At 37.5% G+C, this 72,089-nt stretch overlaps 4 protein-coding genes and 1 pseudogene across 9 annotated transcripts in view; 4 read left to right on the top strand and 1 right to left on the bottom strand.

Annotated features, from left to right (window-relative positions):
• Positions 1-4,341, top strand: part of LOC143609841 (uncharacterized protein At2g24330-like) — a 4,472-nt gene extending 131 nt beyond the window's left edge. The window contains exons 1-6 of the mRNA XM_077084479.1: positions 1-70; positions 160-439; positions 1,275-1,419; positions 1,528-1,637; positions 3,037-3,454; positions 3,977-4,341. The exon at positions 1-70 is cut by the window's left edge and continues 131 nt beyond it. Coding sequence (XP_076940594.1) covers positions 179-439; positions 1,275-1,419; positions 1,528-1,637; positions 3,037-3,454; positions 3,977-4,203 — 1,161 coding nt within the window. The 5' untranslated portion in view covers positions 1-70; positions 160-178 and the 3' untranslated portion in view covers positions 4,204-4,341. The remainder of the gene's footprint in view (positions 71-159; positions 440-1,274; positions 1,420-1,527; positions 1,638-3,036; positions 3,455-3,976) is intronic.
• Positions 4,342-6,456: 2,115 nt separating this feature from the next.
• LOC143609839 (cold-responsive protein kinase 1-like) lies at positions 6,457-8,472 on the top strand (annotated as a pseudogene). The gene is made up of 7 exons (XR_013149487.1): positions 6,457-6,741; positions 6,860-6,895; positions 6,991-7,106; positions 7,210-7,419; positions 7,531-7,768; positions 7,866-8,016; positions 8,086-8,472. The product of XR_013149487.1 is annotated as a cold-responsive protein kinase 1-like (transcript).
• A 24,217-nt stretch (positions 8,473-32,689) lies between these two features.
• On the top strand, positions 32,690-36,312 carry LOC143609837 (cold-responsive protein kinase 1-like). 3 transcript variants are annotated; one of them, XM_077084475.1, is made up of 8 exons: positions 32,690-32,830; positions 33,376-33,500; positions 33,617-33,652; positions 33,831-33,946; positions 34,052-34,262; positions 34,359-34,596; positions 34,684-34,834; positions 35,724-36,312. In XM_077084475.1, exons 2-8 carry the CDS (start codon positions 33,440-33,442, stop codon positions 36,084-36,086), a joined length of 1,176 nt encoding a protein of 391 aa, XP_076940590.1. In that variant the 5' UTR covers positions 32,690-32,830; positions 33,376-33,439; the 3' UTR covers positions 36,087-36,312. The 3 variants fall into 3 exon arrangements, with proteins under 3 accessions (XP_076940590.1, XP_076940591.1, XP_076940592.1); XM_077084476.1 differs by having other exon boundaries at positions 32,706-32,847; XM_077084477.1 differs by lacking the exon at positions 32,690-32,830 and having other exon boundaries at positions 33,293-33,500.
• A 2,289-nt stretch (positions 36,313-38,601) lies between these two features.
• On the top strand, positions 38,602-40,614 carry LOC143609849 (multiple organellar RNA editing factor 8, chloroplastic/mitochondrial-like). Of its 3 annotated transcripts, none has more exons than XM_077084488.1 (5): positions 38,602-39,041; positions 39,176-39,273; positions 39,355-39,420; positions 39,506-39,911; positions 40,056-40,614. In XM_077084488.1, exons 1-5 carry the CDS (start codon positions 38,689-38,691, stop codon positions 40,273-40,275), a joined length of 1,143 nt encoding a protein of 380 aa, XP_076940603.1. In that variant the 5' UTR covers positions 38,602-38,688; the 3' UTR covers positions 40,276-40,614. The 3 variants fall into 3 exon arrangements, with proteins under 3 accessions (XP_076940603.1, XP_076940605.1, XP_076940604.1); XM_077084490.1 differs by having other exon boundaries at positions 39,506-39,862; positions 39,941-40,188; XM_077084489.1 differs by having other exon boundaries at positions 39,506-39,898; positions 39,941-40,188.
• Positions 40,615-41,794: 1,180 nt separating this feature from the next.
• Positions 41,795-45,745, bottom strand: LOC143609852 (transcription factor GTE4-like). Its single transcript, XM_077084494.1, has 5 exons — positions 43,507-45,745; positions 43,367-43,412; positions 43,159-43,257; positions 42,996-43,072; positions 41,795-42,430 (listed from the first exon to the last, which is right to left on the bottom strand). Exons 1-4 carry the CDS (start codon positions 45,163-45,165, stop codon positions 43,011-43,013), a joined length of 1,866 nt encoding a protein of 621 aa, XP_076940609.1. The 5' UTR covers positions 45,166-45,745; the 3' UTR covers positions 41,795-42,430; positions 42,996-43,010.
• Positions 45,746-72,089: the final 26,344 nt, after the last annotated feature.

The following is a 72,089-nucleotide window of genomic DNA, read 5'->3' as shown; positions in this document are numbered from 1 at the left end:
CAATCATCTCATTCGATCCAACTAGAATTCATCAATTACTTCATTTCGAAGCAATCAAAATCCTACACAGGTACGCGATCCAACACGTTTAGCTTATTGATATCTGAGCTGCTGTTTAGTTATCTGATCTGGATCTGTGCTTCTGATTTGTATTATCAGTTGATAAACCCTAGCTCTAATGGCGGACAAGAAAGAGGTGAAGGAAGTGGTTGAAGAGAAGAAGAATGATAAGAATAATAATAATGATAAGAAGAAGAAGAAGAAAGGTGTTTTGTCTCGGATTTGGAATGCGGTGTTTGGATTACGTGGTGATGATTTTGAGAAGAGGCTGCAGTACATATCGAAAGAAGAAGCTACTCTTCATAACAGGATCAAAAGGCGATCTATGAGATGGAGAAGAACCGCCAGGAATCTGGTTATCTTTTCTGTTATTCTTGAGGTAGATTCTGTTAATAAGCTTTGTTACTAGCTTGTAATGTTGTTAGATGCCCTGCTAAATTTCCATGATCTATACACTGTAAGATGTCATTCGCATAGCTCAAAATCCTTTTGTGTTTGTTTGCTTAGTTGCGCGATGAATACAAAACCAATTTTTAAGTAAAGAACTGTGTTATTGAAAACATAGCGGGAGAGAAATGGATGTGGTTATGCGGTTACATAATTGCTTTATGTATTATAGTTTTTGTTTAAAAAGGCATGCTTGAGGAAAACACGGGCAAAAAGGCGCACCTCTTGTAATTTGTGGTCAAAATTAGGGCCGCGGTAGGTCTTAAGGGATGGAGAAATTATGAAAGGTTTACTTTTAGAGTGTAAAGATCAGATACGAATCGTTCTTATTGTGTTAAACGAAGGGAGGAAAAGACGCGGTAGCAAAATCGTAATTACTCTGAATAGAGTTTTTACGCTACAACACAAATACAACTAGCGTAATTTATTACGCTACAATTTTACAACTAGCAAAATGATCCCGACACTACTTTTTAAATAGGTTTATATGTAAAACAAATGAGAGGTATGCAGCTTCTAGTTGTATATAAAGCGTATTTAGCTGTACATGGACCCTTTTTAAACGAAGATTACAATTAATACAATAGGTACAAGTGTTTATGCGGTTATTGTAGTTCTCTATTGAAATGGTACTCAACATGTATATATGCAATATCATTTATTTGAATGATTGCCATAGTATTTAGAATTTACTCAAATTTTGTGAATTTATGCAAGAGAGTTATCAGTTATCGATTGGTCATTATCTTGATTTTGTTCTGGTACAGTTGGTTGCAATCGGTTATGCTATAATGACCACAAGAACAATACACATGGATTGGAGAATAAGATCATTGCACGTGCTACCTATGTTTTTTTTGCCTGCGTTATCGTTTTGTTTGCATTATGGACTTTCTAAATTCACTAAATATTGTAAGTCCACATATTTATAATCCTTCTTAACCACTTTTGAGGTTTGTTTAGTTTGATCACTCTTGCGTATGTTCATGTGATAATGACTTTTAATGTGATCTCATGTAGGTGATCGAAGGGATCACAAAGCATTAGAGAAGCTTCAAGAAGAAAGACAAGCAAAAATTGATGAACTTAAGGAGAGAAATAATTATTACATCACTCAGCAACTCATTCAGGTACAATTTGAAGAATAATTCTAATAAACTTACAATTAATCTAAAATAATAACCTTTTTGGCATGATCTGTTGTAGAAACGTTTGTGGAGGCACCTTTTATATCATCCCTTTTGCTAGGCTTGTAAAAGAACCGGACGAACATGAACAGGGCATGTTTGTGTTTGTTCGTATAACTTTAACTGAACAGAAGATCTCACACAAACAATTAAATGAATGGGGTATCATGGTCGTGTTTGTTAAGAAAATACGTGTGTTTGTGTTTGTTTATGTCTGTTTTCTAATAGTATAAACAGACAGTTTGCTAAACGAACCTTTCACGAACGTAAAGGAACATACTTACGCCTGCTTAAAAAAATAAATGTGAACATCAATGTACAGGCTTAAAAGTTTAACAAAACTAGACTGAATCATTGATATTTTAAAATTTTAATTTCATAGAACTAGACTAAATTGTTATGGGCCTAAAAAATATAAATGGATATGTAAATGAACACAAACGAACGAACTTTAAACAAATATAAATTTAAAAAAATGTAAAGTAACAAACATAAACAGAAGTAAACTAACAGACATAAATGAACATAAACGAATGAACATAAGTGAGCGTAAATGAACGAACGAACGACATAAATTTAAAAACTTAAAACAAACGAACTAACACACATAAATGAACATAAACGAATGAACATAAGTGAGCGTAAATGAACGACCGAACAACATAAATTTAAAAACTTAAAACAAACGAACTAACACACACAAATGAACATAAACGAATAAACATAAGCGAGTTTAAATGAATGAACGAACGAATGAGCTTTCTAACGAACGATTCGCAACGGTTCACTGAAAATTGAGTATTCGAGTTTTTAAAACCGTTAAGTTTCAGTTTCTTATTTGGGCTCGTTTCAGTTTTTTCGGTTTGACCATAGTAATTATGAAATTTTTGGGCCGACAATAAAATTAATTGTCCCAAAATAATAAATTTGGTCCTATAACCTTTTGTTAATGAATTATGAACTGATAACAATACATTTGGGATAAAATGTTTCTCATAAACTACTTAATACTCAACATAAAAAATAAAAACCTTGAATTCAGTTTGGTGTTTTGTTTTAATTGCATGCAAAACCGAACCGAAAATTCGATTTTTACAAAAATATAAATCCAAACCGTCGGGTTTTGTTTGGGTTCATTTATTTTTGTTTGGTTTCTTTGATTTAATGCCAATCCCTAGTTTATGTAGCATAATCCTAATATATTCAAAAGAATATTAAAAAGTAACCTTTTTGGCATGATCTGTTCTAGAAACAGCTGTGATAGCATTATTTTATTGTGTCGCGCCTTTTTTGTCCTTTTAAGTCCATTCGATAATATGTTTATTTCCATCCCGTATTGCAGAAATATGACCCGGATCCAGCAGCAAAAGCGGCTGCTGCATCGGTTCTTGCATCAAAACTTGGTGCAGATTCGGGCCTGAAAGTGTTTCTTGAACACGAATTACAACCGAACACATATGACACGGGAAAAAGCAGTGATTTTGAGCTTCAACAATCTACTGGTCTCAGAAAACGAAATCAATCAAACCCTAAATCTCCTGGAAGCAATTCTGGTCAACAATCTGATAAACAAACGTCTCAATTAGGAGAAAATGAGGTTGAGAGTTTAACATATGATAATCTTGTTGTTGAGCATCATGATCCTGCAGATGCAGGTTCTCAAGATGGCAGTTGGCTTGCTAAAATTGCTGCATTGCTTGTGGGAGAGGATTCTACTGAATCTTATGCACTTGTATGTGGAAATTGCCATATGCATAATGGTGAGTAGACTTTAATTATAAGGGTATTTAGGTCAATTTTACACCATTTAATCCATTAAATCTAGGGACCATTGGTGTTATGTGTGTTCATAACTTTGGGCCAATGGTGTACTTTCTCATACTTGGTGACCAGAATTTAATTTTAAAACACGACATGGACTTTAATTATAACGGTACTTTGGTCATTTTACACCATTTAGCAGAAAAAGTTAACTGTCCATTCACTCTCGGAATCAGTGGTGGTATTTTCTCATACTTGATGACCAAAAGTGAAATTTGAACATACCAATATACCATAACGACTTTAATTATAAGGGTACTTATGGTTATTCAATTTACACCATTTAGAAGAAAAGGTTTACTGTTCATTCACTATAGGGAGTTAGGGACTATTGGTGTTACTTCTGTTGATAACTTGCAACTAGTGGTGTACTTTTTCATACTTGAGTACCAAAAGTGAAATTTGAACATATTGCAGGAACCGTTTGTGTGTCTCTTAAACTTGTATATACTTTTGTTCAGGTCTAGCAAGAAAAGAGGATTTCCCGTTTATTACTTACTACTGTCCGCATTGTCGTGCGTTAAACAAACCAAAGAATTCGGTTTCTTCGGATACAATAGCAAGTGAGGACGTGAAGTTGACTGCAGATAGTAACGAGTCAACGGGTGAGAAAGTATCTGCTGTTAGCAGTGGCGTGGTAGCTACGGTGGAGGAGAAGGAAGCAATTGAGGAAACGGTTGTTGCATAGGTATGTGTTGATAAGTGTGGTTGTGATGGCTTTCGGTACTTTGGTTTGTTGTGTAACAAAAAGAATTTTGATGTTGTATCATTATAGTGGGACCCATTGTGTTAATACATATATAATTACTTGAAATCTGAATGAAGATTTTGTGATTTCAGTAGATCTTTAGAGCATTCTCATCCCATCCCCTATATTTATGTGTGGGATTTTCAAATTATAGGATGAGGTTGTGAGTGAATGTGAGTGTAAATTACAGGATGGAGATAGAAATGTAGTGATTTTTTGTAAATTTGAGAAAACATTGTTTGCCCTTATTTATTTTTTAATATTTGTTAGATTGGTTGTGAGTAGATGAGAGAGAAAACTGTAATGATAAAGGTATAAGAAAATCTTATTTAATTGAACAGGAGAGAGAATTGTAGTATTTTTTTAGTGTAATTATAGATATAGGGATAAAGAATTGGATGAGAATGCTTTAAATAGAAGCCAAGTGTTCAATATCTTTCACTAAAGTCGTCCACATAGTGAAACTGCTAGGTGTTAAACTCACAAGGCTGGAAATATTCATGATTTATGCCTTTATGGTACAAAAGATCGTTATGATAGATAATTTTATACTAAAAAAAGAAAAAAATGAGATTAACAAAAGTAAGCAGATCCAATCCATACACTTCCTCACAGCTGAATCAGATATTTTTTAGTGCTTGTGTCCGTAGAGGCCTTTGTTCCACGTGTACAAGAGAAACTAGAGGTAGTACGTGGAAAAAGATGGTGAGAAGATGTAGAGATGTTCAAAACGGTTTGGGACTAGGAACCGGAATCGGTTAGGAACCGGTTCCTATATTCAAAACCACCTTTTAAACCGGTTCCAGGCTCGAACTGGTTAGGGAACCGAACCGGTTCTCCCACCCTCGGACCCCTAACCTATCTAACCGGTTCCTAACCCGGTTCCTGTACCGTAACCGGTCAAAAAACGGCTATTTTTGACCCCAACGGTCAAAAAACGGCCAAAAAAAACGGTTAGGAACCGTCCGGTTCCTACCCGCCCCCACTCAGAAATACAAGAACCGGTCACGGATCATCGGGTTGAATCAGATAGGGTCCGGTTCCTACAAAAAACGGGTAGGAACCGGTTCAGGTCCGGTTCGAGTCCACCGGTTCGGTTCCAGGAACCGGTTTTGTTGATCATCTCTAAGAAGATGGTCTGAACCATCAGGTTTGGGCGGGTGCACGGGGGGGGGGGGACCACCCTCTGAATGAAGAGAGGACGGTCAAACATGTCCCATTTCCTTCTGTTGTGAATAAAAGGCTAAAAATTTTACAAAGTATGAGAGCTAATAATGGAGATTCAATCAAACCAAAACTAATATTCACGGTTGACGTACAATATAATAGCCAATAACATCAAAAGATATTATCTACTAACAGAAATGATTAATCAAGGAAGACTATGACAACACACGAGATATCAAAAGGCTTGAAGTGTAGCAATATCAAGATATGTAAATGATGGACAATAATACAAGTATGATTAGTTAGGTTTATGTTTACTGTTATATAAAATAATATAAAAACACACACGCGAGATGGTAGCCATGATGATGCACATCTTACCAACATTTTCTATAACAGTTAATGGTAGCTAAGAGTTTAATTTTTAAATAAATAATTAAAGTCAATTATGCTATTTTAAATATTTAATTATAGGAATTTTCTAATTTATATTTTTAGAAAGTTGTACAAATGGTTCCTATGGTCTAACCATATTGCAAGTTTGGTCCACAGATAGTAAAAAATTGCAAATTTAGTTCAAACGTTTACGAAATGGTTGCAGGTTTAGTCCACATCATTACCCCGGTTAGTTAATAAGGCTAAGTGAGTGTCATTTTATATTTATCTTTTATTTATTGTGGATAGCACTAAAAACTAATTGGGATTAATGACATGACTAAACGATAAAACCTGCAACTCTCACACAAATGTTTGGACTTAACATGCAATTTTCAAAATATGTGGACCAAACTTACAATATGCTCAAACCACATTAAGGACAATTTGTGCAATTTTCCTAAAATTATGATTTTTAAGTTTAGTTGCTATTATGGGCAGGCAGCTTCCTCTAGTTTATTGCCAATTATATATAGTTTAAATTGTCAGTTGGGTTTATTTTAATTATAAAAATTTTCTAATTTATTATTTTTTTTGTCTCAATTTAAAGTTGACTTATTGTTTCCTAGGTTTGTTCTACCAACGATCCTTTCCTGTTATTCTTTTTATTCATTTACACTTGTATCCGCACCCTGTTCCAAAATTACAATGGTGAGATATTTGGTTCTATGTGTTTTATTTTGATTCATAATCTCAAAATGTATGCATACAAGTATACAATATATTTAGTCTTCAATTCCTCACACTCATGTAGATATCATTGATTTTTTGTAGCTTGATGTAGTAGAATGATATAATCTACTAGTCAACATAGAGAAAGTCTTGTTATGAGTAAGTTCAGTTGCTGTTTTTGGAAGCTAGCTTCCCCAACTGAGGGTGTTAATAAAGGTACATGGTTAAATATTTAGCTTGATTTTTATAACTTATCATTTCTAATTAGCGTGACAAGAAAAGTTTCATGATGATTGATGACCGTTTTCTTGGAAAATTTCAGCAAACAATCGGGGAAACAACCTTGATGTTAGTATAGGTAAGACCAATGATCACCAGCTTTCTTTGTAACTGTATGCAATAATTTCATACTCTACGCATATGCACGTATTAATGAGATATTATTTATTTCAGAACTTTTGGATGTTGAGAATATGAGATTTTATACATACAAAGATTTGCAAGTTGCCACTGGAAATTTTAGACCAGAAAACAAGATAGGACAAGGAGGTTTTGGTTCTGTTTACAAGGTAACGTTTAAACATTTAAAACTATTTGTCTTCACAAGTGTGTTTAAATATTACCAAAATAGATATTGATATCTTAAACGAACACTTATTAATCTTTGTTTAGGGAATACTAAAAGATGGTTCGGTAGTTGCTATAAAGGTTCTCTCTGATGATTCAAGGCAAGGCTTGCGAGAATCTTGAACGAAATAACAGTTATTTCAAATATACAACATGAAAACCTAGTGAAGTTGCATGGTTTTTGCATTGAAGGAGATCATAGAATCTTGGTCTATGGTTACCTTAAAAATGGTAGTCTAGATCAAACCCTTCTTGGTAATTAGAACTTGCAAACTTATAGTCACACCGATCGATATCCTGCTAACCAATAGGACCATGTACTTAAAACATAAGTTATGAACTTTTTTTTGGTTTCATTATGTATAGGAAATGGTGGCTGTAGCATTAGGTTCACATGGGAAATTAGAAGGAAAATATGCATGGGTGTTGCAATGGGGCTTGCTTATCTTCATGAGGAAATGCAACCTCATATTATTCATAGGGATATCAAGGCAAGCAATATTTTGCTTGATGAGGATTTTACACCAAAAATTTCGGATTTTGGTCTTGCAAAGCTTTTCCCGGCTCATTTGACTCATGTTAGCACACGTATTGCAGGAACCCGGTAAGCTCGTCGCCTTTCATTATCATTTCTTAGTAGACATGATTCATGGTAATACGGTAGCTCTCATTATTTTAATTTTTGTAATGGCTTATTACAGAGGCTACTTGGCCCCAGAGTATGCAATATGAGGCCACTTGACTAGGAAAGCCGATATCTATAGTTTTGGTATTTTGCTTTTGGAGATCGTTTCTAGAAGGCCCAACCAAGACAGATGGTTACCCGATGAAGAACAATATCTTCTACAACAGGTATGCATTTCTTACATGCCATACAAATGTGGAAGACATGACATGACTAATATACTCGAACTATTTTAGGCACGCCAACTACATTGGGAAGGGGATCTAGAAAGGTTGGTCGATACGTCAGCGAAAGATGTTAATATCTATGAAGCTTGTCGATTCTTAAAAATCGGTCTTCTTTGCACCCAAAGTTTGCCCAAAAAACGACCGGTCATGTCAGATGTCCTAAAAATGTTAAATGATAACGTTGACGTAGAATTTGATGAAAATGATTCAGTTGATTCGGGATTATCATCTAGTGGTTCAAGAAAACAAGACGATTCTTCGAGTGGAAACACAACGTCGTGTGCCACTATGACATTCACAACAATCAGTCATCGATGATGATTCGGGAAATAGCTTGATCGACTCAAAAGTATCCCATTTTTTTGTAGATATTACATATATAATGAAAGGTAAGCATCATTGGTGGGTATGTATTGCTAAGAACTGACGAGACCAAGCACAAGTAATTACCACTAATGAAAGTTACTACTGATGATGAAGATCATTCTGATATGTTGTTACTGCTCACGATGATAGCGTGAAAGACGTTGTTAAAGAGTTGCGTACTAACAAGGCTTAATTATTACTAAGAAAATAAGTTGCTATTGATGGAGAGACTTGGTGCTCACAAGTGAAGATTAAAGTTAAGGACTTAAGGCTGACACGTACAAATTGCTACTAATGGCAACATAATTGTTGCTTACAATGTTCATCAAGAATTCTTTTTGTGAATCAGTGTATGCAACATGTGAGTAACGTGGGAGCAGATTCTTTACCATGTTCTTAGCTATTGTTTTATAGCTTTTATATTATAAAATTGATTGCTTCATTTTATTTGTAATCGGTAATTTATATTTCTAAGTATTGATTATTGAAAACCCTATTCTCACAGTTAATTATATTAATTGTTCTTTTGGTTCATGTGTGATCTTCAACGAAACGATAAACCGTAATCTGGTCATGAGCTATATCGTTGCTACTTGCTAAGTAACAATCAATTAGAGTAATTAGTGCACACGCATTTGAGTAAATTGATTGATAACAAATTAAGAACAAAATAATTGTAGCTATTGAGTCATTTCTTTTTAGTGTAAGTCCAAAGCAATTATGAATCAAGAATGTCTCTTGTCCACAACCGTGTTAGAATCACCCTCTATGGACTAACCGTCCCGTTCTCGACGAGTTTTTCCCAATCCTCGCATTCAGGATGTGGGATTTGCCTAATGTGTCCCTCTCAACATCCCCGGGACTTATAATCCGCAATGAAGTTTGCCCACCATCCCGCACGACACATAAAGTGTCTCTGATACCATTTGTAACGTCTAGCCCATCGTACCACCAATAAGTTTATGTTTGCCAACAAGGAGCTCATGAAATTGTTCTTAGTTTCCTAGATGAAGACTTTCCAGGAGGTCACTCATCCTAGTAATTTTCCCACCTGAATACGTTTAACCGTGGGGTTTTCCCAACACGCTTAACTATGGGGCTTGACATTCTTTATGATCCCAAAATTTCTCCTTTCCATGACCAATGTGGGAGCTGTCTTGAGTGTTACACAATGACAGTCCATGCATATAGTGGAGGCGGTTATGTTCTAAAAGTCTAATCAAAATTGACTGATGGCAATCATAAGAAGGAACATGGGAAGCCTATTGGCATGCTCACCATGGCCTACCAAATGAGATCTTAATTTCAAGGTTGATTTCACTGTGCCACTACCAAAGTGCTTTGGGATAACTTATGGGACCATTTAGAATGTGTTAGTGCATACATATCCCATTATAACATGTGTATTTTGAAAATGCCAAGTATTTAAACATATAGGTTAAATGCTATTCCAATATACTAATATGCTTATATAATGTAATTTCCGCGGATGAACTATACACATGATACCACAACTTAAAGATCAAAAGGCCAACAAGAGCTCCATAGTCCATTCTAGGGAGAAAGTATATATTTGTAAACTCTCAATGCAACAAGCAAAATGGCCAATAATGGCTGTATGGCCGGTCCATTGTTTCCACCATTCTAAAGAAAAAAAACATACAACATGCAAAAAGTTAAAGCTCTATAGCTGCTTATATAGTCATATTGTGGAATGACCAGATCTCCCCATGAGAAATATCAAAGTCTTGACAAAATGTTCAATAGTAGCAAATTAGCAACAATTATATATATGGAGCCAAAAGAAAATGACATTCTTTCATCAACACGAGCACACATAAAAAAAAAAGAAAAAAAAAAGATTTCCTTATTTGCTCAAAAAGTTATAAAACCAAAATAGGTTTTAAAAAAAGGGTGTTGCAGGAATGGACATATGATGAAGACAAAGGTTAACCATGTGTGTATGGGAAGGCACTTGCCATGCATTAGGGTGAGCTGAAAACCGGAAAAACCGAACTGAAACAAAATTAACCGAAAAACCAAACCTAAGCGTTAAGAAAAGTTAATTTTTTTGCTTTTTCAAACCGAATTTTTGGTTTCGGTTTGGTTTTCCAATCTTTTAACAATCGAAAAAACGAAACCGATTGATGGTAATGAAGATTATGAATATGGTGAAGACTGGGACTAAACTTTGAAAATGAGCAAAATGATGAATAAAGTTTGGGATTAAACTGTTAGTGTTTTTTGATTAAGAACGTTGTTAAATTTTAAACTCTAATACTCTATCAATTTTGTATTCGTATGGTTTTACGCAACACATGTATTTTTGTTTTTTAAATTCAATATATATATGGTACTCTAATACGCTATTACAAGCTTAAAATCATCATTTTCATTTTTAAAATTTAAAATTTTTTGCAATGTCAGCACATAATTGAAAAAAAAACTCGACTATAACCGAACCGAAACCGAAAATAACCGAACAACCGAAAAACAAAACTGGACGGTTTGTATATTCAAAAAACCAATGACTTTTTCGCCTAATAACCAAACTGAAACGTGCTCAGCCCTATTTGCCATATTTAGCATTGTTTACTCTCTTCTTTGACCAAGATTAAGACACGTCCAGTATTGATGAAATCTTGATGATCAATCTACAAACGTGTTACAAAATCAAACTCTTGTCACATTGCAACGCATTAATATTGTTGGATTAAAACTTAATGGTTGATGTTTCAGAATTACCTTGTTGAGAAGGAAAGATCTATATCAACTATGTAGATATTCGGTTGTTATCAATTAGGTTTGTACCGGTACGGACATTAAACGCAAAACATGAATTAATAAACACCCAAAATAATAGTGACTCTTATGGCATAAAAAACATATTTAAAAAACGTTTATTTTGTCAGTAAAACATGGTCGCTGCAGCGGCGAGTCGACACGAATTTCGTGAGTATCGGATATAGGGTACAAAACTAAACCCAAAAAATAGTTCCGTCAAGATAACATATTTAAATCAAAAACCCGGGCGTTACGGCAAAGAGTCGACGCAAATTTCATTGGTATCCATTAGGTTCATTACGAGTATGAGAACCAAACCTAAAATTTTTTTTGTCAGATTATCATATATATTTAAACCAAAAGAAATAAAATGCACATGAAGAAAAAACTAATAAAAAACCTACCATAACACACATTGAGAGATAACTAACAAAAAAAAAATCAAGTTGTTACTATTGAGACTTGAACTCGAACAAACATAATCAAGAGAGTTGAAAAAGTTAACCAAAGCCATCGGACAAAATAGGTAGATTGAGAAACGATTAAAAGTAATTATATAAAAGGCTAAATTATTTTCTTAAAAACCTTTTGTGATATCAAGCTTAGCTTTTTATCTATATATATAATTTTATGTTGATTATTTTATTGATTTAGCTATTGGTTAGTATGAAAGAATGGATGATTTTGAGAAAAAAAATTGATAAAATAGAAACATATGATTTGGCGGGCGCACTTAGCAAGTCGATCTTATTCTCAAACTGATCGACTTGTACCCATGTGCTTTTTCTGACGAGCTTTTTGCACCTTTTCGCCTGTTGACCGTGCATTTACTGTTCAAGAAAGTGTTGAAATGACGTAACTACCCCTCTCTTACCTTGTCTACAAAAAAAAGAGTGAGTTAAAACAGATTCAAACCCGAGTATGTGGGAGTCCCAATAACGACACGGTGTGCACCAACCAACTAGGCTGGTAACTTACATGTTAATATCTTGAAAACAAATTACCTTAGCATAATGAGCAGTTATTCCCAATTCATATAAACTCTAGATTCCTAGGATCTCTGAATTAAATGAAATTAAGCTTCTGTCAATGTTAATTGACAGAGGGCTTTCATCTTCGTCGTAATTAGAGAATTGATGTGTTTTGGATTCATATTAGGGGTATATTTTTGATGGATTTATGTCAGTTTATTTGTTTTGAGGAAAACGAACCATTGAGCACACGACTTATTATTATTATTACTATTATTAGAGAATTACCAAATTGCTCTTGTCGTCAAATGGTCAATACATGGTCAACAGACAGAACGGCGCAAAAAAGCCCGCCAAAAAAACACATGGTACAACTTGATCACTTTGAAAATTAAACCTGTAACTGCCCATAAAACACAAAAATGCAAATCATATTTTTCTCAATAATGAGTAAATGGGTTGTCAAAGGGAATTAAAATCAATGTTTTCAGACCCGGACCGGACATCGACCCGGACACCTTACTGGGTCACAGGTCGGACCGGTCTTTGACCCGGATGATGTCATAAATACTATAATTATATTTATATATAATTAAAATAATTTATATAAACATTTTAATAAATAAGGGTATTTTTGAGAGATAATATCTCCAAAAATAAAAAGTAAAAATATCTATTTCGTTCAAAAAGGAAAACAAAAAGTCCATTCCTATTTTATCTCCTTCTCTTATCTTCTCTCTCTCTCCCTCATTTTACAGTAAACTCCTAGATCTAACCCTAACTCAAACTTCAAATCTTCCCCCAATTCTTTCGATGAAGAACGCATCATCACCGGTGATTGATTCCTTCAATAATCGTTGATGGGTGAATGTATTCAATTATTCACGATGATGAACTGAAGGATGTAAGTATTAACAACCAAATAGGTAAAACGATTACTTAGCAATTAGTAATAATATCAATTTGGAACGCAGGTGGTGGGGCGGCGATGGTGAGGTCGCAGGTGGTGGGGCGCCCACGCATACCGGCCGGCCCAATAGAAAACAGGTCTTACACCCCGACCCGGACCGGTATTAAGGCCGGGTCCCGGTCGAACCGGTCCGACCGGCCAGGCCGGGTTTCAAAACATTGATTAAAATAGTCAACTTGAAGTAGTCAATGTGTGTACCATATTAACTTGAAATACACAACTTGAGTTATTTCTTTATGTTTAGAGAATGTTCTAATTTATTTTCAAAACTTGTTTTTATATAATTTACGTCACATATAAATAATAGATAACTGTGAAGAATCATTTTTTTAGACAATGTTATTTAAACATGTCAACTTAGAATCCGAATTTTTTAAAGCTTAAGCATGAATCATTTCAAGTTTTATATATAAAACTCAACCTCAACTCACTTTGAGTTTTTTTGGATATAACAAAACTTACAGAGAGAGATATTTTTCAAATTTCAAACTCAAACTCGTCATTTTATTATATATTAGTTTTAATTATTTTATTTATATACACCCATAATTATTTATAATATAATATTTTATAGAGTAAAGTGCCATTTTCGTCCTTATGGTTTGGCAAATAATGCGAATTTAGTACAAAAAGTTTATTTTTTTGCATGGACCCTCCACGTTTCTCAGTTCTTGCCAGTTACATCCAAATCACTAACTCCGTTAAATTTTATCGTTAAGTTAGGGGTAGACGTGTCTTTTCACTCTTTCTTTATTATAATACATATTTTAGTGAACTGCGGTTTTCGTCCATCTGGTTTGTCCAAATATGCAGTTTAGTCCAGTAGTTTCAAATTTGCAATTTTCTTCCCTATAGTTTTATTTTACTTGCAGTTAAACATGTATTCCCTAATTTCGTTAAGTCTGATCGTTAAACTCATCAGTGTGCTCATTACGTGAGGGGAAATTTTGTTCTTTTTTTTTTCTTTTTCCCCAAATACACCCCAGCCCCTCACGTGAGGGAAGTTGCGAATTAGGACTGGGTTTTATTTGGGTAGAAAAATGACAAAAATGATCGTCGCATGAGGGACACGCAAATGAGTTTAATGACCACACTTAACGAAATTAGAGAATTCGGGTTGAATTGCAAGTGAAATAAAACCATAGGAAAGAAAATTGCAAATTTACTGGACTAAAACCACATATTTAAACAAACCAGAGTTACGAAAACCGCAGTTCACTAAAATAAGTATTATAATAAAGAGTGAAAAGACATGTCTACCCTTGACTTAACGATAAAATTTAACGGGGTTAGTAATTTAGATGTAATTGGCAGGAATGAGAAACGTGTAGGGTCTATATGCAAAAAATAAATTTTTTTGACTAAATTCACATTATTTGCCAAATCACAAGGACGAAAATGACACTTTAATGTATCTTATATACGAGAAAAGATCAAATAAGAAGTTTGATTTTCCTAAGAAGGCTAGGAAGGAGGGTATTTTTGTCTAATCTATACACACTATTAAAGCAAGATGCAATTTCCACTTGTCACCATTCTAGGGCCTCCACATCATCGCCACCTCATTGCCATGTCACACATTACCTTTCTTAATCATGCCAACTCATCCACTAACATATACTTAAACCATAACATTTCTTAGTTTTTTACCCTAATCAACTTTTTCTCTCTTTCACCTATTAATATATTCCAGCGAATATCATTCAAGATTTGTATCAATTTTCCGGTAAGTTTGTATTTTATAATAAACTTCCGATTTATCTATTTATTTCCGACAACCTTATTATTTTTTCCGGTTATTGTTTCTTCAAATCTTTTTATGTTTATTCTCATTGTTAACTGATTTTATTAAAATCAGTTTAGGTTGTAAATCATAAATGGTCATGAAGGTGATATGTTGACGTTTTAAGTTTTTCCGGTAAGATTTTCTGTTAAGTTTTTTCCAGCTATGTTTTATACCTATAACAATGGTTGCTTTACATTATTTCAGGTTATTTACCCGATTAATTTGCTGAAAATTTCATTTTAGTTTGTTAATCAAAATCTTATATTCCATTGTTATGTTTTTTCGGTAAGTATTTCCGGTAAATTTTTTCAGTAACATTTTTAGTATATGTGATTTTCCTATAACAATTGTTGCATAATATCAACATTAATATTTTAGTTTATAATTTCAGGTGAGTGTCACGGCTTATGCAATCTTTTTTCCAGTAACATCTTTAAATTTCGTTTTTCCGTTAACACCTTTAACATTTTCCGGTTATTAGTTATAATTAAAATAATCCATAATATCAATATTAATATTCGTTTTTGTTATTTCAGGTAATTGCCGACTCATAATTTAATTTCACGGAATGATTATGAGTTTATAATATGTATTTGTTTTAATTTTAATGTTAATGTATATTTTATTTTGTTAATATTCATCTTCTTGTGTTTATAAAAAATAAAATATGATTGTATATCGGAGATCCAAGATAAGTTTAATCTGTATTTTTTTTTCTGGCGTGTTTTAATCTATTCGATATGAATTATCCCATTAATACTATTTATTTAGTTTGAATTTCCTTATTATTTTAAATAACTTAATTAAAATGAATAGTGTAATTTAATTATCCCATTAACACATTTTATATACTTTGATTTTTCTTAATTTATAAACAAACCGATTTTAAAGTTAATTTGAATTATATGACATTAATTACTTTATAGTCAACGTGAATATCTTAATTTGGTATTCGAAAATTTAAAATTAAACGACATTGAAGAGTGTTAATTTGGTAATTGAAAATTTTTCTATTTTCAAATTAAACTTAATTTGAATGTTTTTTGACCTCATCTAAATAAGTTAATTTTGTATATTTTTGATACAAGTTAATTTGAAAATAATTATCCATATTTTACATAATAGGAAACTATATTATTTGTATTTATATTACAATTTTACAATATATTATAAATTACGGATTTATTTATCATTTCTATTTATGTTATAGTTTACATAAATAAGTTATTAATTTATACTACATAAATTTGAATTATTTATACTACATAAATCCATAATATCAATGTTAATTTTCGATTTTATTATTTCAGGTTATTGTCCAACTTATATAATATAATTTCACGATTGAGCAAGACTATATAAGATGTATTTTTATTATATATACATGTATAGATTTACATTTTTGAATATTCACGTATTTCAATTTCATAAATTTTAGTTAAAGGTAAATATTAATGTATACCTAATTTGTATTCCATTAATAAATGACACAATTAAGTATTCCATTAATTCGAATTATTTAGTTTGACTTTTATAATTTGTTTAAATAACCGAATTCACATTTTATATACAATGACTTTCCTCAATTAAGTATTTCCTAACGTCATTTCTTTCCTCATTTACTATTTGACCATATCAATGGTAATTATAAAATAACATTTACATATATATAATACTTTGTTGATGAAAGTCTGTAATATAATTATTGTATTCCTTTTTATATAAAAATTTAAATCTTAACGAATTATAAATTAATTTAAAATCATTTCACCCAAGTCAAAGTTAATATCAGTTTATCATAATTGTATATAGTTTTTGTATATCATAAAAAATTAATTTGAAATTAATTATACATAATTTACATAATAATAAGTTCTCAAAAACTAATGGTCCATAATCTATACGTAATAATAAGTTTACTAATTTACATAAATAAGTAATTCAAGGTCTCGAATTCGTATATGGTATTTCTATACATTTTAGGTATATGATTTAAATTTGAATTTCTAATTAATTCTCATAATAATTGTTTGACTAACATTCACACAAAATATTAACAGGTTTCCTATTTAACATGTTTCCTTTTATATATAAACTCTATGTATCAATTGTTTTACACGGAAGCATTTACACGGAATATTAACATTTACACCGACATTTTAACATGTTTCCTATTTACACGAAAACATTTACACGGACTATTAACATTTAAACCGGCATTTTTGTATATCCAACTGTTTTTCCAATATTATATTTATTATAACCGTATCTTAATAATTACAAAAATTTATAATTCAGATTATGTTAAATTTAGACATTATTAAAATTATAATTTACAACTATATTATTATTTTTATTTTTGTTATAAAATACCAACTTACCATTCATAGTATTACAAACCGAATGAACAACATTTTTTTATGTTTTTTATTCTTTCTATTTTTATAAACTCATTCTTTAATATGGTTTGACCGAAATAATAACTTAATTAATTCATTGTTACAATTTATATGGTTTGACTTTCTTTATTTTAAAAAAAAATTGAATGAATAAGTTATAAATTAAATAAATTTCCGACCGATTTAAGTATTTGACCATTCACATTAAATCGTTTTTGACCATTCATATTTAATTGTTTTAAATTTTAAATAACATTTACATAGTCAATATAACTTTCTAGAAAAATATCAACATGATTTAAGTACTTTTAAATTTAAGATTTGCACCCGCAAATTATGTTCATATAAAAATTAACATACATTTATTTTGACTATTGTAACGTTTTTAATTAAATATTCTCTTACAATCCATTATTATGTTATTAAGAGTTACTAATAATGTTGAAAATAGTAACCGTAAATTTTTTAATGGTCTTTAAGTGAAGCATAATTTATGCATTTTTATACATATATTTGTGTATTTATCAATGATAATATATTGGAATTTAATTATATTTTGACCGAAATCAAATAATTAATTTGTATTAATTGTGTTAAGTTTGGTTCAAGCAAAAGAAAAAACAGTGAAGGCATTTTGGATTTTAAAAAATGCATATATATTATGTTGACATTTTGAAGTAAAAATATGACATTTTAAAATTAAAAGTTACACATTTTCATTCAAACATGGTTTGTTAATTTTTTTTCAAGATGGAATGTTACTAACTATAAATTTTTCAAGATGGTAATATTTAATTCAGACATGGTTTGTAATAAATGAATTAAATTGATGTGCAAATAAACACGGGTACTATCCTAGAGTAATAAATATTACAGTTATTGATGTGTAATAAATGTCTTAGATAAAATTCATCTTTTGAATCAATATTGAGATAAAAGTTTTATTGAATCGACATTGTAGAATTGTTTTATTGATTTGAAGACTAATTTCCTTTGTTTGCTTATTATTGTACTAATGATATAAGTTAAAAAATATTTTAACTTTTCAATTATCTTTGTTAGTCTTTGTATATTTTTATATTTGATTCAAATAAGTTATGATGTCTTATAATTCATGTAAAAATATCATTTATTTATAAGTAAAACATTTGCATTTCATTAAATTTATATGATGTTACATATATATTATGTTTTTAAATATGTTCCACCGTGTGTAACACGGGTACTATCCTAAATCTATATTGGAATCCAATGATCTGTTTCTTTTAAGAGATTTGGATTAGTTAAAAACTTGCTAAGGTTATAAAAGGAAGGGCACATTTAGAATTGGAAAATGAAGTTAGTGATAAATGTTTTTCAAGATGGTAATATTTAATTCAAACATGGTTTGTAATAAATGAATTAAATTGATGTGCAAATAAACACGGGTACTATCTTAGAGTAATAAATATTACAGTTATTGATGTGTAATAAATGTCTTAGATAGAGTTTATCTTTTGAATTAACATTGAGATTAAAGTTTTGTTGAATCGACATTGTAGAATTGTTTTATTGATTTTGAGACTAATTTCCTTTGTTTGCTTATTATTGTACTAATGATATAAGTTATAAAATATTTTAACTTTTCATTTATCTTTGTTAGTCTTTGTATGTTTTTGTATTTGATTCAAATAAGTTATGATGTATTACAATTTATGTAAAAATATCATTTATTTAGAAGTACAACATTAGCATTTCATTAAATTTATATGATGTTACATATATATTATGTTTTTAAATATGTTCCACCGTGTGTAACACGGGTACTATCCTAAATCAATATTGGAATCCAATGATCTTTTTCTTTCAAGAGATTTGGATCAGTTAAAGCTTGCTAGGGTTATAAAAGAAATTGCACATTTGGATTTGGAAAATTAAGTTAGTGATAAATGTTTTTCAAGATGTTAATATTTAATTCAAACATGGTTTGTAATAAATGATTTAAATTGACCAATAATAAACACGGGTACTATCTTAGAGTAATAAATATTACAGTTATTGATATGTAATAAATGTCTTAAATAGAGTTCATCTTTTGAATCAACATTGAGATAAAAGTTTTGCTGAATCGACATTGTTGAATTGTTTTATTGAGTTGGAGACTAATTTCTTTGTTTGCTTATTATTGTACAGATGATATAAGTTATAAAATATTTTAACTTTTCATTTATCTTTGTTAGTCTTTGTATGTTTTTGTATTTGATTTAAATAAATTATGATGTCTTATAATTCATGTAAAATTATCATTTATTTATAAGTTCAACATTTGCATTTCATTAAATTTATATGATGTTACATATATATTATGTTTTTAAATATGTTCCACCGTGTGTAACACGGGTACTATCCTAAATCAATATTGGAATCCAGTGATCTTTTTCTTTTAAGAGATTTGGATCAGTTAAAACTTGCTAGGGATATAAAAGAAATTGCACATTTGGATTTGGAAAATGAAGTTAGTGATAATGTAAAATGGTTGTTAGAATGTGAGAACTATGAGTCAAATTTTGATGATATTCCAAACTCTTTTGAATCTAAAGATAAAATTTAAGGTAACACCAATAACTTATTTATGTAGTTGATTACTCTAAATTTTTTGCTTTCATTGTTTACTTTGTGCTTTCTATTTAAGTTATTAGTTTAGTTCATAACTAGAAACTTCAAAAAACATACAATAAACTTCTATAATCGTTTATTTAGTTTTTTGTCTCTCCTTTTTATGTTTATATTTAGTTTGTTTTAGTTTAAGCTTGTATTAACAATATGAGTGATCAATAGTTTGGTTACTAAGTTATGTTTATTATGTGTGTTTGTTTAATATGACAGTTAAAAAAATATTATGATTTTGATGACCATTTTGTTGCATTTTTTTTAAAAGCACATGACTTTCAAAGATTATGGTTATAAAGTTATGTTAAAATATTAATATTTTACAAATGTTTTATTGTGAAATTTTATGACTGTCTACATTTATATGGAAATTATTACATTCACACATTTTGTTTTTAGTTTTACATAATCTTCTAGATATTAATGTTAACATAAACTCATTATGAAATACATTAACATTTTAGTTTAATACTTAATTAATTAGGTTGCATGGTTTATTTTGTTTTTCAGGTTATATAGCAAAATGCTTTTGTTTTTGGACGGAAATTTTTTAAGTTCATACTGAGATAATACGATTTAAATATTTTCATAACTTTGCTACTATAGACAAGTTTGTGTAACTATTAACATTTTATTTGACAATGTTACTCTATAATATTTTGTTTAGGCCATCCTAATGTTAATATATGGTTGTCTATTTATAAAATTTTATGGTTGTCTATATTGATTTTGTTATTTATCTATTTTCAACCCGTGTGTAACACGGGTACTATCATAGTAACTTAATATTGAAAACTCACTTAATTTAATTTCAAAAACTCACTTAATTAAAACCCACTTAAATTTTCACTTATCTCCTACAACCACCACCGCCCACCGCCACCACCTTGCCGGAAAATTCTTCTAAAATTTCACCGGAAAATAAAACACTATGAAAAACACAATGAAAAAGACACAATGTAAAAAACACAATGGAAAAAACACTATGAAAATAAAAACACAATGACAAAAACACAATGAAAACACAATTAAATAACACAATGCAAAAAACACTATGAAAAAATAAAACACAATTGTATAACACAATTTTGTAAAACACAAGTATGGTAAAACACAATTTGTAAAATCCACGAATTTTTATGGTGAAATTGTTTTGAAAAAAAAAATGTCGTGTAAAAAAGTTATGGGCGTTTTAATATGATAGGGGAATTTGACATGTGCCTTGCATGTGGAGAGAGAAAGTCAACAAATGCGTTATCCCTATTATGCCTTTACCTTTGTTTTGCACTTGATGATCTCTCTAATCTAATCTCAACCATTCAATTTTAAAATGAATGGACAAGATTATTTCCTATTCTTCCTAGAAAAACTAATCTTCTTATTATAACTCAACCCAATAATACATGTTTTTTCTTATCATTATATATATAATTGGAGAAAGAATCAAATACGAAGTTTGATTTTCCTAAGAAGGCTAGGAAGGAGGGTATTTTTGTCTAATACCTTAATATTGAAAACCTACTTAATTTATTTCAAAAACTCACTTAATTAAAACCCACTTAAATTTTCACTTATCTCCTACAACCACCACCGTCCACCGCCACCCACCGCCACCACATTGCTGGAAAAGTCTTCGGAAATTTCACCGGAAAATAAAACGTTATGAAAAACACAATGAAAAAGACACAATGTAAAAAACACAATGGAAAAAACATTATGAAAATAAAAACACAATGACAAAAACACAATGAAAACACAATTAAATAACACAATGTAAAAAACACAGTGCAAAAAAACACTATGAAAAAATAAAACACACTTGTATAACACAATTTTGTAAAACACAATTATGGTAAAACACACTTTGTAAAAACTCACAAATTTTTTTTTTATTTTTATAAAGCAATATGGTACTCATATAAAAGATAAAAAAACACTCATTTTTATGGTGAAATTGTTTTGAAAAAAAATGTCGTATAAAAAAGTTATGGACGTTTAAAATGATGGGGGAAATTGACATGTGCCTTGCATGTGGAGAGAGAAAGTCAACAAATGTGTTATTCCTCTTATGCTCTTACCCTTGTTTTACACTTGATGATCTTTCTAAACTAATCTCAACCATTCAATTTTAAAATAAATGGAAAAGATTATTTCCTATCCTTCCTAGGAAAACTAATCTTCTTATTATAACTCAACCCTATATAATTGTCTATTTATATATGCATTATTAAATAACAGTTATTATATTATATTATATTTATATAAATACAATGTCTATTTAGGCTGACGAGTCTAATCAAACGAATCTGAACTTGAACTCGCGTATTAAATGAGCTCTAATTTATGCTGAAACTCATGTAAACTCGGCTCGATTCGAGTTTTTAACAAACACATGTCAAATAATAAACTAGATAGGGCTGTGCAACGGTTTGGAACCATGAGAACCGGAACCGAACCGGAACCGAAAATGAGTGAAAAATAGAACCGGAACCGGAACCTATTATAGTAAACCGGTTCGGTTCCAGAACCGCTAAATCCGGTTCTCGCTAATCGGTTCTGGCTAGAACCGGTTCGATCATTTATTTATCAAATGAGTTATGCAAATTGCAAAACAAGTTTATACAATTGTATGTCTTCTTTCACGGTAAAATTAATTTAGATTACAACATGGACATCCGTTATATATTTTTATTAAAATCTAAGTGTTGAAGTTAAATAAATCATTAGCAACGATAGATTAATGGAAGATCATATCATTTTATATTAAATTACCTTGATAGCTTAAATAAAAAAAATGATTGAATGGATGCCGGTTAATTAGTTACTCTATAAAAAATGGGGATTGGTAAATTTATTTAAAACGCTTTGAATATTTCGGTTCTTCGGTTCCAAGTCTAGAACCGCCGGTTTTACCCGGAATCGAACCGGGAGCCGTTTAATGCAAATTATGAGAACCGAGAACCGAACCAATACACACATTAGCGGTTCTGAGGCACCGGTTCGATTCCGGTTTTGACGGTTCCGAACCGTTTTTTCTTCACTCCTAAAACTAGAAACACCTTACTTCACATTAGAGAGTACTACGATTCATTGTGTTGCTCCACTAGCCATAGACATATCACATACTTGATTGGCTACTAGTCTACCACGTTAGAAAGCATATGAACTTGACTTAAGTGAATGATTAGTCCCGGGACGGGGTAGAAGAATAAGCGATAAGATACCCATATGGACATATAGCATCTCAATTCTCAACACGATCTGTGGACGGATAGCATTGAAGGCCAACAAGCAGTAAAGAGAGCAGGAGATATGTCTGTCCACGGAAACAAACACTCACGAACGTTGATTGATGACGTCAACCTCTTCTCATCATTCTCTTCACATTATTGGAAATAAATAAAATAGTTATTATAATTTGTATTTATTGGTGTGTAAATATTTTGACTATTGACCAAATCAGAAAGGATGACCCACAGGGCCATGTGAATGCACGAGCTAGTCGTCTCTCTCTATGACTCTTATCTTACCAAAAGTCAATTGACTCTAAACTAGTTAAATAATATTAATTTCATCCAGGTACTGAAGAAACACTAACCGGACCCCGGACAGATTACTGCTAACCTGGGGGTTGGATAGCTGTTTCCCACGAGGGGTTAGACCCTTGGAAGATGGTTCTTCTGATAACCTGCAAAACAGACACCGTGAGCTCGTCACTGAGAAGGGGGGGGGGGGGGTTCCTCCTTGTGACCACCCTCCGGCGTGAGAATCAGACTAGATTGCTCTTTAAATATAAAAGTATATTAAGAGATTGCTAGAGCAGATATCAGGTATATTATGATGATAATATGATAAGATATGATAAGATGAGATGGTCATACCATTTGTGGTATTTATAGCCGAAGGTAGGTTTCCAAGGAGGTATGGCCGGCTGCAACAGTGTTCCTGTTCCACCAACAGTAGCCTACGCACGTGCCCTGCTGGTAGTTGGTGGGTAGGTAGCGGCTGATAGCGACCAGGCCTGCTGTATACTATTCCTTTTCCACCAACTGCCGGCTACGCACGTGGTATGACAGGAGTTGGTGAGTAGGCAGCGGCTAATAGTGACATACAGTACAAGAGCATGCTGCTCGCCATACTGTTGTCAATGAGCTGTCGTATCTTTGGTCAGATCTTTTGCCCATACCTCGTTAGGTACAGTACAGAAGATCTTCCCGTATCGTACGGACTGGCTTATTTGGGCGGGAGTATTCCCCCTCCCGCCTTTGTGCGGGATTGTTCCCGGCTTCGCTCATTCCTTCAGGTGACACTGAATGAGAGCTAAGTGCCTTGTGCGTGTAGCCTTGCTGCGCGGGTGGCCTTCCCTAATGGCTTGTATCCGAGGCTGCGGGGACAGGCGGAGTCCTTCACCATTGGGAGGCATTTCCTGCGGGACCAGCTTGCGTACTGCGCGTAAGGACGTCACGTCTCTGAGCATGGTTGGTCCTGCGGATCCAGTTGGATCCTGCGCAGACGTCCCTGTTTAAGGTGAGCCTTGCGGGTCCAACTGGGCTCTGCTGGGACCTACCTCTTCAAGTCCCCCCAGTCCAATGTTCTTCTCATGCGTGTTTAATAAAGTGAGGTGAACTTTTGGACTTAAGCAAAGGGTTTTGAAAAGGGGTTTTTTAAGGTTTTCCATGGGTATTCTTCCCGCGGAAGTCCTTGTCACTTGCAGAAATTCCCGAGTTTCCTGCTTGGTCTTTGGGTATGATGCGGGTAGGTCTGTAACCTCCTCGCAAGTCAGGAGCGTTGAGTCCCACTTGTGTGGACTCCATGAGGTTTTGGTAGTTTTGAACATAGTGATCAATTATGTTAAAACCACCAATTCCATCCTGGAGCTTCAAACAACGTAGTTCTCGACGTTCCCGCTATGCGGGGATGTTATTTCCGTTTCCGCAAGCATTGCCCAGAAGATCCTTCTTGGTTTCAATTCCCAGCGGAGCGCTAGGTATGTGAAGGGTTTTGCCTTAACACTGTACCAGCGCTCGTCTTACGGTTACTTTACTTCCAAGGTATTCCTGGCGTCAATTCCCTGCGGGTGCTAGGTATGTGAAGGGTTTTGCCTTTACACTGTACCCGCACCCGTCTTATAGTTACTTGGTTGCCGAGGAATATTTGGCTTCAATTCCCTGCGGGTGCTAGGTATGTGAAGGGTTTTGCCTTTACACTGTACCCGCATCCGTCTTACGGTTACTTGTTCGCCAAGGTTTAGTTGGCTTCAATTCCCTGCGGGTGCTAGGTATGTGAAGCGTTTTGCCTTTACACTGTACCCGCATCCGTCTTACGGTTACTTGTTCGCCAAGGTTTTACTTGGCTTCAATTCCCTGCGGGTGCTAGGTATGTGAAGGGTTTTGCCTTTACACTGTACCCGCATCCGTCTTACGGTTACTTGTTTGCCAAGGTAAGGGGTATTTTCCCGCTTACTTTTTAATATTTTTAAATTTTGAATTTTTGAAATTTGAAAGGTTGGTGGAAAGATAGGAACAGTCCAAACCTCTGAAATGTCGTGCGACGGTTTCTTCTGACTGTGTCAGGACGTGCAGGAAGTTATGGTGACGTGACATTATATGGTCATTCCAGACGCTTTTTCAGGCGCGTGGGCGCGATTTTTCGGGCGCGTGGCCGCGAAATTACTGGCACACGTCCTTTCAACAGCTGTTTCCAGCTTGCTTTTTGCCACGTGTCATAATTTCATTGCACCTTTGATTTCTCTCTCCTCCGCATTAAATTCACCGCATTAATTGCGATTACTATATAAAGGGGGAGAGGGTTCTTTGTAATCCACACTTTCACCCTTTTCTTCTTCGTCTTAGCGATTTCCGGCAAATACTCCCCTTTTCAGGCAAGCATTTTCCCGAAATCGTTTTCTTCTTCCTCTGCAATATGTCTTCCCATGATGCTGAAGCTGTAGCCGACGATAGGAGTACTGCTGGCGAGTGCCAGTGTGCTCTACCTGTCGATCAGTACCAGTATGTCGTCGGGAAATTCATGCTTGAGTCTCTTGAGCCTGAGTTTCCTGAACCCCACCAGACTGTGTACGATGCCCCCAGTGGCAAGATCGGGGTATATGCTGCATTCTTTGTTTATGGTAACCTTAGGTTCCCATTGACAAAGTTTATGTACCGTGTCTTGGAGAGGCACGGTGTGCACCTGACCGAGGTGCATCCGATGGCTATTGCCAAGATCCGGCACTTCGAGTGGGTGTGCCGGATTCTGGGTATTGAGCCCTATGTGGACCGCCTGATGACCTTTTATACTTGGAGGTGCATCCAGGGGTGGTACACCCTGACAACCCGTATTAAGGGTTTGAAGATCTGCGTGACCGAGCGCAGCCTCCGATCGTAGAAGCGGGAGTTCTTCTACATTTCTGCCCGCGCCATTCCCATTGCCATGAAGTTTAAGAAGGGACAAGCGCTTCCGAGCCTTCACGCTTCCAGCTACCAGGAGGCGGAATGGTTCGCGAAGATATCCCGGGTCCAATCTCCGGTTTACCGGTTTGCGGAGTCCGGGATGGTGATGCTGGGGATGAGCCGGGTATGGAAGGATGCGTCTCGGTTTCCCATCCTTCTCGAATACGGTTTGAACTCTATTCCTTATGGTATGTCTTGTCTTTCTTGCTAATTTGAATGTCTTCTAAGTGTTTCTTTTCTTTCAGAGGGGAACTATTTGGAGTCGCTCCTGTACCCGCGGGAAGCTGACGGTCCCGTGCGGGTGGGCACTCGTGCTCTAGACGAGAACGAGTTGCCCATCCTGGAGCAAACGGCGGATCGGTTTGTGGAGGTCTATCCGCTGGGCCACGAGATCCTGAGCCAACGGCGGCCAGGTAAGGCGATACTCTATCCTCAACCCCTCAATGCTGTACCTGCTGCCGGAATTCCTGACATCCTGTCTTCTTCTGAGGAATCCGCAGATGGTCCTCCGCTGGTGCGGAAGAGGAAGGCTGCCGGTGGGAAAGGGAAGGAGAAGGTGGCCTCCACAGCTGATCCGGTGCTCCTATCTGACACCGAGTCAGATAGTGAAGAGGTGGCGGGGAACCCCGGTGGTGAGAAGACCACCGTTCCGGAGGCTACAACTGTTACCTCCGGAGAACCATTGATGACAACGGTGACCGGCATCAAGAGACCGGCTCCATCGGGCTCATCCCCGCCCGTCCGTACGTTCAGGCTCAAGAAAACCCGTAAGTACAAACATTATTGTTTTTGTAGATTTATCATACTTCATAAATTTATTGTTAACACTTATCTTCTTGTGCAGGCGTGGATGTTGACGCATTCCAGGGTGGAGCGCAGAGGAGTACCTCTCCGCCGATGACGGTAGGCTCGGTCAGCCTACCTGAGGCGTCGACCCAGGCGCCTGCGCCTGCATCCGCTGGTCCAGTCGCTCACTCCTTTGAGCCGACTGTTCCAGCTGAGATGACGTCACCGCCGGCCGTGAGTGCGATTTTTACAGCATCCTTCACCGAGCCGGCGGTTACGATTGCTGCGGATTTTGCGGCAGCGACTGCGGCGGCTGCCACCATGCCCCCGCCACCGGCACCGACGGCCGGCCCATCAGGTACGCATGGGAGTACTCGCCAATCTTTGCCACCTTCCCATCTGCCTGACCTTTTGGATGGGTTTCCTTTGGGTTCAGGTGATGGGTTCGGCGGCTATCGGCCTGTTATAGACCCTACAGGTGCGTAGGGTTCCTTTGGCCCTTTTTCACTTATATTTTTTTATCTTTTTCCTAACTGCTTTTTTGTTTTTTTGCAGTGTCGGATTCCAATGAAGTGTATGTTCCGCGATGGAACATACGCCGAGGAACAACCCTTCGTACCCCTGTGGAGTGCGTGGAATGGGCTCGCCACGCTGCTCCCCATGGTGCGTTGGGGGAAGCCATGGCTAGCTACCAGGAGGGTAGGCTAACCAATGAGCTTCGGGTTCTCCAGGCCCGGATGCAGCCGCGCGTCGAGCTGCTTTGTCGTGAAAACGACAAGTTAAAAGCAGCTCGCGCCAAGGAAGTATCTCAAGCGCGGGCTCTTCGGGAGGAGAACCAAAAGTTGACCGCAGCTGCTGCGGAGAAGGATAAGGCCTTCAAGGCCCTCGAGGTTGAGGTTCAAGCGCGACTTGAGGCCCGCTCCAAGGCTGCCCAAGCTGTTAACGAACAGCTTCGGCTGGCTAAGGAGACTGCGAGGAACGCAACCGAGAGGGCCACCAAGGCTGAAGCCGTTGCTGAGCCTTTACGCGTGGAGAACGAGGAGCTCAAGGCCAAATTGGAGGCTCTCCAACGTGCTCATGATGCCTTGGCGATGGAAGATGCCAAGAAGCTCCAAGAGATCCTGGACCAGAGGGGCGTGCTTGATCACACCGAGCGGAAGCTTAAGGGCGTTGAAGAGGCTGCTGCAAAGGAAGTGCTACTTGCCAACCTCAACAAAAGCGAAGCTGAACGCGCCCGCACCCAAGCTCAATCCGCCCTCCAAGAAGCTCTGGTTGCCAAGGAATGGCTTCTTCGAGAAGCGTTGCCTCAGGTATGTTTAGCTTTACGTCTTCACGTTTTCCTTTGTACATAGAAAAGGTGTTTTGACACTTGTATATTTTCTTTTGTAGGTTGTGCATCGGGTCTTCTCAGAGACATCCTACGACGATGCTATGAGCGCAGCCCTCAACGCTTCTCACGAGGATGGGGAACGGGCCGGCTTCCTGCTTGGTCTAGGGTTCGTTGAGAAAGGCTTTCCGCCTTCCAACTTCTCTTTGTACAATGTTGATACTGAAGCCATATATGACCAAGCAGTAAATCAATACGCCGCCTTCCCGCATCCAGTGGTGGAGAAGGTGAACCAAGTAGCTGCTGCTGATGATGGGTTAGCTATCCTTAAAGCTTTCCTCGAACCGCCCCATTCTTCTGATGGAGCGGGTCCAAGTGGAAGTGGCCCTGAAGCTTGATCCTGAAGATCCCTTCCCATTGCTAGGATAGTCTTGTACAGATGTATTTATTTCCTTTTCGTAGGCGGGTAGTTACCCGGCCATTCTTGTAATAATTCGTTTGTGAAATATAAATCTTTTTGCGTATAAGATTGTTATTTCCTTCTTTGGGTTTCTTGCTTTATAAACTTATGACTTGCATACTTAGTTTAAATTAGCAATTTTCCAAGTGTAGAATAAGTTAACCTGTTGAACGTGGTTGATAATGGGTTAAAGTTTTGCTTCCTCTTTCGTGATTGTGCGGGTAGAACCGTCACTTGCACTTAGTAGGATGGCTAAACTTTAACCTTCATCTGACCTACGTGTAGGTTTTCCTCATCTTTTGAGGATAAGTTAACCTTTGAACGTGGTTGATAATAGGTGTGAAGTTTTGCTTCCTCTTTCGTGATTGTGCGGGTAGAACCGTCACTTGCACTTAGTAGGATGGCAAAACTTTACCCATATCTGACCTGCGTGTAGGTTTTCCTCATCCTTTGAGGATAAGTTAACCTTTGAACGTGGTTGATAATAGGTGTGAAGTTTCGCTTCCTCTTTCGTGATTGTGCGGGTAGAACCGTCACTTGCACTTAGTAGGATGGCAAAACTTTACCCTTATCTGACCTGCGTGTAGGTTTTCCTCATCCTTTTAAGAATTTTGTTTTGAACCGTTCGACGCGCGGTTGTCAATAGGTTAGTGTTCAGTTTCCTTTCATGATTCATGCGGATAGTCCGGCACTTTCATTTTTGGGTGCTGAACTTTTCCCCTTCAACTGACCTGCGTGAAGGTTTTTTCCTGTTATTGGGTTTGTGCGGGTAGGACCGCCTTCCCACGCAACGACTTCACGTAATGTGAATGCCGTCATATTAGTGTTCAGAAAAGTAAAATCATCAGCTTCGATGTTCTAAAGAGAATCATTTCCATTAGAAGTGGCTCTTGGCCTTTTCTTTACAAATTGGAATTGATTTACATGCAAACTGTGTAAATGAGCTCCCTTCCATGTTGTTGGGATGGGAGTGCCATCGAGCCGATACGCACCTGGTTCGGGATCTCGTTCTTTACGCAGCATGTAGTCTCGACATTAAAGCTGGAATTTTTATTCGTGTTTTCCCCAGCTGGGGTTCTACACGCACCCGCCTGCTCAGCCTTTATTGCGCCACGAGGTGCGCGAGCGTCCCATATCTGACAAATGCTTCGACCATGTCTTTTACGTCTATGCATTCTTCAGTGTTATGGCCTTTTGTCTGGTGAAAGTCACATTATTTGCTTCGATCAGCATCGTGACGATGTCGGATTATTGGAGGCTTTGGCCACGGGAGCTCTTCAGTGGCGAATATCTCAGTGACGCTTTTGGTGAGTGGCGTCCATCTGGAGTTCCGGTGCGGCTGTACATTATCCCTTCCGCCCAATCGATGTTGCAAGCCGGATGAGGTGTCAAAGTTTACCCTTGACTGCCAAATGCCTAGCTTCCGCTTTTTATTTAGTCGGGCGGTGAGGACATTGTCTTCTCTCGTCTTCTGAGTGTAGAGGTTTGTGCTCTGTGGGAGATCTCTACCCAGTTGCTTCTCTGTTTCCGCATAGCGCCTTGCTGCTGTCATGATGGCATCCCATGTGGATGGCATGCCATCTTTACCCGTTAGGGTGCGGATGAGCTCTGGGTCATGCGCGCCCTGGATGAAGGCAGCGCGAACAAGATCTTCGCTGATATTGCCCAAACTTAGCTTCTTTGAGTTGAAGCGAGTGATGAAGTTTGGCAGAGATTCATCTTCTTCTCGTATGCATTTGAGGATTGTCCATTGCTCCTCGGTATACTTCCGTTGCTGGCTGAAGTGTTGGCTAAACTTCTGCTGGAAGTCTGCCCAGTCGTAGATGTGGTTGACCGGAAGACGATCAAACCAGGCTCTAGCAGCCCCAACCAGCGTCATTTGGAACATGTAGCACCATGTGGGTTCCGTCCAATTGCTGACGGTTGCCCCCGCTATGAACCTGTTCAAATGATCGTCTGGATCAGATATACCGTCATATGTGCCTATGTTAGGCATTTGCTTGGCACTCTTTGGGGCAATTGCTTCCGCAATGTCCCTTGCAAACTTGGACGTTCCTGCATTTGCAACGTTTGGTCTGAACGTTTTGGAGAAGTCACGTGGACTTCCACCTGTGTTTTTTGGTTTGAAGGCTTGTCCAAAATGCCTTTTCGGTTGGGATTCCATTTCCTTACGCTTCCCTTTTGCCCTATGGCGAGGGTTCGCGTCGGAGTCGGATTCCTCCGAGTCATCCTCCCAGTATTCGAATTCGTCGGCCTGTTGTACGGAACGCAAGCGTTCGTTCAACTCAGCCTGGAATTCCTTTTGTCGTGCCTCCGCCCATGCCCTGACTCCATCGAGAGTTTGGTGGGGGAGTCTTCGTTTCTCAACCTGGGTATCAGTGGATCCCAGTAGACGATCATTTACTGCACTTGCCCCAGCTTGAGTAACTGGGGTAGTGTTCGTAAAATTTACTTCACTTGCCCCGGCTTGGGTAACCGGGGTAGTGTTTGTAAAAACTGTGTTACCGGTATTCCCCCCAGTAGCTGGGGTTGTGGTTACCGGAATTTCTCTAACCATCTTTGTAGAAGTTTGAAAAAACTGGAGAAAAATGTAGTTCTAGCTTTATGCACGGATGGCGCCAATGAAGAAACACTAACCGGGACCCCGGACAGATTACTGCTAACCTGGGGGTTGGATAGCTGTTTCCCACGAGGGGTTAGACCCTTGGAAGATGGTTCTTCTGATAACCTGCAAAACAGACACCGTGAGCTCGTCACTGAGAAGGGGGGGGGGGGGGTTCCTCCTTGTGACCACCCTCCGGCGTGAGAATCAGACTAGATTGCTCTTTAAATATAAAAGTATATTAAGAGATTGCTAGAGCAGATATCAGGTATATTATGATGATAATATGATAAGATATGATAAGATGAGATGGTCATACCATTTGTGGTATTTATAGCCGAAGGTAGGTTTGAGGTATGGCCGGCTGCAACAGTGTTCCTGTTCCACCAACAGTAGCCTACGCACGTGCCCTGCTGGTAGTTGGTGGGTAGGTAGCGGCTGATAGCGACCAGGCCTGCTGTATACTATTCCTTTTCCACCAACTGCCGGCTACGCACGTGGTATGACAGGAGTTGGTGAGTAGGCAGCGGCTAATAGTGACATACAGTACAAGAGCATGCTGCTCGCCATACTGTTGTCAATGAGCTGTCGTATCTTTGGTCAGATCTTTTGCCCATACCTCGTCAGGTACAGTACAGAAGATCTTCCCGTATCGTACGGACTGGCTTATTTGGGCTGGAGTATTCCCCCTCCCGCCTTTGTGCGGGATTGTTCCCGGCTTCGCTCATTCCTTCAGGTGACACTGAATGAGAGCTAAGTGCCTTGTGCGTGTAGCCTTGCTGCGCGGGTGGCCTTCCCTAATGGCTTGTATCCGAGGCTGCGGGGACAGGCGGAGTCCTTCACCATTGGGAGGCATTTCCTGCGGGACCAGCTTGCGTACTGCGTGTAAGGACGTCACGTCTCTGAGCATGGTTGGTCCTGCGGATCCAGTTGGTTTCTGCGCAGACGTCCCTGTTTAAGGTGAGCCTTGCGGGTCCAACTGGGCTCTGCTGGGACCTACCTCTTCATGCACTCATCCATTGATCTTCATGCACTCATCCATTGAATTCATTCAAGCTGTAAGTATTTTAATTGACTGATACTTCACGAAATACGTCTTTCTTTGATTCCGTATAATCTTCAATTGCGCAAATTTCATTTTCATTCATCCTGTTGCTTAATTGATTCCTTTACACGGCGTTTCGTGCTTGAATTGAAGACTTCGGGTAAGTCATTTCCACCTGTACGTATCTCTCCAAGTTTAATAATATATTCTCGTTTATTTTATTTTGTTTTAATCCAGGATCTTACAATTGATGTATATCGATTCATGTATATACTTACTTGATTTGATTTTATATTTATATTGAATTTTGTTAAATCTAACAAGCTCTTAGTTATAATAATTTGGGGAATTTTTGGACAGACTGAATGCTTAGTATAATGATCCTGTTTGAGGTGCTAATGCAATAAGGATTACTTTGCTTATGTGACTGTTAGAGGTGAATTGATAGTGATTATGTTGTTGTAGCCCTAATTTTGGAGTTTTGTAGCAAGATGTGGTTGAATGCTGTATAACTATAATTAATATATGTTCTATATCATTTCAAGGTTCATGATATCTTATAAATATCTTGCTTATGATTATTCTATTTATGCTGTTTTTGTCCTGATTTTTAGCATGATCTAATAGAATGATACTCTATAAATCTTTTGATCTTGATTTCTGTTTCCATCCTAAATGACTATTTACATCCTTTTGTGATTATAGACTCAATTTTGGCATCACTGGCATTTGACATAATCTACTGGTCTAGATAAGAGAATACCTTGGTATGAGTAAGTTCAGTTGCTGTTTTGGGAAGGCAGCTTCCCCAACTGTCGGTGTTAATAAAGGTACATGGTTGAATGTTAACTCGAATTTTTTAATTATAAGTTCTAATTTGTGTTTTTGATCAACTCTTTTTTACATACACGGGTTCAATGCTAACTGTTTTCTTGGAAAATCTCAGCAAACAATCGGGGAAGCGACGTTGATGTTAGTATCGGTAAGACCAATGATCGTCTACTAAATTTGTAACTGTATGCAATGATTTATGCTCTATGTCTCTATGCATGCGTGTGTATTAATAAACTTTCCATTCATGAGTGTACTAGATCTACATCTTTTTCCTTTGAGATATATCAACGTAGTGTTAGTTTTAATTAGATATTATTTTGTTGCAGAACTTTTGGATGTTGAGAATATGAGATTTTATTCATACAAAGATCTGCAAGTTGCCACTGGAAATTATAGACCAGAAAACAAGATAGGACAGGGAGGTTTTGGTTCTGTTTACAAGGTAACTTTAAAACATTTAAAACTATTTGTCTTCACATATATTTAGTTATTACCAAAAGTTTAAAATACATACTGATATCTCAAACAAACACTAACTAATCTTTAGGGTACACTAAAAGATGGCTTAGTAGTGGCTATAAAGGTTCTCTCTGCTGATTCAAGACAAGGCTTACGGGAATTCTTGAATGAAATAACCGTTATTTCAGATATACAACATGAAAACCTAGTAAAGTTGCATGGTTATTGTGTAGAAAGAGATCAAAGAATCTTGGTATATGGTTACCTTAAAAACGGTAGTCTCGATCAAACTCTATTTGGTAATTACATCTTGCAAAACCTTTTTTTTTATGTTTGTTATGAAGTTACCTAACATGCCCCACCAAAACATAACTTTTTAACCTTTTCATGTGTAGGAAGCGGTTATTGTAACATTAGGTTCACATGGGAAATAAGAAGGAAGATATGCATAGGTGTTGCAAAGGGGCTTGCTTATCTTCATGAGGAAATGCAGCCTCATATTATTCATAGGGATATTAAGGCAAGTAATATTTTGCTTGATGAAGATTGTACACCAAAAATTTCAGATTTTGGTCTTGCAAAGATTTTCCCGTCTCATTTGACTCATGTTAGCACACGAATTGCAGGAACTCAGTAAGCTCTTTTGACTCACGTTAGAAAACTATTGTCTACACTTTCTTACATTTATAAAGTTTTTGTTTTTATTTTGTCGTAATGCAGAGGATACTTGGCCCCTGAGTATGCAATAAGAGGCCAGTTGACAAGGAAAGCAGACATTTACAGTTTTGGTGTTTTGCTTTTGGAAATTGTTTCAGGAAGACCCAACCAAAACAGACGGTTACCTGTTGAAGAACAATATCTTCTTGAACGGGTATGCGTTTCTTAATTTTGAATTAGTTTAATTGCGTAAAGTATATTGCCATTGTTTTGTCCTGCGTGGTGTTTTTGGTAGAAATAGTTATTACTGATTCGGATTCACCAGATTTGCTATTTTGTGATTATGAAAGGGTAATTAAGACATTTAACTAATAAGTAAACTTTTTTCTTAAACTAGAAAAGATCGTTTTGAGACATGCTTAATACATAAATAAGAATAGATGAAAAATACTTGACATGGATCAATAAATGGTAACTTAGGGGTGTTAAACAGCTCGTTTCCGCGAGTTGGCGGGTTGAACCCAAAATCGTGTCATGCACATGAACCCATCCACGGCACAAGTTTTCACGGCTTGACACTATCAAACTAGGTATTATTATTATCTGTAATTAAAATGGACTTGGTGGTATTTATAGGTAATACGAAACTCTATTTATGGAGGCTTATGTAACCCTGTTATTCACACAATCAACATACAATACATTCTGTGGTTTTTCTAGAATGAAATTATCTTTATAATTATTATAATATTAATGCTATAAAATTAAAAATCTAAAATGAAAAATACAATTGCATATAAAATGATTACGTTTGAACTATAAAATTTGATGCCCATCTATCTTTTATTTTTTAAATTTAGGAGTGATATGCCCAAACAGTTTAAGTTATCACAGCACACATTTTTAAAGAAGTATAAATATAAACATGCCAACCCGTACACGACCAATTTGTCTAAACTTGCTTGCAGGTTCAACCGAAAACTGGCCCGAACCCGTTTAAACTAAACCAAAACATATAAAGTTCATGTCATGTAAAAAATTAACACCTACACACACATATAAAACATGAAATGGCTAATATACCTCCCCATCACTTTTTATAGGTATGGCAACTGTATCGGGAAGGTGAATTACAAAAGTTGGTTGAAACTTCAGTGCAAGAAGATGTTGATATCTTGGAAGCATGCCGGTACTTAAAAATCGGTCTTCTCTGCACCCAAAGTCTGCCCAAAAGCCGACCGTCCATGTCATCGGTCATAAAAATGTTAAATGATGACATGGAATTGAATGAAAAAGATTTAACTGATCCGGGATTATTATCTGAACTAATGAGTATTAAGACCAATAAAAATAATAACACATCGGGTACATCATCTAGTGGTTCAAGAAAACCTGAGGAGTCTCAGTCATATGGAAACACAACCACGTTTGCCAATATGACCTTTACAACGATCACCGAACGATGATGATTGTGAAAATAGTTTATTTGAAAGCAATGTAGACATCTCATTTTTTTGTAGATGGATGTATATATCTATATATTAAAAATGCAAACATCAATGTTGGCATGTTTTATTTTGCTTTGAAGAAAAATTATGGAATACATTTGTTGGGATGTTGTATATCAACATGTAGTAAGAGTTGTGAAATGATGTTTGTTTCTCCGGCAAGATTTGAAGATTGGTTATTATTTATTTTGGTGTTTTATGAACAGGGGTATCTTATAGTACATTTCTTGAGTAATTTATATTTGTTTGAATATGATAAGTGAAATTCATGTTATAATTTCAATCTCTTTCAATAAGCTACAAACTGACTGAAGATTTGACATGCTCTCAATCCACCAAAACAGCTGGGTTTTTATAGTCTCGACGCTTTCCAATTAGAGATTGAAGGGAATACCAAGGTTTGAGGCCAAGGGAATTATGTTTTGTAGAACTCTCTAAACAAAGCATTAACACTTTTGAGTACTAACTTAAAAGAAATGAACAAATAACTTACAAAATCAAGTATTCATTCTAATTGATAGAACCAAAAAAAGCATAGAGCGTAACTTAGAACTAAATTTTAAAAACTGGCTTAAAAAATCAAATAGGTAACTCTGCATATTTGTTTAGTTATTTAGGTTACTCAATCACGAAAAACATATGATTTGGTTATAACTAAAGAAAGGTGAAATAAAGCGAATGCTTTAAACCTCCACTTATCTCAGGGTTTCAAATACAACTACAAAATTATGTGTAGCTATTTGAACTTTGGAGTTGTTGATAGTGAAGTTCATTAACGCGTAGATGAATAGGAATCATAGGATTAAAAGAAATTTCATTTTACTTATTTTTTGTTGGTTAACAATAAGGTTAAATAACTTGAGACCACATATGCTAACTATAATAAGATCATGGGAGTTGCCATTCCCTTGTGGCACCTAACATCTAAACACAACTACACCTCTTTACCGATTTTGTCTTTTTCTTCTTAACCACACTTTTGCAAGTTGTGCATCAAACAATCACATCTTTATATTTTTTTAATTAAAATATTATTTAATCATTATAAAGAGCTCCATTAATAGACTCTGGTCTCCAAAAATTAATAACTTAAAATACACATGAAGCCATTGGTTTGCGATTAAAATTAAGTAACCAGTAAGAATAAATATAATTGTTTTGTTTTTCATTTTTTTTTATTTTTTATAAATTCAATATTTATTTTTTAAACGACAAATTTTATATAAAAACAAGCTAGCAGAGAAACTATCAAAATAACCCCAAGACAAAACCAACGAAACAAACACACACCAAAATAAACCCATAAGAAACTAAAAAAGGGAATACCCGAAACAGCCATCAAAGTAAAGTGACATTGTTAACCAAACCTCAACCTATGGATCTAAATCCTTCTCCTTTTATAACCTTACAAACAAGATCTTTCTTGCCCTCGAAATTCATCCCAAGTCACCAGCCAACTTAATCGTGGCCTCAACCTCCTTTGTGTTGTTACCTACCGTATGACAATCATTAACAACACACTGGAAATCATCAATCTCTTCCTCACTTAACACGTCATCCTAGATATGTTCTTTAACCATACGATTATCAATAATCTCCTCCGCTGACATATGATCCAGCTGATTAGTTTTGACTTTTTCAGCCACCGATTCATTATGTTTAACACTTAATTTGAAGTCCATTATTGAAAAAGACGGGTCCGGATCCTTAGTAGGTTGATTAACTGCACACACGGGATCGGAGAACACTTCAAATCTGTTTGTTTGGGCATTTGGCTCCCGAAATGCTTGAGTAAAGTTAAACCCCCTTACTATTATTAGCATCACTCGCGTTAGCACTTGTACCCGAAATGTTTTCCTTACTTGGAACTATAATTGATTTATCATTACCATTTTTTTCTCAACGATCTAATACTTATAAAATTACCACAAACCTCATAGAAACAACATTTATTAACACCGGGACATGCTTAGGAGGCTCGTTAGCGAAACTGAAATAGTAAACATCGTAAAGAAAAAGATTCCAGCGATCTTAATAAAGAGAAAATGCTCAAAATAGCTCATTTATAGAATGTGGTTCCAAGTTTGTCCCCCCTCCCCCCAAATTGAAGTTTCCAACTTTGTCCCTTTGGTATTCGTCGCTGGCGACATGTTAGCGAACACCGACGATGTGTTAACATAATATAGGGTTGACGATGCGTTATGTTGCTAACATAGGGTAGCAATGATGCGTTAATGTTTAAAGCAGGGGTTCCACGATGCGTTAGTTGATAACGCATCGCTGCTACCCTATGTTAGCAACATAAACACATCGTCAACCCAATGTTATGTTAACACATCGTCGGTGTTCGCTAACATGTCGCCGGAGACGAGATAACAAATGGACAAAGTTGAAAACTTCAATCTAGAAGAACAAATTTGAAACCACATTCTACAAAAGAGCTATTTTGAGAATTTTCCCGTTAATAAAACATTTTTATAAATATATGATCAACATCACATATTTTCCACGATAAAGAGAGAGCTTAAACCTTCACTAGGGTTTTAAACAAGCAACAAAAATGGCGACTCGCGTTCTCCTTCGCACTCTTAGCAATCAAACCCTAACCCCTCGTTCCTTCACAACCTCTTCTCATTTCCCACGATTCCGTCCTGTCGCCGCCATTGCCGCCGCTAATTTCCACCAGTCTTCCGTCGCAGCCGCCGATGTCCGTGCGTTCTCAACTCGTCCGACCACATCTTCTCTGAACGATTCGAACCCTAATTGGTCCAATCGTCCCCCAAAGGAGACCATTCTTCTCGACGGCTGTGATTTTGAGCACTGGCTTGTTGTTGTCGACAAACCTGAAGGCGAGCCTACAAGAGATGAGATTATTGATTCGTATATTAATACCCTTGCTAAGGTCGTTGGCAGGTGATCACTCACTCATACTCATTAATCGTTTAATCAAACCTTTTCTTTTGGTTATAAGCGTTAGCATATAAGTTGTTCGATAAAATGCCTGTTTAGATTGTGCTTATGTTATGTTTTTTTTTTATTATTATTAGCTATGATGAAGCAAGGATGAAAATCTACTCGGTTTCGACCAGATGCTATTTTGCATTTGGAGCTCTTGTGTCTGAAGAACTTTCTTACAAGCTCAAGGGTAACTTATTCTTACTCGTTATTCATTGTACACTGACGGATTAATAATAATAATTATTATATATCATGTTTTATGTATCAGAATTACCTGGAGTTCGTTGGGTGCTTCCTGATTCTTACTTGGATGTTAAGAACAAAGATTATGGAGGTATTATGAGTGATTTATGTTTTTTTGGTGTTTTGCTTAACTGTTATTATGTATGATTTATTATTGGTATTTGAATTTGAATCAGGTGAACCGTTTATTGATGGGAAGGCTGTTCCATATGATCCAAAGTACCATGAAGAATGGATCAGAAATAATGCTCGTGCTAACGAGAGAAACAGGAGGAATGATAGGCCTCGCAACGACAGATCTTGGAACTTTGAGCGAAGACAAGAGAACATGCAAAGCAACCGGGGTCCGCCCAATAACATGGACGGTCCACCTAATATGAGGCCACAAGGTCCGCCACAGCCATCTTTCAATGCTGGGCCGCAAGGGCCACCTCCACCACCCTATAACGGAGCTCCACAAGGTCCACCACCACCAACCTATAACGGGGCGCCACAAGGTCCACCACCACCAACCTATAACGGGGCGCCACAAGGTCCACCACCACCAACCTATAACGGAGCGCCACAAGGTCCACCACCACCACCACCAACCTATAACAGAGCGCCACAAGGTCCACCACCACCCTACAACGGAGCGCCACAAGGTCCACCACCATCCTACAACGGAGGTCCATGAGGTCCACCACCACCTTACAATGGAGGGCCACAAGGACCATCTCCACCACCCTACAATGGTGGGCCACCAAAAATGGGATATCAAAACAATGGATGGACGCCTAATAATGGTCCCAACTATCAGCAGCAGCAGCAGTATGAGCCCAACAGTGGAAGAATGGGCTACCAGCAATCTGGGCCTGTGCCCAACAATTATCCTCCGAATTCTAACCCTTACCAATCCCAGGATGTTCCTGGAAGAGACATGCCCTCTGCGGCCAACTACGAATGATTGATCATTTATGTCAAAAAGACCAGTTTCGTTTTTGTTCAGGAAAATGGTCATTTGGTTGCTGAGACAGTTTTGCTGACAGTTGTATTGTTGGTAAAGCTTTGAGTGATATTTGAGGTGTCTGAGAATCTAGTATCAAGGTTATGGCGAATAATTTTGTATAGCTTAGTTGCATTACAATGCTCGTTTCTGATGCGTTTAATATTCAATTGTGATTTTCTATGCTATTGTGTGTAAATTTATATATGTTAGGGCTCACCAGATGAGCCTGGCTGGTTTGGGTGATGGGTCAAAATATGTACGGTCATTATGGTTTTGAGCAAAATATTTTTTGAGTAAAAAAAGTTGTTTTTTTAGAAAAAAAGGTACTAGTTTGGGTTTGGGTAGTAAAGGATTTGATGAAAACGTACTCAAATTGAAATAAGTTGTTTTAGCACTCATACTTTTTATGGCGGCTGCTGCAACTGGTAGTGTTAAAGACGATGAGAGGCAGCAACGTTTGTCAATGGCTGTGGCGTTAGTGGTTGCGACAGTTGTGGCTGTGTTGACTACAATGGTGGTGCCAGGTATGACAGCGGACGTGGAGGTAACACGGCAGCAATAAACGGATGGTTAGCGATAATCAGCCGCGACCTATTATAACCCAAATGTATAATGTGTGATATGGTCTAAGGTTCACATAAAGAAGGATAACCGGTTCTGAGTTGGTTCAGGCCAAAACCTGAAGACACCTCAGGAAACCCGAGAAACTCGATTACAGTTTTGACACATATATGCACAGATGATTCATAGTTAACATAAATCTAAGAGAAACTTGATACACAAAAATTAGTGAAATCCTTCAGACGACTTCCAGCTTCATGCATATACATGATTGATCACATTGCAGTCGCAGAAGTGGTCTGATCCGAACCCATATGATAACACCCAAGACCAATCCACTCTCTCACGATCCTGAACTCGAGCTCCAGATTTGTTGTTAAAATGGTTTCAAGTCCCAGGTTGGTACGATCCAGTATTAACCTGATAATCAGCTCTAGCACCAGTGGAAGTGGAGGTGGTGGTGACGTCCATGTTGGTCTCAGCGGAAACGAGCTAGTGGTGAAAAGAAACAATTGCATGGATTATGCTAACCTATATGGTCTCACTTTTTAAGTTATTGAGCTGTATAATATGGCTTGTTTTAACCCTTTAGTCATTGAGTAAATCCAAATTGACTTATTTACATATATGAACCCCTATACAATCTTTTTCTGCTCAAATCAATCAAATGAGAACAATTCTAACAGACTGATCTCAATTCTCAAAGACTCACCAAATAGGATCTAATGAAAATTTAATTTTAACTTAAAACAAAACAAACGATTTAATTTGGGTATTTCACAAATCCTTTTATAGCTAAATGTTAAACATTTGGTTTAATTATAGGCATGCAATTATGCTAAACATTCAAAATTTAGTGATGCGATTTGAAATTTAACGATACGATTCTATGCTATTAAGAAAAACTACCCTAAAATCGCCAAACCACAATAAACCTAAACGTTTTGGCCAGTTTTTCCGTTTTGACCGATCAAGCCAACCTAACCAGTTCAGTTTAGTTTCTTTAAAATCCTGTATAGTTTTTTAGAAAAAACGGTCTAGTTTCCTAAAAAAAGCGTAGTTACCCTTCAACCTAGAAACGCCGTCAAAACCATCTGAAACGCACATATTACATCCCTATATATGTATACTAAAACAAAAGTACATCAAAATAACCAACTAGGAAGACATAAAGGGTCCGCTTTACAAAGCTAGTTTCAACCTAGGTTCAGTTAACTTAAGTTGTGGTTCCATATAACAGAACAACAAATGCATTATGTTGTAAGTTAACCTAAGTTACAACAAAACGCAGTTGTTCATTCAAAATCCATTCTAGATGATGCACATAAAGTTACACATTCCTGACTAAATCCACGACCAATCTCTATATAATAAACCCTACTCTGTTCCACAAAAAAGCCACAATCTATCTTAGTCACCGGCCCAAAATATGATTATCTAGGGCTTTATGTTTGTAACCAGCCGATCACACAATCCAACAATCTAAAAACATCATCATTTGCTAGCAGAATCATGCTTTGTTAGGTGAGCTTCTGTTATTAACATTCTGCAACTGAAAAAAAAAACCGCATCATTATTCACTTCTTAAGAGTTACAATAATTTATCAAGAACATTGAATTAATACATATAAGAGTAAATACAAAACGAACAAGTAAACTTTAAAAGGAAACAAGAGTTTTTAGAAAGCCATGCAATAGCCTCAATTGTTATTTATGTATTTCCCAAACCAGCAATCAGTTATGTCATGCTAAACTCGTAAACTCTCTAATGCTAAATATGCAATAACAAAAAAATATTACTATTCCTTGTATGGCAAAAGTATCACATATCACCAATTTTGCAAGTATGAACAAAGCTTCAATATTGAATGCACGTATTGATGTATATATATTTCAGTAACAGCAAAAAATCCATTAATAACCAAAGTCAATCATGTATATAACATATATAACTACATTACCAATTTCGCATATATGAACAAGGTTGCGATATACATTTGCATAAGCACATGTGTATTCGTATCTATGTGTTCATGTGTGTGTTACAGTAACAAAAAAATTCATCAAAGAACCAAAGTCATCATGTACAAAACAGTAAATGTAAACAGTTAGCTTACCTTAATCTGCACCGCTCAATTTCTAGGCAAGGGACCTGCGTCTGATCCATCTGAAGAAGAACTATCACTATCGGAATCTGTATAAATGGCATCAAAAGAATTAGATTTACAACACTTGTAAAAACCGACTCCAAAGTACAAAATAATCAATATAATTAATTACCACTTGAAGACGAATCACTGCTAGAGCTACTTGAACTACTATCATTACCTCCTCCCCTATCTCCTTGATTAACAGATTTACCAGCAATAGTCTTCTCATCTGATTAATAAACAAAAAACCAAAAATAAATTAAAAAAATAATTTTTAAATAATATGAAGCACAAAAAAAATTATAATCATCAAATCATGTGTTCTTGAAAAATCTTGCCTGTTTTATCTCCTTTTAGCGCGCCCGGAAACGATTGTGCTGGGTTCTGCATTAAAAACAAACTGTCAAAACAAGCGTCTTTATAAAAATGTAAACTTAAACGTATAAATCAGAATATAACATATTATCCATACAATTACCATAATCTGGTGCACATCGCCAGCTCGTTCCCTTGCTTGTTGAGCAAGTTCAGCTTTCCTTTTATGCTTGCTCAAATTTTTCTTATAATTGGTAACAAACCGATCAAGTTCCCAAAGAGTTTCAATATCAACACTGTCAATATCAACCTCAATCTCATCATCATGTTGTGAAACCGTTGCGTTCTTTTTAATAATCTGAACAATATTATCAAGCTTCTCAGATGGTAAACTCTGAAGATTTGTACTGAGTTTTTGCTTCTCTTCAAAAGTCATGTTCCTCTTATTCAGATCCCTAGCTTTCGGTTTCTTCAGTACAGGTGTCCTTGCTGGCGGGATTTGTCTAGTCACCACAGGCGGGCCCATCGATTCTGACCTGTACAGCATTCTTGAAGCATCATGCGCAAAATGAGGAAGCTTTCTTGAAGTTGGAGTTGGAGTGTTTGGATCATAAATCATCCCATAACTCAAATTTGGATTCGATTCGGTTTCATATTCAATCACAGCCCATTTTTCTTCAAAAATATTCGATAACTGTTCAGCCATAAAGTGCACATCTTGTCCTTTCGGATTATACAACATCGCGTTACGAAACGTGAGTCTAACATCCTCTGCAAACTCGCTTGGGGACTTGTAGAAATTCTGCGCGAGTCGGCTCTTAATTGTCCCCAAATCCATTGGGTGCTGGATGACGTCATGGTAATCATGAAGGCCTAACATCTTCGCGTTAACCGGTTCGTTAAACACCCACCCAAATTTGTGCTTCATTAACCTCTGCAACAAACTGTTACAGCTCCTGAACAATTTAACATGATCCGAGTCTTTATGTTTTCTTCCACTGTTGGATTTGTGTCTTTTGTTGCTTTCAGGTGGTAATCTGTCTTTTCCTAAAAGAAATTCTGAACTTTGATAATACGGGTTCGCTTTCGGCGTTCGTTTTTCCTTCTCCATAAACTCACCAACTCCATAATTAACAATATGACTATGATTATTAATATTATTATTATTATTATTCGCCACAGATACACTTAACTGATGGAAAGGTCTTATAACACCATTTGTAACCGAACCGACTTCTGAATTAACTCTAAACAAAGCTCTTCTATCAACTACGTCATTAACCTCGTTACCTGAATACTGCGAATGGGTATGATTGTAAATATTTGAAAAGACAGTTAACTCAGCTTCTTTATCTTCAAGCTTTCTCGTCATAAATCTGACTCGTTCAAGTTTAGCTTTCATCGTCTCCGCAAGCTCAGCAATTTCACTTTTAGACTTTGCAGCTTTTAAATTAATCTTGACCCATCCATCCACCACCACAACAACCGGTTTAACTACCCCGTTTTCGGGTGGGTCGATATTTTGAACCGACTGCTCATTAGACGCCTCTAGTACAGGGGACAGTTGTTGGCTTTCCGAATTTGTGTGATCAGTAGCTAGGGTCTGTAGGGTTTGATGGTTATTAGGGGTGGCAGGTGGCGAAGCGGGTTTGGTGGTAGGCGAAGTAGCAGCGACCGCACCGATGGCGATCGTGGAGCCGACGCGGGCAACGGCGGTAGCTTTGTCGGGTTTCTTCAACCTTCTTGTGTAAACTTTATTACCCTCTCCCCATTTACTCTTTGCTTTGTTTATTTTACCGGCGTCTAACAACCCAGAAGCCATTAAACTGAAACCCTAGAGTTCCTATAAACGGAACCCTAGCTTCAATTTTACAAAATTCACAACCTTTAACGGAGGAAAACAAAATTAAACACCAAAGGTAGCGTTTTTAACAAAGAAAAAGCAATATTACGATCGATTAACACCAGAACTCAAAAACCCTAAAATTTAAAACCCTAAAATTGGAGCCCTAGAAGTTGAACAACTGAAATTGAAGCTCAAAAGCTTCAAATAATCGAACCATGGCTTCAGATCTGAGTAAAAAGCCTTCGAATTTGAATAAAATGAGGGTTTTGAAAGGGTTTGATGATAAACCTAATCGGAACAATTAAAAATCAAAAAAATAATAATAAAAAGTGATAATTTTTTTGGGGGGAATTAGGGTTTGAAGAGCAGGTGGATTGAAACAAGAATTGAGATTTGAACAGAAAGAAAGTAAAGAAATGAATCCGTACGTACTGTGTGTGTGTGTGTGTGTGTGTGTGTCTGCTGCTGGTTCGTGCAGTGTTTGCTGGTGTTTGAAAGAGCACGCGCTTGACGAAAGGCGGTGAAGTGTGTTTCTGATGTTTGTAGGCCCTTGCTACCTTTTTATAATAATAATAATAATAATAATAATAATAATAATAATAATAAAATCTGATCATTCATACGTGCACAAGGTTTATTTATTTATCATACCCCTAAAGCTTAATTAGGAAGAAATGTTATTTTGCGTTCATTTACGTGACTAGGTGTGAATCGGAAACTTAAATGCGTGCTTTCGAGTTTATTAATCTTACTTCAAGATTAAGAATTGGATAAATAAGTGAAGAGGTAGGTCCCCGCAAAGCCCAGTTGAACCCGCAAGACACACCTTGAAGAGGTACGTCTGCGCAAGGACCAGCTGGTTCCGTAGGACCCACCATGCTCAGAGAGATGAAGACCTTACACGCAATAAGCCAGCTGTTCACGCAGGAAAGCCTCCCTTGGTACAGTACCCTACCTGTTCCCGCAGCTGTGGGTACAAGCCAAGAAGGAAGGCTACCCGCACTAACAGTAAGGCTACACGCATAAGGCACTAACTCATACTTCAGCAATGTCACCTGAGGAAGGAATGAGCAAGGCGAGAATATTCCCGCCCAAAAGAGCCAGTCCGTACGCTTCTGGAAGATCTTTTGTACTATACCTGCCAAGGTATGGACAAAATAGACAAGATCTGACCAAAGCAGCCCATGAACCAATCACAGGGTGACAGCTCACCGACAATAGTACGAGGAGCACGCTCCAGTACAAAATGTCACTATCAGCCGCTGCCTACCCACCAACTCCCATCGTGGCACGTACGTAGCCCGTAGTTGGTGGAAAAGGAATATTATACAGCTGGCCGTACCTGCTTGGAAACCTACCTTCGGCTATAAATACTCCAACACTTTGGAACGGTATCATCATCTTATCCTCTCTCTATCTATTTCTCTCAATATACACATATTCAGAGCAATCTAGTCTGATTCTCACGCCGGATGGTGGTCACAAGGAGGAACCCCTCATTCTCAGTGACGAGCTCACGGTGTCTGTTTTGCAGGTCAAGAAGAATAACCATCTTTGCCGGACCTAACCCTCGTGGGAAACATCTACTTAACCCTAAGATTATCCGTAATCTGCCAGGGTCATTTAGTGTTTCTTCATTGGCGCCATCCGTGCATAAAGCTAGAACTAATTCTTTTTCTCAGTTTTTTCAAAACCTCTGGAAAGATGGTTAAGGTTACTCCGATGCCAAGGCCAACGAGTGACCAAGAAACTCTGGTAACCACAACCCCAGCTACTGGGGGAGACACCGGCGAGTACATGATTTTTACGAACACTACCCCGGTTACTCAAGCCGGGGCAAGTGCAGTAAACAATCCTCCCCTGGGATTCATTGATACCCAGTTGGAGAAACAACAGACAAGGCTTCCCCGCCAAACACTAGATCAAGTTAAAGCGTGGACGGAAGCACGTCAGAAAGAATTCCAAGCTGAGTTGGACGAACGTTTACGTTCACTCCAACAGGCCAACGACGAATTCGGACGCACTCGACAACAACTCAACATGAGCAATGATTGCGAGTACTTGGACGATGATTGGGAAGAGTCTGACAGTGACGCAAACCCTCGTCATAGGGCGAAAGGGAAGCGTAAAGAAATAGACTCCCAGCCGAGAAGAAATTTTGGAGAAACCTTCAAACCAAGGAACGCGGGGGGAAACCCACGTGACTTCTCCAAAACTTTCAGACCAACTGTTGCAAATGCGGGAACGTCCAAGTTTGCAAGGGACATTGCGGAAGCAATTGCCCCGAATAGTGCCAAACAGATGTCCAACATCGGCACTTATGATGGCATATCTGACCCGGACGATCACTTGAACAGGTTCATAGCGGGGGCAACCATCAGCAACTGGACGGAACCCACGTGGTGTTACATGTTCCAGATGACGCTCGTCGGAGCGGCCAGAGCGTGGTTTGATCGTCTACCAGTCCACCACATCTATGATTGGGCAGACTTCCAGCACAAGTTCTGCCAGCACTTCAGTCAACAAAGAAAATATACTGAAGAGCAGTGGACGATCCTCAACTGCGTTAAATAGGAGGATGAATCTTTGCTAGACTTCATCACTCGCTTCAACTCAAAGAAGCTGAGTCTGGGCACCATAAGTGAAGATCTTGTTCGCGCCGCTTTCATCCAGGGCGCCGAGTACCCAGAGCTTATCCGCACGTTGACGGGTAAAGATGGCATGCCATCCACATGGGATGCCATCATGACGGCAGCTAAACGCTTTGCCGAGACGGAGAAGCAACAGGGTAGGAATCTTCCCCAGAGTACAAACCTCTACACGCAGAGGACCAGAGAAAATAACGTCCGCACCGCCCGACAAAACAAAACGAGGAAGCTTGGTATTTGGCAGTCAAGGGTAAACTTTGACACCTCATCCAGCTCTCGCCCTCTATTAGGCGGAAGGGATAACACGCACTCATCGAACCGGAATCCCAGATGGACGCCACTCACCAAAAGCGTCACGGAGATATTTGCCACCGAGAAACTCCAATGGCCAAAAGCTCCAATGATCCGACAGCACCATAACGCTGATCAGAGCAAATCTTGTGACTTCCACAGGACAAAGGGCCACACCACCGAGGACTGTACATCTTTGAAGGATATTGTCGAAACATTCGTCAAAGATGGAAAACTTACATACCTCGTGGCGTTAATCAAGAACGGAGGGAGGAATGACAATCGGTACAAGGGCAACGGACGAAAGCCCGTCGACATCAGCATCCACATGGTTCATGGCAACGTCAGAGGAAGAAAACGACGAACGACAGAACCATGTGCGTGGAAGTAAGCTGAAGTGCGCTTCCCGCGTGTGCCGGGAGGGCCCAACAAAGAAGGCCTTATAGTCATCAAAAGCCAGCTGGGGCACTACATCACTTCCCGCTCTTTTGCTGATAACGGCACTTCGTCAACGGTCATGTACAGGCAGTTCTTCGACAAGCTAGACGACGAAGACAAAGAACGCCTGGAAACGGTCTACGCCTCGATGGAAGGGTTCGATGGCAGCACAAACACCCCCTTGGGTATCTTATCTTTCCCCGTCACTCTCACGGACGGGAAATACTCCCGCACATAAGACGTGGACTTCGTCGTAATGAGGAAGTCACACCACACATGCGACATTCTCTTCGGGAGAGATGAAATGGCAAGATTCAATGCCGTGGTGTCTTCAGTCCACGGCATGATGGGGTGGCCAACAGCTGAGGGTGTCGCGATGATCACGGGTATTCCCCAGGTATGCATCGCATCTGTCTCATCTAAACCCAAACCAAAGATGGCTAAACCAACCATTACCGAGCCAGAAGAATGGGCCTTCAATGGCAAATACCCTGACCAGGCCGTTACCATTGGCCCAACAGTTACTGATCCCACACGCACCCTACTCAAACGCTTTTTGCAAAAAAAAACGCTGACATCTTCGCGTGGACACCAGCTGACATGACTGGTGTACCCCGAAGTAAGGCAGAGCATAAGCTCAAATGTGACCCGGCTTTTACGCCGGTCATACAAAAGCGTCGAGTAATGGGTGCGGAACAGGCTAACGCGTGTAGAACCCAAGTCAAGGAACTCCTTGACGCAGGCATCGTACGCGTTAGTAAATATCAAACATGGGTTGCAAATCCCGTCATGGTACAGAAATATAACAAACAATGGTGCATGTGCATAGATTTTAAAGACCTAAACAAAGCATGCCCCAAGGATTGTTACCCGTTACTCGAAATTGACCTTAAGGTAGATTCGTTAGCACTGTTTCGCCTTAAATGTTTCCTTGATGCGTATAAGGGATACCATCAAATCCACATGGCCGTTGACGATCAGGACAAAACCGCATTTCGGACGCCCGATGGCACATTTTGTTATCAAATGATGCCATTCGGACTTAAGAATGCATGGTCCACATACCAACGCCTGATGGACAAAGAGTTCCATACCCAAATCGGGAGGAACTTGGAAGTTTACATGGATGATTTGGTCATCAAAATCCTTGAGCCAGAAGCGATGTTGAAAGATATCGAAGAAACTTTCAACACGCTCAGACGGATAAACATGAAGCTCAACCCGAGCAAGTGTTCTTTTGGGATGGAAGAAGGGAAATTCTTAGGAGTCATCGTTACCAAAGATGGCTTCAGAGCGAACCCTGAAAAGGTCGAAGCCATTATCAAAATGGAATCACCTACTACCATCAAACAAGCTCAGACACTGAATGGACGACTAGTCGCACTTAACCGCTTTTTGGCGAACCATGAGGATAGGTCGTTCCCATTCATGTCAACATTGAGAAATTGTTTAAAGAAAACGCACTTCTGCTGGACACCAGAAGCGGAAGCAGCTTTTCAAGAGATTCGGTCACGCTTGATCGAACTCCCAACGCTCACAGCACCAGAAGCGGGGGAGGAATTAATCCTACACCTCTCCGCCACAGACAGAGCAACCGGGGCAGTCCTACTAGTAGAACGAAAAGGCACCCAGATGCCCATCTACTATGTTAGCCGCGTCTTAACAGACGTAGAAACCCGGTACTCTACCCTGGAAAAATTAGTCTTAGCGCTTGTACAGGCTTCACGCAGACTAAGACGATATTTCCAATGTCACCTAATCACCATTCTCACCAACTTCAAACTTGCAAACGTTCTAGGCAAACCCGAGTTGTCAGGACGCCTAGCCAAATCGGCAATAGAATTGGGAGAATACGCAATAAAGTACAAGCCAAGACCAGCAATAAAAGGCCAGGTCTTGGCCGACTTTATTGCAGAAGTCCCCGCTTCGCGGGAAAAAGAGTGCCAGGAAGAGGCTCAACCCTCTCCAGCACAGGACATTGATGATGTCTGGCGACTCTATACTGATGGAGCAGCCAACAACGAGGGTTCAGGCACAGGGTTGAAACTAACTAACCCAGCGGGCCAAGAGTACACCTACGCTATCCGACTGGATTTTCCAAGTACGAATAACGAAGCGGAGTACGAAGCATTCCTGGCCGGGTTGAGAATTGCGCGTAAGATGGGAGTGAAAAACTTGGAAGCCCACGTGGATTCCATGTTAGTAGCCAACCAAATAAACGGGACGTACACGGCTGTGAACGACACAATGGCCCTGTACCTCGCACAAGCAAAAACCCTTATGCGTGATTTCAACGATTGTAAAGTTATGCACATCAAGCGAAGCGAAAACAAATCTGCGGATGCGTTAAGCAAGCTTGCATCGTTAGCCTTCACCCACTTGGGAAAGGACATCCGCGTTGAACTCCTTGGGGCACCATCAGTCCCGCACAAGGAAATTTGTGTCATCCAAACCGGCACGGAAACATGGATGACACCAATCATAAATTACCTTGCGGCGGGTATACTACCAGAGTCAAAGGCACAGGCAAGAAAGATACGTTGTAAATCGATGAACTATCAACTTGTTGATGACATACTTTACAGGCGTAATTTTCTTGGCCCACTCCTCAGATACGTGGACGACCAAGATGCTGATTACCTCCTAAGGGAAGTACACGAAGGCATATGTGGAGTACACGCAGGTCCACGCGCAGTTGTAGCTAAGCTAAACAACGCGGGATACTTTTGGCCGGGGATGCATACGGATGCACTGGCCTACATCAGAAAATGAAGGTCCTGCCAGCTCTACGCACCCAACACGCATCGCCCAAAGAATGAACTTGTTTCAGTCACTTCTTCATGGCCATTTCAGAAGTGGGCCATCGATGTGACAGACCCATTTCCGACAGCAGCTGGGAACGTCCAGTTCCTAGTGGTAGCCATCGACTACTTCACCAAGTGGATAGAAGCAAAACCCTTAGCCCAAACAACCGCAAAACATATCAAAAAATTTATTTGGGAATTTATTATTTGTCGTTTTGGACTTCCACAGAATTTGATGAGCGATAACGACACCAACTTTGCTGACTAGAAGCTTCAAAAGTGGCTGAAAGAGCTTCAAATCACCCACACCTTTACCTCAGTGGCACACCCGCAGGGTAATGGCGAGGTGGAAAGAGCAAACAAGAGCATCGTCGACGGCATAAAGAAAAGACTCTTGGAGCATAGATCCGGCTGGGTGGACGAAGTTCCACATGTCATTTGGGCGAACAGAACGCTAAAAAAGGCAAGCACGGGCGAAACTCCGTTTAGCCTCACCTATGGCACTGAAGCCATGGTCCCGGTCGAAATTGGTCTACCCTCACCAAGAGTCATGACTCAACCAGAAGACAATGATGCGGAAAGACGGTTAGACCTCATGCTAACCGAAGAACGCAGAGACTTAGCCGCAGCGCGTGAAGAGAACTACAAGCGACAAATGCAAAAGTACTACAACACGCGGGTAAAACTCTGCAACTTCAATGTCGGAGACTACATACTGCGTAACAACGAGGCTTCGAACCAAGAGCGCCAAGGAAAGCTGGCCCCGGTCTGGGAAGGGCCATACATTATTAAAGAAGTTTTGGGAAAGGGCACATATCGGCTCGAAAGGCTAGATGGCACCCTCATCCCAAAAACATGGAATGGAGCTCAATTACGCAGATGTTACATGTAGATCAATTCCAAACTTGTAAAGAAAAGGCCTAGAGCCACTTCTAATGGAAATGATTCTCCTTATCACATTGTGTTGATAGCCTTACCTTTATACTTATGAACTGACCACACTGATATGCCGGTATTCACCGCATAAATAAGTGAGTGAGGAAGTAAGTTGTTGCGTGTGGAAAGCGGCAAAACCCGTATAAACACAAAAAACGGTAGAAAATTTCTAAGGAAAAGACGAGGAAAACCTTCACGCTGATCAGATATAGGTGAAGTTTGGTCATCCTACTAAGTGAAAGTGACGGTCCTACCCGCACAATCATGATAGCGGAAACTGAACATTAGCCTATTATCAATCACGCGTCAAAAGGTTAACTTATTCAAAACACTTAGAAAATTGCTAAGTTAAACTGAAATATGCATGAGCAAAACATATAATGTTTACAAGGCAAGGCGTTAACAAAATATTTATATTCACAATAAAAATTCAAACATTACAAGAATGGCTAGGTATCTACCCGCCTACAAAAATATAAATCTATCCTAACGGTTGGAAGGGATCTTAAGGTTCACGCTTTAGGACCACTCCCTCCAAACCCGCTTGAACCCGCACCATCAGTTGGCTGCGGTGGTTCAAGGAAAGCCTTGAGAACAGCTAGCCCGTCAGCAGCAGCAACAATCTCGTTCACCTTCTCCACCACCGGATGCGGGAAGGCAGCATACTGGTTCACTGCTTGGCCGTAGGCAGCTTCAGTGTCCACGTCGTGTAGAGGAAAGTTGGAAGGCGGGATGCCTTTCTCAACAAACCCCAGACCAAGCAGGAAACCAGCCTTTTCCCCATCCTCATGAGAAGCGTTGAGGGCTGCACTCATGGCATCGTCATAAGATGTGTTCGCAAAAATCCGATGCACAACCTACAAAAAATATATATATATATATCAAAATCTTTTCTAAATATAAAGAAAAGCGTAAAGAAATTATGAAGCTATGCGTAACTGAGGCAACGCTTCTCGCAGAAGCCACTCCTTATTTGTCAGAGCCTCCTGAAGGGTAGCTTGAGCTTGATCGCAGGCGCGTTCGGCTTCATTTTTGTTGAGGTTGGCAAGCAACACATCCTTAGCCGCAGCCTCTTCAACGCCCTTAAGCTTACGCTCAGTGCGATCAAGCATACCCTTCTGATCCAGGAGCTCTTGGAGCTTCTTGGCGTCTTCTAGGGCTAAAGCATCATGAGCCTGCTGAAGCTTCTCTAGTTTGGCTTTAAGCTCCTCATTCTCGGCGCGCAGAGGCTCAGCAATGGCTTCAGCTTTGGTGGCCCTCTCGGTCGCGTTACGCGCAGTCTCCTTGGCCAACCTAAGCTGCTCGTTGACAGCTTGGGTAGCCTTGGAGCGGGCCTCATGCCTGGCCTGGACCTCGACCTCAAGGTCCTTGAAGGTCTTCTCCTTCTCCGCTGCGGTGGCAGCGAGTCTCTTGTTCTCCTCCCGCAATGCTCGCGCCTGAGCCACTTCCAGGCTACGCGCCGTATTTAACTTGTCGTTTTCAAGACAGAGTAGCTCGACGCGCGGCTGCATCCGGGCAAGGAGGATCCGGAGCTCATTGGACAGCCTACCCTCCTGGTAGCTGGCCATTGCCTCCCCCAACGCACCGGTTGGGGCGGCATGACGCGCCCACTCGACGCAGTCCGCAGCCGTTCGGAGGGTCGTTCCCCGGCGGATATTCCACCGTGGAGCGTACACCTCATTGGAATCCGAAACTGCAAAAACAAAAAACATTTAGGAAAAAATGATAAAAGGGATAATAGGCCAAAATAACCCCACGCACCTGTATGGTCGATAACAGGCTGGTAGCCGCCAAACCCATCACCCGAACCTAAGGGATATCCATCCAAGAGGTCAAGATGGGAATGGGGCAAAGATTGGCTAGAAGCCCCAACCCTGAACATACCTGAAGAACCGGCCACGGACGAGGTAGTCGCTGGCGCCGGAGGGGGCATGGTAAAAGCCACCGTGGTAGAGACCATCAGAGGTGAACTCATTGGAGATGAACTCACAACCGTGGTCGCTGCTGCGGAGCTTGCAGAAAAAATCACCGCCGGCTCAGTGAAAGATGCGGTAAAGATGGCACTGACGGCCGGCGGAGATGACGTCATTACTGGAACAGTTGACTCAACGGTATGAGCAACCGAACCAGCACCGGAAACAGGCGCGGCCGCCTGGGTCATCGCCTCGGATAGGTTGACCAAACCTATCGTCGTGGGTCCAGAACTGTTTCCGCCCGCACCGCTCTGTAATGCGGATGCGTCCACTCCTGCATAAAGAACAAAACATTAAAAACAATGGTGAAAAGAAATGCGGGAAAGGTGAATAAAAATTATACTTACGGGTTTTCTTAATCTTGAAAGTTCTGACGGGCGGGGACGAACCCGATGGAACTGACCTCTTCACGCCAGTCACCGTCGTAACGCTTGGTTGCTCGGAGGTGACAGCTGTCCCAACCTCCGAGACAATGGTCTCACCACCACCAGGGTTCCCCGCTGCCTCCTCGCTTTCAGTCTCGGAATCAGACTGATTTCCCAGGTCGACGGCGGAGGTAACCTTCGCCTTGCCCTTCACGCAAGCAGCTTTCTTCTTCCTCACGAAGAAAGGCCCATCTGCGGATCCCTCATCAGAAGATGATAAAATTAGAGGAACTCCAGCAGAAGTTTGAGCATGAAGAGGGCGAGGATTAAAGAATCCCTTACCTGGCCGCGTGGCGCTCAAAATCTCGTGGCCCTGCGGGTAGACCTCCACAAATCTATCCGCCGTCTGCTCCAAGATGGGCAACTCGTTCTCGTCAAGATCGCGAGTACCCAGCCGGGCGGGACCACCAGTCTCCCGCGGATGCAGGAGCGATTGTAAGTCGTTCCCCTCTGAAATAAAAAGAAAAACAGTTAGAAGAAAAACCCTATATCAGCACATAAGACGGAGCATGCCGTAAGGAGTAAAGTTCAAACCGTATTCGAGGATGATGGGTACTTGCGGAGTCTTAGAACCGGCATCCTTCCATACCCGGCACATCCCAGGCATCACCATCCCAGACTCCGCAAAGCGGTAAACCGGAGTCTGGATCTGGGAGATCTTGGTAAACCATTCCGTCTCCTGGTAGTTGGAGGCGTGAAGGTTAGGGAGTGCCCTCCCATTCTTGAACGTCATCGCAATGGGGACGACGCGAGCAGAGATGTAGAAAAACTCCCGCTTCCAAGACCGAAGACTGCGCTCGGTAGCGCAGATCTTCAAACCATTGATCCGAGTGACCAAGGTATACCAGCCCTGGATGCACCTCTAGGAGTAGAAGGTCATCAAGCGGTCAACGCGGGGCTCGATGCCCAGAATATGGCACACCCATTCAAAATGGCGAACCTTAGCGATCGCCATCGGGTGCACCTCCGTCAAGTGTACACCGTGTTTCTCCAAAACAAGGTATACAAACTTCGTTAATGGGAATCTGAGATTCCCATATATGAAGAATGAGGCATAAACCCCTATCTTGCCCTTAGGGGCATCATACACCGTCTGGTGGGGCTCTGGAAACTCAGGCTCGTAAGGCTCGAGCATGAACTTCTTGACGATATAGTGATACAAATCGACAGAAAGAGTACACTGGCACTCGCCAGCAGTACTCTTATCGTCCTTATCAGACGTGGACGTCGGGTTCTCGAGGTATGCATCGGACTCCTCGACAGTAACCTCGAGATCATGAGTAGAAGACATCTTTTAGGTATGAAAGAGAACGATTTCAGGAGAATGCTCGACGGAAAAGTTAAGAGTATTCGCCGGAAATCGCTTAGAAGAAGAAGAGTGAAGTGAAGGTATGAATTGAGATGCACCCTCTCCCCCCTTTATATACTCATCGCAATGAATGCGATGAATTTAATGCGGAAGAGAGAGAAAGCGCAGGTGCAATGAAACGGCGACACCTGGAAGAAGCAAGCTGGCAACAGCTGTCAAAAGGACGCGTGCCGTAAAACTCGCGCCCACGCGCCTGAAAAAGCGTCTGGAATGACCATATACTGTCACGTCGTCATAACTTCCTGCACGTCCTGAAGCCGTCAGAAGAAACCGTCAGGAGACGCCAACGTCACTTCAACCTTTTGGGCTGTCCTTATCCTTTCACCAACTCTTCGAATTTCAAAAAGATTCAAAAATAAGAGGGAGTATACCCCCTTACCTTGGAAAGCAAGAAACCGTAAGACAAGTGCGGGTACAGTGTCAAGGCGAAACCCTTCACATACTTAGCACTTGCAGGGAATTGAAACCAAGAAGGATCTTATGGGCCATGCTTGCGGAAAGAGAAATAACACCTCCGCATGGCGGGAACGTTGAGAACTAGATTGTTTGAAGCTTCAAGGTGGAAGTGGTGGTTTAACATAACTGATCACTATGTCCAAAACTACCAAAACCTCGTGAAGAATCTATACAAGTGAAACTCAACGCTCCCGACTTGCGAAGAGATTAAACATCTACCCGCATCATGACCAAAGATCAGGCAGAAAAGTCGGGAATTTCTGCAAGTGACATTAGGAAAACTGCGGGAAGAATCCCCACGGAAAACCTTAAAAAACAAAAACCCCTCTTTAAAACCCCTTGCTTAAAGTCCAAAAGTTCACCTCATTAACAATTCATGAGAAGAACAATGGACTGGGGGGACTTGAAGAGGTAGGTCCCCGCAAAGCCCAGTTGGACCCGCAAGACACACCTTGAAGAGGTACGTCTGCGCAAGGACCAGCTGGTTCCGCATGACCCACCATGCTCAGAGAGATGAAGACCTTACACGCAGTAAGCCAGCTGTTCACGCAGGAAAGCCTCCCTTGGTACAGTACTCTACCTGTTCCCGCAGCTGTGGGTACAAGCCAAGAAGGAAGGCTACCCGCACTAACAGTAAGGCTACACACATAAGGCACTAACTCATACTTCAGCAATGTCACCTGAGGAAGGAATGAGCAAGGCGGGAATATTCCCGCCCAAAAGAGCCAGTCCGTACGCTTCTGGAAGATCTTTTGTACTATACCTGCCAAGGTATGGACAAAATAGACAAGATCTGACCAAAGCAGCCCATGAACCAATCACAGGGTGACAGCTCACCGACAATAGTACGAGGAGCACGCTCCAGTACAAAATGTCACTATCAGCCGCTGCCTACCCACCAACTCCCATCGTGGCACGTACGTAGCCCGTAGTTGGTGGAAAAGGAATATTATACAGCTGGCCGTACCTGCTTGGAAACCTACCTTCGGCTATAAATACTCCAACACCTTGGAACGGTATTATCATCTTATCCTCTCTCTAGCTATTTCTCTCAATATACACATATTCAGAGCAATCTAGTTTGATTCTCACGCCGGAGGGTGGTCACAAGGAGGAACCCCTCATTCTCAGTGACGAGCTCACGGTGTCTGTTTTGCAGGTCAAGAAGAATAACCATCTTTGCCGGACCTAACCCTCGTGGGAAACATCTACTTAACCCTAAGATTATCCGTAATCTGCCAGGGTCAATTAGTGTTTCTTCAATAAGGAAAGTAGACGTTGTTGTTTATACAAGGAGTAAAATCGGATACTCCGAATCATAATTTAACAAGTTATGTTTTGTTTAGGTTTTAGTTTTACTTTGTTTTAAAAGCGTAACATTAGTTTGTTTTTCTTATAAATTGGTTTCCATTATTTAAACTCTAAAATAACACGTTATCATATTTATCATATAAATTTAAGTAATGAAATGTGAGTTAATTTATAATGAAGAAGCAGTGATAACCAAGTTCGGATTGACGATTGTGTTAACTTGCGTAAAGAGGTATTCTCGCTTACTTCAATTTCCAATTGTGTGAATTGGAAGTTTGAATGCGTTTTTTTTGTTAGGTATTAATGAGGCTTCAAGAATAAGAATTAGGTTACTAATGAACGAGTTATTGAATCATAACTAAACAAGTTATCTTGATCCTATAGTTAAAGAAAGATAGTGAAAAGTTTTCTTATTTTGTGACTTAGAATAAATGGTTCTCTGTCATTTGCTTGTATTATGTGTTAAATAAGACCAAATAGACGAAATGACTAATTCCTACTATTTCAAATGTGTTATTGTACGGGATTATTTAGACTACAAAAGCAAACTAGATTATAGATATGTTTGATTTAGGCTGTAGTTTCACGTGTTTTAGAAACATGTGCTTATAGATTGGTGTTCTTTATCTAAAACACTAGATAAAACAATATGATATTAGGTTGGCATCTTCATGTTTATCATAATTATATCATGAAATGTGAGTTAATTATGAAAACGTAGGGCAAAGGCAAACTAGCTTTTGATTGACTTTTATGCTAACTTTCAGGTATTCTCAATCCACTCTAGTTTCAAACTAATGGAAACCTCTAGTTAGGTTTGTGTCTTTTTTTTAACACCGAATGTGTATAGTGGAAATTTGAATAAGTATTTTGAAAGTTATTATTGCTACTTCAAGAAAAAAATTTGATAACAAAATTAAGTAAATTAAGTAGACATTATTATTCAAAAAAATGCATTAACAGTATAAGTGAATCTTAAATGTCTAACTTAACAAATAACTAAACTAGTTATGTTTGATTTAGGTTTTAGCTATACTTTACTTGTTTTAAAAACACGTTAGTTCACTTTCTTATAACCCGGTTTTCATTATTCAAACTCTAAAACAACATTATATTAAAAAACTGCATTTTCATATTTATCATGACCCTTCTCTTTTATCAATTAAAATTAGACCTTTAAACGAATCAAATGTTTGGTAAGGTGTTCGTAACTAGTTCGGCGGGAAGTATGTTTATACTCGTTTATTTAATAAACGAACGAACACGAACAAAATTTTGTGTTCATTTAATTAAACGAACGAATATGGGCACATGTTTCGTTCGGTCATATATGTTCGTGAATGTTCGTAATGTTCATTTATGTTTGTTCATTTATGTTCGTTTATGTTTCTTTGTGTTCATTCATGATTGTTTGTGTTCATTGAAGTAGGTTCATATATGTTCAAATATGTTTGTTTATCTTTGTTCAATTATATTCATTTTCGTTTTTGTTAATGAATTGTTCGTTTATATTTTAAATAAACGAACTAAAATGAGCACCAACATGTTCATTTTTTAAACAAACAAACATGAACACCATATATTTGTTCGATTAAGTGTTCGTGTTTGTTTAAAGTTAAATGAATAAACACAAACATACCTTTATTCGTGTTCGTTCGGTTCGTTTACAGACCTATTTAAAAACCTAGCACATGAGTTTCTCTATTATGAAGAAGCAAGGCTAACCAAGTCCGATTAATTTTCGTGTTCGATTGCATAACAATTTTTTCTTGTCGATTCTAGTTTCAAAATGGATGCATCGGTGTCTTTTTTTTAAATTGTGTGAATTATGAATTAGAATATGTATTTGCGAAGTTATTAGTAATACAAGATGAAGAGTAAAATTATTAGTGAACCGGAATTTTATCGAACATGATTTTTAGGATCCGATATGAATCCTTTTATATTATGACTACATAACTTTAAGCATATGTGAGTTAATGTTCATTACTTTAACATTCAGGAATTTCAACACTGTATTTAATCAACACGGCAAGGTCTGACATCTATTAATGCGTATATGCATTAGCCTAGACTAATGTGGCCATTTCTTGCTGATGACAACTCACACCGTCATTTTACCTTATATACGAGTACGGGTCTGTGTTTATTATATATTCAGTTTTAAGTAAAGACGCATGAGAACTGAATATACAATTGTACATAATGTTATGTATATATAATTGGTGTGAGAAAGAAAATGGGTTATCATGCTACATGACAGACTTGATTAATTAACACAATCAATTTAAGTTTTTCACATTTCTTAAAACAGATTCCATATTAAACCGCCCATTAAATAAATATAACTTAAGTGTGTCATGCATCAGAATTATGAAGAAAAAATTGTGGACTAACAGTAAAATTATGAATCTTTTCTTTAGTACAAGGGAGATACTATAAAGATTACCAAGATGCTAAACAAGAGTTACAAGCACAAACAGATTTTTGGAGAGCCAACAAGTTAAAAAAATTCGATCTAATTTTCAAAGTTCATTATTTGTCTATTTCACAAAATTCCATCACAACATACGCCTAATCTAATACTTTTCATTAATAACTTGACCAATAAGCCAATATCCTACTACAATAAACAACTAACTTGGTGTCATATGTAGGATTTTTCGACTTTTCACCGTCATATTCATTTTCAAAAAATATTTTTAATTTTAATGTTTTTAATGGTGAATTTAGTTCAATCATGCCAAACATTTCATTCTTAAAAATTTCGAATCTCATAATCAAGCGTGCATTCAATTTTACTTAATGAATAATAATAATTCAATTATGGAGTAGACAACCATATAATCGATAATATTTTTCATTTTTTAATAGGAATTTCTAAAAAAACTGATTTTTTTAATTTAAAATTTTAAGACATAAATATCATATATGCCTTATTCATTAACAATTTAATAAATGATCATTTACGATCTTAAAATTCTAACTTTCATATATGCTCATTTTTAACGAATAAGCCATTATACGATTTTCTATTACATAATGTGTTTATACTATATATTATTATTTCAAGTTTGATCGACGTTTTAGTCATTTGTGACAACAAAATCATCACTCATCAATTCTTGAAAGTTGCAAATCATTCGAAGGTTTATCGCATCTTATGGTCTACATTGTAAACCATTTATCACATCTAATCGAACCAGGGCCGACTCCAAAATGATGAAAAAAATTTTGGGCCAAAAGCGAAAAATTTTTTTGGCTTTAAACAAAAGGAACATTTTGTTGGGTTTATACAATTTATTTTTAAATTTGCTTACTTGATTATAATTTGAGTTGTGTAAAAAATTTTTGTATAAAAATAACTTAAAAAATGTTTCAAATAAGACTAAAACCTACAACCTTATGGTTATATGTTATACCCCTTTACCACTAGACCAAGCTAGTGGTTATGTAATTATGTTGAAACATTGATTATACATATTTTTTTTCATAAAAAAAAATAAAAAAAAAATCGAGCCTAACGAGGTGTCGGGCCTATGGCCGTCAACTACCCTGCCATACCATTAGGCCGGCCCTGAATCGAACCATGGTAATATTGTCATTTATTAAATATATTTCGACAAATTAAGTATATATGATATATTAACAACTTTGTAAAAGCATATATGATAGTTTTAGTTTTGCGTCAGTATATATGACATTTTTAATATTTGTAAGAGTATATATGAAATTTCCCCATAAAATTTTATTCAAGTTTTCAAATATCATCAAATTCAAAATTATGTTTGTTAAGATATTAAAAAGGAAAAGGCAATGCTAATAATTATTTGTTATGAATGATTAAAAAAATGTTTTTAAAATTAACTTTGCAAAATCATAAACTGTTATGTCAAAGTTTATTTATTTAAATATATGTTTTGACAACTGTATGCATTTATAAATTTCGTTTATTTTATTTAATCAGGTGTAAAATACAAGCTTATTCAACTCGTGTAATAAATGGGATAGTGACCGTGTCTCAAATAGACATAAAGTTTGGGTTTACAACTGAGAGATCTATTCAGTGCTTTTGTTGAGTTATCCAAATCCATTATGCATGTTAGAACAATGGTTTTTCTCGTATCCTTATTTCGACAATTTACACTAAAAAAATAACTATTTTTTCTATATCTTTTTCAATTAAATAATTGTTTTTTATATCTTTATCATTGTATTTTTCTCTATTCAAATTTCATCTACAAATAATATTAAAAAATTAATATGATGGCACATTGTTTTTCCAAATATACAGATGACATTTTCTTTTTATCCACTATTAACCACATCCTAAATTATGAAATCACATTCACAATATAGAGGCAAATGGATATGAATGCTCGCATATACTTTTTTGTATATTGTGTCGGTTAAAGTACTCTAGGCAAACTTGCTTTATTGATACATGAATCTAACAAATATCTTGTGGATACGGAAGTTTCAAAATTAATATTAATCAAGCTTCGGTTTAGCTTGTGTATGGCCTTAAAACTATTTTTATGAAGCCTCTTTATATTAACATAAGCCTTAAAATCTTGCACTAAGAAAAATGGGGTTTGACCTTATAATCTAAATATATCAAGGACCGCGGTCAGGAGTTAGGTTTTGGCCACCTAGATAATTGTTTATAAAGCGTTCTGCGTTTGCATGTGTCGAATGCAAGTAATTTAAACAGCTGTTATACATACGTTGCATGAGTACGAAGCGTGCAACAATGAAACAATAATGAAAAGAACACGATAATAGTTGGATAGAAGTTACAAGCAAAACGCAAAATGTAACTTACATTATGAAAAGAAAAAAAAAGGTCCGTACGCAGCATTACAAAAAACAAACTTCAGAAATGATGATGAGGATCGGGACCTCCAGGGGCAACTCTTGCTGGAATATTTTCGAACATTGCCCTCCTCAAATAATACTGTAATGCCCGCTCATCAAACCCGTGTTTGTGTAACATGTTACGTAAATCTGTTGGGATTTTTGTTTCAACAGAAAGCTTGTCTAGTGAACTTATGCCTTGCGAATCGGATACGCATAGTGACAAGACTAGTATCATGCAAAGGGTGAATTTGGAAGGACTAGCCATAGGGTCGAAATGGGATGGTTGGACAAACAAAACGAGTCGTTTATATAGAGGATTATGATAGATACGACAAAGTTGATTAGTGGGACTAAAGTCTAAAATGCCAACTTAATTTTAATGTTAAATGATGAAAAAAAAAACCTTGATGCACTAAATACGGAAATGGAACAAAAAGATAACATGACAATGATCACCGAAAAACTTTAAATGTGAATGAGAGTTGTAAAAGTGTAAAACATATGTGGCATAGGATATATATGGGCCATATGGCGAGCCGTATATATACATATCATTTTATAGTAACATATATTTAATTACTAATTATATGACGTTTATTTTCTATTTGTTTAAGGGCGTATGACTTATATTTAACTTGTCTATTATAACAAAGACGTACTAACAGTTTATTTAACAACAAAAGTTCTTGACTTTTGTAGTATTTGGCACAAAATGATGTTTTCTAAAAGGTAGTATATTATATACTGAAGTTTTATTTGGCTGATCTAAAGGGCTCGAGGACTCCGATGAACTTTCCATATGGGCAACGTGACAAACATATATATGATCTGCATACTATGTTTGTACGTTGACCAACTACGATATCTCATATAGTAGAACAATTCTTTTATGATCAAATCTATAGAATTTTCGTCTACATATCCGTACAAGGGTTAGACTATATATATATATATATATATACGTAGGATCACCCTGATAAACGGATCATCACCTCGTTCGAAAAACATAACGTAATGATTGGTCCCAGAAGGAAATGTATGAACTATTAGATGTGTAGTAGGGGTTGAAACACTGCATATGACCTTTTTTTTATGGAAGTTGTGACACTAAATGGTGTGGAGGTGGATCGATGTCTTTCCATACTATATCTTATTCATAATTAATATTTCAATTAAAAATAATGGAACATAAAGCAAGTAATTTACCTCTTTAATCAGAAGCACACGTGGATACACTTTTTTTTGACGTCTTGCAAATTAGTAAAGTGTGATCAATTCATACGTGAATTAATCTAAGTTTTTTATTCACATGTGATTATAAGTGGGTGTTTAGTCAGAGTTGGTTATCATTGAGTTTGGGTATTTGACTATATGGAATTAGTGGATTATGTATTCACATGATCCATGGAATTAATTCATTAACCATCAATAAGACCATACATGTATATTCACATATAGACGATCATGAATCCACATATAAACTAGTATTAGTTCACACATGAACTACCATCTTGTTAATATACATGTGAAGAATATTTACATATGATTACAACCCTTGAATCCTAAACTAAGTATATTTAATGATGAAATACAAAACAAAGTTTATATTAGCATTTTTATAAATTGTCAGGTAAAACCTACAACTATAGCCAATTGAAAAGAATTTAACTTAAATCCACGGCCGCCAACCCCACCCAAGTTACAAAACACAATTAATGGAAGGAGTGAACATTCTACAATTTGTGTTCACATGTAAACTACCATTTGATCATGTGTGAAGCATATATACACATGTTTTATAAGGCAATAGTCATTGCTATAATAATTTGTATTATTATTATTATTACAATTGTAACGTCACGTCTCCACGACCATTCAATCACCTCTTGCACCTTGAACCACCTCAGATCCAAAAAAAAGTAATTTTCGAATCATAAGGTCACACCTCCACGACCGTCGATGATCACATGTGAACCATTCCAACTATTTCCCTGCTCCGATAACATGTATTTCTCTTTAAGGTTACTATCAAAAAGGTGTCCCCAAAATCGTATGGGTACGTATATGATCCTATCCTTGATTCCTTCTGAACGTCTTGCTTTCTATGGGGTTAGAGCTCATTAACTGTTCATTTATCATCAAATATGGCTTTGAAAGGGGCGTGGAGATGAGGAAAGTGACATGATTAAGAAAGTAGCAAAATAGAGGGTTACATGGGTTTGGAAACAATGAGGCAAGCTAGCTAGAACTTAGATTTGGAGAATGGCAATGGCATTGCCTCCATATGATCATTCACTTACTCGTGTTAGGGTTTCATCTTTGTTCTTGGTTATGTTCCTTCATTTCCAATGCCATCGGGTCTAAAAGTAGGTTTCATATAGCGATTGAGGTATTGGTTAGGTGTCACAAAAGAGTGAAACACACATATACAACTTGTATAAACATACATGGATATACCTATAATACAAACATAATCTGTGTGATTTTAGGACTTGACCAGATTAATTTGTAAGAAACACAAATAATTTATTTCAAACACTTGATTTTAAGAGGCCATGTGCCAACCTTGTGTTGAACCATTAGGAAATTTGACCGATAAAGAAGTTGTCTCTGAATCATTCAACATATTTTCAAATTTACCAATTAATAGGCTTCATGAATCATTACGAGATGTCTTTAAGTAAACCAAACACACTTCTCTCCATTTGATTCAAATTTAATATCTTAATATAATGATTAATAGGCTACCAAACAACTCATAAAAACAATGTTAAAAAATTATTTTTTGTCATGTTATAAATATTAATGCATATAATATTTGTAATAAACAATATATAAAGAACATCTTACATTGAGCTATATAAAGTCATGCAACTTTTAGTCAATAATCTAGTCACCCTTGTTTGCTTTCTTTGTTTTTTAGCAATAGTGTCAACACACAAGACATAATACCCTTTATACTATGTCGTTTTTATGATTTTATTGTCATTTTCAACTAAGTAGTATTGTCGTTTTGGTTGATGCCAACATTTGTTTTACAGGTTTAACTTTAAAAAAAATGAAGTTCTTTTTCATTTTTAAACAGTTTACTATATATTTGTTGTAGGTAATTAAAACCTAAAGGTCATATAAAAATCCAAACACTTAACGAAATAATACATCTGCTCTAGCGAAGGTCTAGGCAATTAGAATAAATTACACCAAAGGTCCATGTGATGCATGAATCATGAATTAGGTTTCTAGGATATAGTATATTGTTGATTAGGCCCTATATGCTATAAGTTTCCTATAGGGTATCGTAAATGGTCCCCAAGGTGAATGGGGTTAACTATTTCGTTAAGTATGAGAGCAAATTGATAAATTCCAATTGTATTATTTCAAACTTAATATTACTACTCAATTTTTGAGAATTTTTTGTTTGATTAGGTGGTTTAAAGAAAAAAAAATTTAGATGGTTAACTAGAATTTAAGTGGTTTAGGTAGTTTGCTATATGAGATGAAGGACTACTAGCACAAGTAGACTTACTATCCACGTGGGAGAGACACGTCATCTAGTTGAACACAAGTGTGTCCAAATCAACAGGGTGTGAGATGTGGAATCCGCTATTTGAGATAGCGAATTACACAGACTCCACTTTTTTACCACTCGGACACGTGTCACAAAAGGTTTGTATTTCATCATCGATACCCGGCATACTCCTAAATCCTAATTGATATGTATTTCACCACTTGGGTTCTTATAACCTGCTACGATTTATTCCATAGCTAGCCTGCAAAGTTAATATAGTTGGCTGCTAATGAATAAATAGTTTCTATGTTGTAAACGCCCACAAACTTGCATGTTTTAATTTCATATTTTCAAACACTGAATTGACATAACTCTAATACATAGCTATTAACAAGTAGCCAACTGTTTGATTGCCCATTGTTTGGTTATAAGAAATGCAACTAAATGATGCCACCTATTTAACTTTGTTTTGCTAAACATAATCATATCAGCTACACCAAACAGGATAAGATAAAACTTCACGTGTTGTCAATATGTCTTCGTAATTAGTATAATAAAAGCAAGAATTGACTTCCTAAGTTCAAGGGGATGATTGACTTCCTAACTTCAAGATAATGATAAGATGTCAATATGTATTAGGTAGTTGGCTTTTACACAAGTACGTGGTGCACCCTCATGCTGTGTAGGAAAAGGCCCCAGTTTCAGGAAGAACCTAAAATATCAATAAAAATCATAAACGATCGATTTACTTAAAAGAAAATTGAATTTTTAATAATTAACTATTAGATGAAACCCTATGCGTTGCAGTGGGACGCATCATAAATTCGGTCTGTATCAATTCGGTTCGTTACAATACTAGCACTCGCTAATAGCCAGTGGCGAAGCTTTGACTTAGTCACGGGATGACCGATGTCACGACTCAAAAATTTTCGGGTCGACGATTCAGTTCGGGTCAGGTCGGATCAAACAATATGACATCTATATATCTAATTTTTCTTCATTTATTCAAGCGATTGTTCTTACAATAAAAAAAACAAAATAATCTTTTAACCAATAAAGACCTAAAATATTTATGATAATGCGAGATGAATGATGAGTAGGGATAAGCAAATTTGGTACCGTCGGGTACCGAATAGGTACCAAAGTTTTGAGTTTCGGGTACCGGTATTTCCCAAATGTCACCTTCAATACCAGTACTGAATCGAATATTTTGGTATCGGTACCGATACAAAAAAATGTGTGATTTTTGTGATCAGGATTTCGGTACCAGTACGGTATCGATCTCATCCCTAAGGGTGAATGCTAGACGAAGAATTGCAAAGACCTAAAATATTTACAAAAACAAATAATTTTACTATTTGACTAATATTTTGTAACTTTTGTTTATAATATATTGTGAGATTTTATAAAAAAATAAACGATGGGGGTATTATATTTAAAAAAATCAGTGATGACCGGTATCATTTTGGAAAAATACATCAAGGGTGACCACGATTAATACCTATAAAAGTTTTCAGAAAAAATCTCAAAATTTTTTCTACTAACGAAGAAAAAACGGCAGTGACCAGTGACCGGGGCCACCCTAGGGTCCCCAAAAGCTGCGCCCTGCTAATAGCTATAACAAAATGAAAGAGAAAACCAAGAAGACTCTCCTTTTTGGAATGAAGAGAAGCAATGAAGAATGAGGTTGATCGCGATCAAGAAGAACGATAAAAAACAAGTTAGGCATTGCATTCGAGATGGTTTGGTGAGAACGTAGGAGACATTAAGTGGTTGCCAAGAGAAATTGCATCTTTTGCTAATGTTTGAAACCACCACTATAAACGATCTAACTTAACAATGTGACAAGACATTTGTTGCAGATTATTAGAAGACATTCTTATTGCTAAATTACTTTAAGATTGTTGTTTCCAATTACCAATAGGTGCTATTCGACTACTTTTTACTTTGATGAGTGATTTCTCTATCCTTAAAGCAATTTTGCCACCTTTGGTCTTTTGACTTGTGGCTTTGATTATTGGCGAATTGTCTCCTAAGATACAATGATGCAATGTACGTGGATTGATAATAAGTTCTTGCACGAGATGATACACCTGGACAAACTAGTGAGATTTCAAGGTTTTCGGTTTAATATTATTGTTTCTATAGCAACAAAAAATGTAGTAATTCTAGTGGGTAGCCTTATACAGGTGTTCTCGCACCCTTTCACCAACCATCATGCCTTCTCGCAAATCAACACACTTATTCACGCGTTTCACATGTGAACTAGTGCCCTCATCGCGAACAAGTAGACTTCTTCACGTGCTTAATTATAAGCTATAATCATCATGACAAGAAGGTTGAACCATAGTTAATGTGTGCTTTCCAAAATCATGTGAATTATGGCATCGTTGGCTTCCCTTGCAAACGAACACATAAGTGTTTGTGACTCTTGCCAAGTGAACAGATGCCATCCAAGTTGAGTCGTGGATAATGCCATGGTTTGAACCAAATTCATACACACAAACCAAAACGTAAAAGGCGGCTCTCAAGTTGCCTGCGTCGATGCTAGCAAAGTGCTGCCATCAAAACCGCCACAGCGCCTTCAGTCAAAGTCTCGGGCTTGAGCACACGCATAAGAGTTTGTACCCTTTTGGGCTTTCCAATTATATATATGTGTAACTTTGCTAGGAATTAGGAAACCTTCTAATGTTTTAAACCATTCAAATATATATTTTTTCTCTCTTTTTTTTAAATCATTTCCCAACAATAAAACATATACGAATAATCTTTTGCTTAGTTATAGAATTCATTTATTTTAAAGCGATAAATAAACCATCTTTGTAATTTAGAATTCCAGTAAACATGGACGTGATTTAAACCATAATTATCTTTATCTTTTAGCACATGTATAGTACATGTAACATGGTATTATGTTTGACAAAAGATCATGATCGGTAAATGGAGATCACCTCAATTGTGTCACATCTAAACCTCACCTCGTAACTAAACCATGTTTCAAAATAGACTTTTCAGTTATATATGACGTCACATCTTAACTCTCAAATCGTAAAGTTTTTTTTTTTTTTAAGATTTCTAAAGTGCTTGATGAGGTAGACGGGCAACTCCACGCCTTAGTTTTGACATATTCTGTAAAGAAAATTAACAAGTTGCTAACACTCATTATAGCTGGATAAAAATACTCATGTTGTTCATTAGGTCGGAGATTCGATAAGGGGAGACTCGACCGCACCCCATAATATTCAAGGTTACTCAAATTTTTAGGGTTTTGACTATATGTTCAATTCTCATCCGATGCAACTCTTTCAACTCTCAATCTCTTACTTTTTTATTGGATGTGAATACGTGTTTTAAGGTTTAACTTCATTTAATTCTCACAGTTGACGAGAAACCATGTTAAGAAAATGAGTAAACTATATATATAAGAGTGGTTTTCTTTTAACAAAACTCACTCCAACTCGCGTGATTACGTGGCCTTTCTGAACAAAACCATATTTTTTTTTCCAAAAAGGATATCGATTTTCAATTCTGTTTTATGCCCTCAAAACGGTTGAGCCGCCAATCTGTACCAAGTTATCTAATATATATAAGATGTCAAATATAACACCTTTACTCATATAAGTTGGCATAAAAGTGCCTCATTTCATGCAGTGATTGGTTTTATGTTTATATCAGTTACATCTATGTCCTTAAACATTATTAAAAGCCAATTTGCCTCAACTATGGGTTATATATAATAGTCATGGACCAACCACTATATGAGAAAAGTTTACTAAGAATATTCTTTTAACTTGAACTCCATTAAAATATTTGAGCATACACCACCACTTTTGTCCCTTTAACCCTTTCCAAACGCCAACAAAAACCACAGAAAACACATAAAGCCTCACTATAACTCTCACCGTACAACTTATAGTCTCAACTACATACAGCCATAAAGTTACAAAAAAAAAAAAAACATTAGTCCCTGACTCGGACTATTCCGGCATTAATATCTCCACCGGCAATGTAAATGCTAGTGGTGTTTTGGGTCAGGGCCACCTGGGCTTAAGCGGTTCGTGTTATAACGCTTGTTGAGTTCCACCATGTCATGTTTTTGAATACTTACCTCTAGTATTTTCTGCGCCTCTCGATCAGTTTCCCTCCGCTATCATTAGTAAGAACTCGTGTCTCTGAGACTCTTACTGAAACCAGAACAAGATTAAGGAAGAACCAATCCTACAAGGATATGCCATTTGTTTTTATGATAGTTATAACTTATATGAAAATGAAAATGTGTGGTGATCATAGCTTGGATCAATGCACTTATATAGACCTCCAACTTAAACCTTTTTTTTATGTTGTAGTTTTTTAAATTAACAATACTAACAAAACTTATCAAAAATTTTCCACTATTAATGTAAGTGGATCTTATAGTTACTTGGTATGCATATTTAATATTAATCAAGACCGCCCTTTTCGACTTCTACTTAAGTTATGGACTGTGATACGAAAAAGACTGCTGCGCGCTAGTCGTTAATTTGGTTAGTACAAAGTTTCTAATTTGTCATCTTGTTCACAAGCTAAAAAACAAGTAGATCTACTTTAACAACTTATATCAGCTCTTACTTGTTGATACATATCTTTATTTTTTTTTTTTTTTTTGTTGTTTTGGAGCATAGGCTTTAGGTGTGATTCATATGCCATTTCAACTTTGTCATGTTGTTCATGTAGTTAATGGAGACACTTGCAGCATGTATCTGTAAAAACTCGAGACCCAATCTTCATAAGCTATGGGAAATTATTATATCTTCAAGTTGGATTATGGAATCTGGCCTATAATTAAAAGTGGTCTGAAACTCATGTTTTTATACATTGATGGTCACTGTCAGATCAAAACTAGTTTTAAATAATCACATTCCAATCATGGGTAGGACTAGAGAGGTTTGGGAGGTCGGTTTAAACGTCCAAACATTTTACTTCTTTTTTCAACGTTTGAAATTACCCCAAATACCTGAATGAACCTTCCTGCGACGGGATTTCAGCCGTCCATACTGATTTTGACCATGTCTCTAGTAAAATGACTAAAATCATTTTGAAGTGAATGATAGATAGTTCTACTCTGACCACAAATCGTAAAGTTGTGGTTTTAGTTTAAAATACTTATGTAATGAACTTGTGAAATAATTAAAGCGTTGTGGTTTTAGTTTAAATACTTATGCAATGAACTTGTGAAATATTTAAGCAATGTGGTTTTTAGTTTAAATACTTATGCAATGAACTTGTGAAATAATTAAAGCAACAACATCAGCATCATCATTGTACTCGGTAAGCACCAATAGCAAAGCTATGGTATGGTCTGAGGAGTGTAAGATGTAGACTGTCTTATCTCTACCCCCTAGGAATAGAGAGTCTGCTTCCTATGAGACCCCCGACTCGATAGTAGTTTTGCATCAAGCCTTGGACATAAGGCACATAACACTCAACCATCCGGACACCGGCTGATTTGTGCATGTACCTTTGTCTTTCGGCTATCAACGCCACACATGATGCACATAATTAACATTCCGCCACTTTTAACGTTATTTTCACAAAAATAGTAAAATAATGTCAAAATTAGTGCAATTTCACTTTTTACGCGCACAAACAAACAAGGCGTTGTGAAATAATTAAAGCCTGAATATTATTTGTCACAACAAAAGAAGAGCATAAAAGGGCAAGCCATAAATAAGTGACAACAAAGTTCCACCTCAGAGATAAAAAGGTGGTGATTATTGACCGACAAACCCGACTCTATAAAAGAAATCACAAAAACAAAACCAAGCATTAGAAAAATGGAAGAAGAAACAAAAAAACATATGAAAAAACTAAATAAAAGGCTGAAAAGGAGGTGTGCATTACT

The sequence above is a fragment of the Bidens hawaiensis genome, unplaced genomic scaffold (genome assembly GCF_021521415.1).
Source record: "Bidens hawaiensis isolate Kalapana, Puna unplaced genomic scaffold, B.hawaiensis_p1.1 tig00017233_1, whole genome shotgun sequence".
NCBI lineage: Eukaryota > Viridiplantae > Streptophyta > Magnoliopsida > Asterales > Asteraceae > Bidens > Bidens hawaiensis.
This window is presented reverse-complemented; position numbering and strand designations above follow the sequence as displayed.

Coding starts and splice junctions, on each gene's coding strand:
- LOC143609849 (XM_077084488.1), top strand. CDS start 38,689: ATGGCGACTCGCGTTCTCCTTCGCACTCTTAGCAATCAAACCCTAACC. Junction 39,042..39,175: donor CTTGCTAAGGTCGTTGGCAG/GTGATCACTCAC, acceptor TATTATTATTAG/CTATGATGAAGCAAGGATGA. Junction 39,912..40,055: donor CCACAAGGTCCACCACCACC/ACCACCAACCTA, acceptor ATCTCCACCACC/CTACAATGGTGGGCCACCAA.
- LOC143609852 (XM_077084494.1), bottom strand. CDS start 45,165: ATGGCTTCTGGGTTGTTAGACGCCGGTAAAATAAACAAAGCAAAGAGT. Junction 43,413..43,506: donor GCGATGTGCACCAGATTATG/GTAATTGTATGG, acceptor TTTTTAATGCAG/AACCCAGCACAATCGTTTCC. Junction 43,258..43,366: donor GCTAAAAGGAGATAAAACAG/GCAAGATTTTTC, acceptor TTTATTAATCAG/ATGAGAAGACTATTGCTGGT.
- LOC143609837 (XM_077084475.1), top strand. CDS start 33,440: ATGAGTAAGTTCAGTTGCTGTTTTGGGAAGGCAGCTTCCCCAACTGTC. Junction 33,501..33,616: donor AACTGTCGGTGTTAATAAAG/GTACATGGTTGA, acceptor GGAAAATCTCAG/CAAACAATCGGGGAAGCGAC. Junction 34,835..35,723: donor AACAATATCTTCTTGAACGG/GTATGCGTTTCT, acceptor CACTTTTTATAG/GTATGGCAACTGTATCGGGA.